At 47.0% G+C, this 71618-nt stretch overlaps 4 protein-coding genes across 4 annotated transcripts; all 4 read left to right on the top strand.

The window, feature by feature from the left end:
* The first annotated feature begins 3174 nt into the window (after nucleotides 1-3174).
* LOC123347355 (olfactory receptor 14A16-like) lies at nucleotides 3175-4125 on the top strand. The gene has a single exon (XM_044984768.1). It carries the CDS (start codon nucleotides 3175-3177, stop codon nucleotides 4123-4125), a length of 951 nt encoding a protein of 316 aa, XP_044840703.1.
* Nucleotides 4126-18703: 14578 nt separating this feature from the next.
* LOC123347354 (olfactory receptor 14A16-like) lies at nucleotides 18704-19648 on the top strand. The gene has a single exon (XM_044984767.1). It carries the CDS (start codon nucleotides 18704-18706, stop codon nucleotides 19646-19648), a length of 945 nt encoding a protein of 314 aa, XP_044840702.1.
* Nucleotides 19649-44684: 25036 nt separating this feature from the next.
* Nucleotides 44685-45641, top strand: LOC123347353 (olfactory receptor 14A16-like). The gene has a single exon (XM_044984766.1). The coding sequence runs from the start codon at nucleotides 44685-44687 to the stop codon at nucleotides 45639-45641; it is 957 nt and encodes a 318-aa protein (XP_044840701.1).
* A 5229-nt stretch (nucleotides 45642-50870) lies between these two features.
* On the top strand, nucleotides 50871-51954 carry LOC123348043 (olfactory receptor 14A16-like). The gene has a single exon (XM_044985288.1). The coding sequence runs from the start codon at nucleotides 50884-50886 to the stop codon at nucleotides 51817-51819; it is 936 nt and encodes a 311-aa protein (XP_044841223.1). The 5' UTR covers nucleotides 50871-50883; the 3' UTR covers nucleotides 51820-51954.
* The last annotated feature ends 19664 nt before the right edge of the window (nucleotides 51955-71618 follow it).

The raw sequence follows: 71618 nt of genomic DNA, 5'->3' as shown, positions 1-71618 counted from the left end.
TGTGACGTAGCTCCATCACCGACACAAGGACATGGCACATTGAGGACCATCCAACAGCTCCCATCCTGTGGCCACCTCCAGGATGGATGATGAGCCCTAGACAGGCCATAGAAGGAGAGGAGAGGGTGGTGGTCCTCAGGAGAAACTGTTGGAACTTCAGTCTCCAACCCGGCCCTATCCCTCTCCACACACAAAATGGTCTTTCAAAAGACACCCCTAATCCCAACTAAACAAACTAAACTCTGACAGGCCAAATCCTCAGCTGATATAAATCGGCCATAGGGCCAGACCATCATTCGCATAACCAGCTCTAGCTACTCTGAAATCAATGGAACTGTCTTAATTTACACCAGCTCAGGACATGACCCTTCTTTTTTAATGTTTGCCTCTGGCTACCTCTTAGTGATCAATTTCAAGCAGCCAGGGCAGCCTGAGCTGTGGGTTTCTCTGGTGGCTGCATCCTAAGAGCTGCTGATCCAATGCAGGGGGAAAAAAAAACCTCTGTTCCCTCCAGAAGTAATTATGCAGCATGAATGAAAGAACAGGCTATTCCAGGCCAGTGGAGCTTCTCGTGCCACTTGGCTCTAAGATATTGTAGGTCACCTGTCTGTGCTATAAATATATATTTGATTTGGCAAATATCTTGGGACACTCTTTGGCCTCAGCCCTGCCTTGTTTTTAGGCAAGGATCCTTCCATAGATTTGCCATTGTGTAAGATCCAGGCTGGGTTGTGTTCTCCCTTTGTGGGGTCAGTTAGAGAATATTGTCAGGGTGGTTTGTTCAGAGGTGAGATCATTGCTGGGCTCACAACCCTGGATTCATCATTCAACTATTTAGCCCCATAGCAGAGACTTCCTGGGCTGTAGCCATGTCAATCTGTACAGCTGGGAGGGACTTTCAGTCCCTGATCCCATTTAATCCTTCACCTCTCAGCCAAGCCTACCCCATCTGTGGCATGGATCCCTGTCTGCTTGGAACTGCTGAGAGACCCAACAACTCAGAAATCCAGTGACAGAACATGAAAATCGGTGCTGGATAATGCAGTGATGGGTTTATGAGAGAGATAAAGAGATTGTTGTGCATGGAGATATATAGATAGATAGTGGCCAATAATTTCTAGCACTGCAGGATCAAATGCTTTGCAAGTTGGGAAATGCTATCCAAAAACCAACACAGTAAGTTTGCTATTGTCTTTTTTTCTTCATTAAAAAATGTTGTCTTTTTATAGAAGTCCTCCAAATTTCCAAACATTGGAATTTTTGCAACAGAGAACCAATCATTCTCTGCTGAAAACTGAAAAATTCCAACCAAAATCTACCCCTTCCCAAAGGAAAAAAAATCAGCTTTTGAATAGATAGATAGATAGATAGATACTTTCCATGAAAATTTGTTTAACTGAAAACACACATTTTCTTTAAAATTTTAAGCAGAACATTATTGACCAGGGTGGGAAGCACTAATATCGTCCAATGATACCAAAATTTCAAACACTGTCATTCTGTAACATCCATTTTTATTTTTGTTTCAAAGACATAACTGCAGGATGGCAGAACTGAATAAACAGCAGAACTGACAGTCCAGGGAATATGGGTTGTACTTAACAGACATGCTAGAACCTTGAAACTCAAAGTCTGGGTTGAACTGAGCAGTGGCAGGCTGTCTATCTGGACTTTGCTCAAGGACACTAAGGGCATATCTGCACCACAACTGGGGGCATGCTTCCAAACTCAGGTGGGCAGACTTCACTAGCTCATAGCAGAGAAGATGGGGCCAGCACAGGGAGCGGTTCAGTCTAGCCACCTCAATACAAACCTGCCTGAACAGCGTGGGTTCATAGTCGGATAGAGCCTAAGCTGGTGCCCAGACTACCTCTGGCTACGTGGGTATGTTTTGTGCAGTAACTTGAGCAGAGATAGCCCATGTCCATCTACTGGATCTGGGAAGCTATTCCCCTCTGCTACGTAGGTGAACCCCCGGGAGGTCAATGGGACAGGAACCCAGGCATCCTGGTCTATCACCATATCTTGTGTGCAACGCTGCTGCCAGCTGAGCACAGAGTCTGTAAATGGGTTCACAGTGCAGATACATGATAAGACACAGCCGATCCCCTGCAGAGCTCATAAAAGAAAAGTCAGAGAAAAGGAGGGAAGGGAAACGGAGGCATGGGGAGAGGAAGTGACTGTCCCAAGGTCACACAGCAGATCCCTGGCAGAGACAAGAACAAAAGCCAAGTCTCCTGACTGCCTCTGACCCGCACAGACCAGATATAAAGTCACAGAGGGAAACGACACAACCTAGCAGTAACTGTGCAATGCTACCAGCCCATCTTCACTCAGAGATGGGAGTGCTGCTGGGATTGGTGCATTAATCAATTTGTAAAAGCAGCAAAGAGTCCTGTGGCACCTTATAGAATAACAGACGTGGCTGCTTTTACAGATCCAGACTAATACGGCTACCCCTCTGATACTTGATATTAATCAATTTGTAACCAAGTGGCAGGTCACCTATAAACAGAGTTTGGGGAGGAATTGTTAGACAAGCTAGCACTTAGGATGTTCAGCAAGTCTGTCATATTTCCCTAGAATGTGGGAATTGGGCTGTCTTGGACTTCTACTACTTTAGTTTTGTGCCCAAGTTTTTCCTTTGTTGTCTGACAGAGTTGAGGACCCATCTTTGCTTGATCTGTGGGGGATTTTTGCAATATGTTCCAGTCTTTAATGCATTTGTTCAAGTGACATCTTGGGCCAGATCCCCAGATGGTGCAAACTGATGTAGCCCCATGGATTTTATGGGAGTTATGCTAATTGACACCAGTGTGATAACACACCTGAGTAGTGGTCTGATTGTATGCAGTACTTGTAGCCATGTTGGTCCCAGAATATTAAATAGACAAGGTTGGTGAGGTAGCATGTGAGGCTCAAAAGCTTTTCTCTCTCGCCCACGGAAGCTGATCCAATAGCAGCTATTACCTCACTGACCTTCTCTCTCTAGTGCTCTGATTGTCAGCAGTGAGGAGCACTCACTGCTCCTAGTCAATGGAAGGATGGGAGGAGTGCTGTGCACATTTCACAGAGGATCGTGGGACATTACTAAGAAGGGAATCAAGGCCATTCCCTCTGACACTCGAATCCTGACTATGGACCTTCTCCTTCCCTCCACAGCCATCACACAACATGCTGAGGAAGAAAATGTCCAACCGAACCACCGTGACCGAGTTCCTTCTCCTGGGATTCTCTGATATTCGGGAGCTGCAGATTTTGCACTTTGTGGTGTTTCTGGTGCTTTACCTGGCAGGCCTTATCGGGAACCTTCTCATAATCACAGCTATATCCCTCAACCACCATCTTCACACCCCCTTGTACTTCTTCCTGATGAATCTGTCCATTCTGGACCTTGGATTCATCTCTGTCACCATCCCCAAATCCATGGCAAATTCCCTCATGAACACTAGGGTGATTTCTTATTCTGGATGTGTCGCCCAAGTCTTTCTTCTCATGTTCCTTGGTTTGGCTGATATTGGCATCCTGACTGTCATGGCATATGATCGATATGTCGCCATTTGCCAACCACTGCACTACGAGAGAGTGATGAACAGGAGAGCTTGTATACAAATGGCAGCCAGTGCCTGGATTAGTGGTATTCTTTACTCTGCCCTGCACGCTGGGAACACATTTGCAATATCCTTCTGTGGAGGAAATGTGGTGGATCAGTTCTTCTGTGACATCCCCCAGCTACTGAAGTTGGCCTGTTCTGACTCAGACCTCAGTGAAAGTGGGGTTATTGCCTTCAGTGCATGCTTAGTCTTAAGCTGCTTTGTTTTAATAATTGTATCATATGTTCAGATCTTCAAAACTGTGCTGAGAATCCCCTCTGAGCAGGGCCGGCATAAAGCCTTCTCCACCTGCCTTCCTCACATCACTGTTGTCTCTTTGTTTGTTTTCACTGGCATCATTGCCTACCTGAAACCCAACTCCAAGTCCATATCACGTCTGGATCTCGTGGTGGATGTTTTCTATTCCGTGGTGCCTCCAATGCTGAATCCGATCATCTACAGCATGAGGAACAAGGAGATCAAAGCAGCCCTGAGGAAACTGATTGGGCAGAGGTTATTTATGACCAAATAAATGGCCATCTTTCTCTTTTGATTTTAATTTCCTTCTATGTTTCCTTATAAATATAATCAAATGATGACATAATTGTCTCCACGAGATCATGGTTTGCCATCTCTTTATTCAAAAAGGGAAATTTTCACTGGCAAAAATTAAAACACCACTTAAGTCAATGGACCTAATGTAAATGCATACCAATGTAAATAATATCATTATCTATCTATTTGCCTGTGCATCTATCTATCACAGGATTGTGTACTGCCACTCATCACCATGCTATGTTAGCACTTTCTACATAAAATCATTAGCCATATCAAAGTCCTTAGTGAACCTCAGGGAGTGTCTGGCTCTTCTTTTTTGGAGTAAAAATTGGATTGCAGTGTCAGTGCAGTAGCTGTTTGTTTTTTGCCTCTGTCTCTGTTTCTTTGTTTCTTTGTTTGTTTTTTGGGTTTTTTTGGAGAGTTGATTTCTTTCTTTGTTCGAAGTGTTTTTAAGGTGGGAATGACTGGGCAGATGGTAAGTGTTCACTTAGACAGCATTGTTGATGTTTTGTTACCTATCGGGGGTGCCCAAATGTCACCTCTTTGATGGGGTTTTCTGAGCAAGCTGAAAGTTTTCTTTCCACAGTGATAAAGGTGTGCACAAGAAGTGTCTGTATGGTTTAGTTTCTGTTGAAATAATTATATGAATAGGGCTGGGATATCATCGTACTTGTCATGATGTGTTAGGGAACCAAGAGCCTTAGGTAGACATCTTTTAATTATTGTAACCCTAAGTAAATAAATCAATGCTGTGTCATTTGTGCTATGTTGGGAAAGGGTTGTTTGTTTGTTTATTTGTTTAAGAGGAAGCTGTTGAGTATTTCTTAAAGGCAATCAGACAGGATAATGTGGCCAATTTTGATCCCTGTTAAATCACTGGGATTTAGCCACTCACTTCAAATGGATCAGGATTTGGCCAATGGCCAATACACATAAAGATCGAAGAATGGATAACGGTGGCTGGGAGAAAGTGAGTGCAACAGAGATGCATGAGTAAATTCCCCATCTCAGGTTGCAGAGGGGTATCTGTGTTAGTCTGTATCAGCAAAAACAACAGGAGTCCTTGTGGCACCTTGTGGCACCAAATTTATTTGGGAATAAGCTTTTGTGGGCTAAAACCCACTTCATCAGATGCATGGAGTAAAAAACACAGTAGGCAGGTATAAATATACAGCCTACCATATTTTTCACCCATGCATCTGATGAAGTGGGTTATAGACCACGAAAGCTTATGCCCAAATAAATGTGTTAGTCTCAAAGGTGCCACAAGGACTCCTCGGTGTTTACCACATCTTAGCTAATCCTTTGCTAATGCAGAGTAGCTCCATCAACATTGCTGGTTTGATATTGGCTCAAAGACACAAAGCTAAGTTCAATAGTGACATAAACACTGGTGTATGCACTGTTGTGCAGCCATGTTGGTCACCGAATATTAGAGAGATGCGGTAGCTACGGTAACATTGTTTATCTGACCAAGTTCTGCAGGGGAGAGAGACAAGATTTCAAACGTATACAGAGCTCTTCTTCAAGTCTGGAGATAAGCTGTGCATAAGGTTCACCTTCTCTCTCTAATAAATACTGGTATGAGTAATTTGCCTGGTGTCATATTTTTATAATATTGGTTTAAATGGAAAAGTACCATCGCATGCACTGACCTGTGTCATGGAGAGTGGGGAAGTCAGGGCCCTGCACCCCAATTGCTGCGATTTACCGTGACTCTCAGTCAGCCAGTAAAGCAGAAGGTTTATTGGACAACAGGAACACAGTCCCGAACAGAGCTTGTAGGTACTCCTCAGTCAAGTCGTTCTGGGGGACAGGGAGCTCAGACCCCAGTCCTGGAGCTCCCTCCATTTCCCCAGCCAGCTCTAAACTGAAACCCCCTCCAGCTGTCTTACACCCCCTCCCCCTGGTTCCTCCTGCAGCCTTTGTCCATTTTCCTGGGCAGAAGGTGTCACCTGGCCCCAACCCTCCACCTGGGCTCTCATGTTACATGCTCAGGTATCTTCCCTCAAGAGAAGTCTCCCATCCCCAATGCAGACAGTCCCCAGGTGAATACTCCCCACTCCCTGCTGCATCACATCTCTCCCCACTTCTAGACTGAACTGAACAGAGTCACTTTGACCAGTGACCTGGGGAAGTTCAGGGCTCCCTCTCTGGGACAACGCATCTGCTATCATGTTGGCACTTCCCTTCACATGGACCACGTCCATGTCATAATCTTGCAGGAGCAGGCTTCACCTCAGGAGCTTGGCATTGGCTCCTTTCATCTGGTGTAGCCAAGTCCGCGGAGAGTGGCCAGTGTACATGGTGAAGTGTCACCAAATAGATATGGCTCTAGTTTCTTAAGGGCCCTCACCATGGCCAGGCATTTCTTCTTGATGGCTGTGTAGTTTTGCTCCTGGGGTAGCAGCTTCTTGCTCAAGTACACAATGGAGTGTCTCTCCCCCTTTTCATCCTCCTGCATTAACACCGCCCCCAGTCCCGTGTCTGAGGTGTCAGTGAACACCATAAAGGGCCTGTCAAAGTCTGGGTTTGCCATAACGGGGCCACTGACCAGAGCCTCCTTCAGCGCACAGAGAGCCCTCTGGCACTGCTCGGTCCAGACCACCTTGTCTGGCTTCCCCTTCTTGCACAGCTCAGTGATGGGGGGCGGCTATGGCGCTAAAGTGGGGCACAAATCTTTGATAATACCCCACTATCCCAATAAAGGCTTGGACCTGCTTTTTAGTTTGGGGAGTGGGACAGTCTCTGATCACCTCCACATTGGCTGGTTCCGGCTTTAGGCAGCCGCTCCCCACCCAGTGGCCCAGGTAGGACACTTCAACCATCCCCACCTTGCACTTCTCTGCTTTTATGGTCAGACCAGCCTCCTGGAGTCAATCTAGCACTTGTTTAACCTGGGACACGTGACCCTTCCAAGTCTAGCTAAAGACACAGATGTTGTCAATATACGCCACTGCAAAACTCTCCATCCCCCTCAGTAGCTGATCCACCAGGCGCTGGAAGTTGGCCGGCACTCCCTTGAGGTCGAAAGGCAGGGTCAGGAACTCACAGAGCCCCAAGGAGGTGATAAAGGCAGATTTCAGCCTGGCATCTGCATCCAGTGGCACTTGCCAGTAGCCCTTTGTAAGATCCATGGTGGTAAGGTAGCGAGCTCCTCCCAGCTTGACCAGGAGCCCATCTGGCCTGGGCATGGGGTAGGCATCAGATACAGTGATGGCATTGAGCTTCCGATAGTCCACACAGAACCAGATCAACCTGTCCTTTTTGGGGACCAGCACCACTGGCGAGGCTCAAGGGCTGGAAGATGGCTGCATCACCCACAAAGCCAGCATGTCATTGACCTCTCTTTCCCGATCCTGAGCCGTTTTCCCTGTGACTCGGAATGGGGAGCATCTTATTGGCAGGTTCAATCCTGTCTCCACCCAGTGGACAGTCAGATTAGTGAGTCCAGGCTGGGTGGAAAACAGCTGTTGGTACAGATGCAGCACCCCTCTGATCTCAGCTTGCTGGGCAGGGGTTAGCCGATCAGAGAGAGGAATTGTTTCCAGGGGGAGCCAGCTCCTGTGTCAGGGAATAGATCTACTAAAGGCTCATCTCCCTGCTCCTCCCAATGTCCACACACGGCCAACACCACATTCCCCCTGTCGTAATATGACTTCATCATATTCACATGGTACACCCTGCGGTGATGCGCCCGGATAGACAGATCCATCACATAGTTTATCTCATTTAATTGCCTGACCACCTTCAAAGGGCCTTCCCAAGAGGCCTGTGGGATTTTTTTTCTCACAGGGATGAGAACCATCACCTGATCCCCAGTAGCGTAGGTGCGGACCTGCACTGTGTGGTCATACCAGACTTTCTGCTTCCTCTGTGCTCCGGCCAGGTTCTTCTTGGCCAGGCCTATGAGCTCAGCAAGTCTTTCTTGGAAGGACAAGACATACTACAACAGTGATTGTCCATTGGGAGTGGCCTTCCCCTCCCATTCATCTCTTATCAGGTCCAGGGCCCCCCTTACTCTCCTACCATATAACAGTTCGAAAGGTGAAAACCCAGTAGACTTCTGGGGTACTTCCCTGTACGCAAACAGCAGGTGAGGTAATCACTTGTCCCAATCCTGCAGGTGCTGGTTCATAAAGGTTTTCAGCATCATCTTTAGCGTTCCATTGAACCTCTCCACCAGCCCGTTCCATTGGGGCTGGTATGCTGAGACCCAGCTGTGCTGGACCCCACATTTCTCCCACAAGCACCGGAGCAGGGCCAACATGAAGTTGGATCCTTGGTCTGTCAAGACTTCTTTGGGGAACCCCACTCAGCTGAAAATGGTCAGCAGCACATCCGCCACGGTGTTGGCTTCAATGGACAATAAGAGCACTGCCTCGGGGTAGTGGGTGGCGAAATCTACCATCACCAGATGTATTTCTTCCCCGACCGGGTCATCTTGCTGAGAGGTCCCACTATTTCTATAATCACCTTCTGGAAAGGCTCTTCTATGATGGGCAAAGGTCTCAAAGCTGCTTTCCTCTTGTCCCGGGCCTTCCCCACCCACTGACAGGGGTCACAGGATCAGCAATACTGTTGGACACTGATAAAGACTCCAGGCCAGTAAAAGTTCTGTAGCAGCCTCTGCCTGGTGCACCGGATTCCCTGGTGCCCTGCGAGAGGGATGTCATAGGCCAGGTACAGTAGCTTGCAGCGATACTTCTGGGGTACCACCAGCTGCCTCCTGGTCCCCCATGACTCCATTTCCCCTGGAGGAGCCCATTCTCGGTACAGGAACTCCTTCTCCCACAGGAACCTCTCCTGGCAACCTCTCTCCAGAGTCTGTACTGCACTGAGGTCAGCTAGGTCCCTTAGTTTACGCAACGAGGGATCTTTCTGCAACTTGACCTGGAACTCAGCAACTGGGGAAGGGATGGGGACCTGCTCTCTCTCGCTGGCTGGGTCTGAGGCTGCAGCCTCCCTGAGCCTTGTCCCTGGGCACTACCTCCCCACCGGGGTAGGGTCCTGCACCTCTGGTAAGGTACCCTCCCCAAGGTTAGGGTGTAGTGCCCCTCGCTGGCTCTGGCTATGGGTCACAATAAGGGTGTTATGGGGGTTGCTTGGCCAGTCTTCTAGGTCCCCCCCCATCAACACCTCAGTGGGCAAATGATGGTGCATCCCCATGTCCTTGGGGCCCTCCTTGGACCCCCATTTCAGATGTACCCTCGCCACGGGCACCTTGAATGGGGTCCCGTCCACCCCCGTCAGGGTCAGGTAGGTGTTGGGCATCACCCAATCTAGAGCCGTTACCTCAGGCCGGGCCAACGTCACCTCCGCGCCCATATCCCAGTATCCATTGACCTTCCTTCTATCCACCTCCATGGGAACAAGGCACTAGCTCCGCAGGGACAGCCCTGCGCCCACCCTATAAACGGAGAACCTTGAGTCTGGAGCATCCAGCCCTCCAGAGGAGCAGCTGGAAAGCTGTCAGCCCCCCTTGCCTGGGAAACTTGCCCCTTGTTCAGCTGGGTCCCTACCCAGTTAATCCTGTGTGGATTTGGTCTGCTCAGTCTGTTCTTGAACTTGAGGCACTGGGTCCGTATGTGGCCTCTCTGGCCACAGTAATAGCAGCTCATATCCCGTTGGTCCTCTCGAGCGGGTTGGTTGGTCCTGATGCCAGATGCTCCCCTTGGGAGGAGTTCTCCATATTCCCCCTTTGTGAGGTCCCATGGTGATTCTCTCTCTACATCATGGTGGGCCTGTTCCTTTGGGACTCCTCCCTGCCACCCCTTTACCGGCTTTTCACAAACTCGTCGGCCAGCTGCCCTGAGCGTCACGGGTTCTCTGGCTTTTTGTCCTCCAACCATAGCCTCAGGTCAGATGGGCACTGATCGTACAGTTGCTACAGTACAATTAGGTCAAGCAGGTCCTCCTTCATCTGGGTCCCATCTGCCCACCTGTGGGCATATCCCTGCATTCGGATGGCCAGTTGTAGATATGTGACCTCAGCAGTTTTACATTGACTTCAGAACTTTTCCCGGTACATCTCGGGAGTCAGCCCAAACTCGTGTAGCAGGGCCTTTTTGAATAGTTCGTAGTCCCCTGCCTCCACCCCTTCCATTCGGCTGTATATCGCCATGACTTTGAGGTCCAGTAAGGGGGTGAGAAACTGGAGCGTGTCTGCTGGGTCAACCCTGTGCATCTCACAGGCCTTCTCAAAGGCATTCAGGAAGTCATCTATGTCCTCCCCTTCCTTATGCTGGGCCAGGATGCACTTGTCAAAGCTTCAATCAGTCCTGGGTCCCCACTCACTCACCGGAGCTGGGGGCTTGCTACTCTTCAGCCTGGCCAACTCCAGCTCATGCTCTCTCTGTTGTTCACAATCTTCCAGCTCTTTCAATTTTAACTCCCTCTCCCATTCCAGACACCTCAGCTCCAGAGATGGGGAGCTCCACTGGGAGGATCCCCTGCTGGCCGGAGGGGTCACAATGCCCTTGGTATTCACTGGGCTCCTTCCAGCCCTTCCCCTATGCATAGGTAGGAGGGGTCTTGGAGTACCCTCTGCAGCTGTCTGACCCCTCCAAGCTGGGACAGACACTGGGGCCCACCACCTTGCATCTGCCAGGCTGCTTCCCTCAGAGACAGGGACCAGCTCCTCCAAGCAATCTCCCTCCTCCAGCTGGGCAAATAGCTGCTCTTTGGTGAGCCTCCCAATCTGCAGCCCCCTCTGCTTACACAGCTCTTAAGTGCTTATTATACATCTTCCTGATGGGCACTCGCAGGCCTGTGTGCTCACAGTTCCTCTTGGTTTCCAGGGGTAACCCCTAGCGTGCCAGCCCTTCTCCAGGTCACCATCTCTCTCCCAGGGTCGATCTGCAGACTCCTCCACCCATGCACCTACTTGCCACAGTCTCAAGGGGACCCCGTTATTGCAACAGTCCATCTCGCTGGTCACACACTCCCAGGGAGTAAGCGTAGCTCCTCCGCCCCCTGAAACTGCTCCTCTCTGAAACTTCAGCATGCCTGGTCCCCATCACCCCCCTTTCATTTTACTGCTCCCCAATCACTTACTGAAGGAAGTGCCATCCACAAGCTGCAGTAGATCCCACCGCTACTACCAGTTGTCATGGAGAGTTGGGGAGTCAAGGCCCTGCAACCCCATTTCCTGCGATTCACCATGACTCTCAGCCAGCCAGTAAAATGGAAGGTTTATTGGACGACAGGACCACAGTCCCAAACAGAGCTTGTAGGTACAGCCAGGACCCCTCAGTCAAGTCGTTTTGGGGGGCAGGGAGCTTAGACCCCAGTCCTGGAGCTCCCTCCATTTCCCCAGCCAGCTCTAAACTGAAACCCCCTCCAGACATCTCACTCCCGCTCCCCCTGGTTCCTCCTGCAGCCTTTTTCTAGTTTTCCAGGCAGAAGGTGTCATCTGGCCCCAACCCTCCTCCTGGGCTCTCATGTTACATGCTCAGGTGTCTTCCCTCAAGGAAAGTCTCCCATCCCCAATGTAGACAGTCCCCAGGTGAATACTCTCCACTCCCTGCTGCATCACAACCTGGTATTTCATTCATCATCCATTGTAAAACTAGTTACATCCAAGCTAAGAAAGGATCTCACAAAGCAGGCCTATTATTAGTATTAGAATACCCATCTTTGGGCATTGGTATATACAATTCATATATGAGGGACAAAAGCATAGTATGTGATTCGAGAGAGAGATCGATCAATAGATAGATAGATAATGCCAATTATTGTGACTCATTTCCTCTTCATGTCTGTCTATAAGTATTCATTATTAAACATTATTTACCAAAGAATATCTATGACTATCTTACTCCGCAGATCACTTACAAGCAGCTCATCATAAGTAACTGGTGTTTGAGCCATTTTCACTGGTAACCTTTTTAATATGCCCTGTTTCTCTTCCTTGAGTGGATACACTGAATTATCACACCAGGGTTCATTAAATATGAAGGTGTCAGTCCTCAACTGGTTTAAATTTTCATTGCTTCACTGAAATCAATTGAGTTTGAGAACTTACATCAGCTGAGAATCTGCTCTCAAAGCTCATGATTATTAAGGCCCTGATCCAGAAAACCCCTTTAGAAAGTGCTTAACTTTAAACACGTGAGTAGTTCCACTGATGATTTACATTTGAAAACTCATCCTTTATTAGATTAGGGTTAGGACTAGGTCTAAATTGGTGTCAGAACTGTCACCACCTGAATATTTCTGCTTCCCCTATTAATCCATCTCCTACAATTGATGCATTTGAATTACTCACCCCTTCTGGGGACTGGTTTATTAACACAGAATTAGAGTTGTCTCAAATGTAGAATCTCCGAGTTGCCTTGGCCCAGACTCACCAGGCTGTTATGCCCCTCCTGGGCTCCTAGCTCCCGCATGGAGACCTTCACCATGGTGGGTTTATTTCATTCTCTTATCTAACATAACCATGGAGGCTCTCATAATCCATGCCATAGTCTCACCTGATGAGCTCTTTGTCTCAGTGATACCTTGTGGCAGTGAGTTCCCCAGTTCAACTGTGTCCTCAGCAGTGCTTGGCAGAGGCCACCCTGGGCACTGTTCAGAACAGGGGGACCGGCTAGGCAGGGGAAGGAGGAGAGTGAGAGAGGAAGGAAGTGATGACCAGGGCTTGCCAATGGGCAGAAGCAGAGGAAATAGTCTTTTGCTTGGAGATGAGGGTAGGAGGAAGCAAGTAGGGGTGGGTGGCCTGTTCCATGGGCCTGGGACCAGGTCAAAGGAGTGGGGCTGAGAGAGGAGGGGACTAGTAGTCAGAGGGGTTAAGCAGGGATCTCTGAGGAAGGTGAGTCAGGAACTCTGGGTGGAGGAATTGGCTCAATGATCCTCTCTTCCAAGTAAAACCCAACAGTGATGTCATGAACAATGTCCACATTCCTGATTGAAAGATTTTTTCAGTAATGTTCTGATTTCTGACATTTCAAAACATCGGTACTTTTGGTAGTTTTTACCTAACATAAGATTACATTGAAATAAGAAAAGGAGGCCCATGTAAGCCACCTTAGCACGTAACTGGCAGTACACAAAATAAAGTTAAAATAATAATTCTAAATGGAAACCACTGTTTAAAATGTTCCCAATATAAAATAAAAACATTTAATTGAAAATGAGATTTTCCCACAAAAAATAAAATAAAATAAAATTGATGTAAGTGAAACTGTTTGTTTTGTTGAGAATATTTTTTGGTCAAAGATTTCTGACCACTTTAGCTGTCTAACAGCTAAAGGTAATGACTGGAAAGGGTTTGTTCATCATTTGCTTACAGTCAATTAGACGTACTTCAGTGCATTATTGGGTCAGGCTACAGTGGTCAATATCTTGAGGAACTGAACATGTTAGAAACCCTCAGGGTTAGATTCACAAGAGACCCGAGGTGCCAGCTGCCAGTTTAGGCACCTGGGGCTGGACTCACAAAGAAACATAACCTTGCAATGTTGAGTGGTCCCCACAGCTAAGTGTTAGGTACCTAGAAAATCCCTGGGGTTCAAAAAGCCTGTGTCTAGTGCTCAAGGAATGGGGGATGATGGCACCTCAGAATGGGATCCATAAAAGCCAATGTGCTTGGCAGCTCCTCGGCTAAGGCGACCAATGGGAGATGCAGTGTGCTAAGCCCTGCCCCCTCTCTCAGAGGTAGGCACCTAAGTGCAGGCTACAGGGAGGTGTGTCCTGCCGCTGGGGATTCCCAGCTGTGACCCCTCTCCTGGAGTTAGGAGCTTAGGCCGTGTTAGCGGCGAAGGAGGAGCTCCCTCACAACCATTATCCCAGCACTTAGGGTATCACCTGGGGACCGGGAGACCCTAGATGCACATCCTCACTTCTGTCTCCCACACCCCAGGCAAATGCGCTGATCATGTGGCTAAGAGCTACAAGGGAAGTACTCCTGCTCCATCGTTCTGTGTGACATGCCTATGGGGTCCCGCTCCAGTAGGCAAACTCTGGGCAGACTTACTGCACTGGCCCGGCAGGTGAGTTAGGGGATGAACTCCTGTTGTGCCCTCACTCATGCATCGCTCTGGGGCTTATGTATCTCTCCTCTCTACCCCCCAGCTTCCTGCATTGACTCCCAGAAAGAGATCACAGCTGGGAATCCCAAGCAGAGGGAGGCACCTCCCTGCAGCTTGGATTTAGGTGCCAAATTCCCCAAGGGAGGAAGGGCTTTGTGCATGCCCCACTCCCTGCCATCCACCCCTGGCTAGCTTAGGCGAGAAGCCGCCTTTGCAATGCCTACATCCCTCTGTGAATCTGGCCCTTGCAACCTGCTCAGGCTGGCTGGGTCACCCAGCGTGTCAGGGACACTCCCCTTTGCAACCTGGAACCTCCCCACTCCCCATTGCATAATGTTATCACTCCCAGAATGTGACTGGACAATAATAGGCCACCGGGCGGGATTAGAACCAGTGCTTGGGGGCTTTCCATTGGCTACGATACCCGTCACTCTCAGTGACCTCGGAGAAGGTGGATGGAAAGAGGAGGTGAAGGCAGCACAGACAAGATGGGGAGATGGGGAGGAATGGGAAGCTGGATGCTCCTTTCCCATGCGGGGGGGGATAGACAAGCCAAGGGATCCCTCTCCCCAAGGCACTCACCAGTCAGGCTGCCCCAATGGATCTTGCCTTCAGAATCAGGGCTACAGGGATCCCATGTGAGGCCTGACCCTTCCCCCAGGAGCCAGTGGCCAGCTCCCTCATGAGGGAGCCAGTGACCAGCGCTCCCCGCGATCCTCCCCCTGCCTCGAGGGGCTTGTAGTGAAGGCTCTGCAAATCTCCCTGAAATTAATGTGGAAATGTTGGTCAGTCAGAGTCTGACTGTGATCTCGTTCACACTGGGCTTACCCCCTTTGATACCTGCCAACTCCAGTAGAGATACTAATGGACTACACCAGGGGTTCTCCGCCTTTCTCTTTTGAGGCCCTGCCCCAACATGCTATAAAAACTCCATGTCCCACCTGTACCACAACTGTTTTTCTACATATAAAAGCCAGGGCTGGCTTTAGGGGGTAGCAAGGAGGGCAACTGACCAGGGCCCCACGCCACACAGGGCACCGCAAAGCTAAGTTGCTCAGGCTTCGGCTTCAGCCCTGGGTGGTGGGATTCGGGGCCCCGGGCTGCAGTCTGGCACAATAGGGCTTTGGTTTTCTGCTCTAGGCCTTAGTGAGATTAACGCCGACCATGCTTGGCACACCCCCTGAAACCTGCCTGCAGCCCCCTAGGGACCCCAAACCCTAGCTGAGAACCACTGCTGTAGACCAGGAGTTCTCAACCTTTTCCTTTCTGAGGACCCCCCAAACATGCTATAAAAACTCCACGGCCCACCTGTGCCACAACAATTGGTTTTATGCTTATAGAAGCCAGGACTGGCATTAGGGGGTCACAAGCAGGGCAATTGTCTGGGTCCCCATGCCACAGGGGCCCCCAAGAAGCTAAGTTGTTCAAGGCTTTGGCTTCAGCCTCCGGTGGTGGGGCTCAAGGCCCCAGGCTTCAGCCCCATACAGCGGGGCTTCAGCTTTCTGCCCTGGGCCCCAGTGAGTCTAACACTGGCCCTGCTTGGCGCACCCCCTGAAACCTCTTTGAGGCTCCCCAGAGGGCCCCAGATCCCTGGTTGAGAACCACTGGTCTCCACCATTGAGGGATCAGTCTTAGGCCTATTCATTGAAGCTTCCCTACAGTTTATTCACCTGATCCTCCTGGGCATGAATGACTTGACTTTAATGGAGTTACTCCTGATTTACACCATATTGGGTGAGAGCAAAATCAAGCTGACTCACTCCCGCTTTCCAATGTGTTACATATAGCACCCTGCTCAACACACCTTGGGCTTAATTGTTTATTGCCTGGCATCTTGGGCAATTGCTTATATTTGTGCAAAATTGAGTGCAAAGTGGGTGTCAGATGCTACCCTTCTAGTGCAATAGAGTTTCACACCCACTTAGCACAGATGCAAACGGCTCGGATTGAATTGAGCCATTCATAGGAAGTCAAGTATCAGAGGGGTAGCCGTGTTAGTCTGGATCTGTAAAAAGCAACCGAAAGTCCTGTGGCACCTTTAAGACTAACAGATGTATTGGATCATAAGCTTTCGTGGGCATCTGACGAAGTGGGTATTCACCCACGAAAGCTTATGCTCCAATACATCTGTTAGTCTTAAAGGTGCCACAGGACTCTCTGTTGCTTATTCATAGGAAGGGCATTCACATTGTGATCTCTCTCTGTAATTTTATGTAGAGGACAGGAATGATGTCTTTGCTCTCTCTCTCCCCCATGCGGCCTCCAAAGAAAGGCCAGACAATCCACCCTCTTATGCTGAGTGTTAACAACAAAGAAAAGAACTGAACACAAATATTCTCTCCAGATAATATTATGAGATGCTTCATGGGACCTACATCCCAAAGGACTGTAATGAAGCATTAATAGAGGACCTTGCATAGGAGCAAAGACAATTTATCACTCTTCTCGCCACTGCATCACTCATTGACGTGACTCCTTTGTCAGAAGCAAATGAAGGTGCATGTGAATCTGTTCAGAGACTTCATATTTTTTACCTACTTTATAATAATTTATGGATTGCAAAGCAGGACAGACAACCCGGGTTATTCGCAGCAACAGCAAGTCATTTATTTTTCCTGGTATGGTTTCATATTCATTAGGGGCTCTGGGGAATTTTCAAAGGGGTATTGGAGCCCAACTGTCATTGAATATTAACATAAATAGAAGTGGTTCTTGTTGACATTCCTGGATTCATGGTTACTTAATTAAAGTGATAACTAATCACAGATATTAGGGAGGTCTGATAGATAGATAGATAGATAGATAGATAGATGTGTTGTTTAGAGAGAGAAAACTGAATAAAATCTAGTTTAAAAATGTCATCATTACAATGAATTATATTTACTAAGATTTTTTTCTTCCTGTACCAGATTCCAGGGTTTTCTTGTTCATGTGAATAGCTCATTGTGACCTGGCTTTTGCCTCAGCTCTTTGCTTCAGTAATCAGTAGAACTTGTAAATATAATGGAAACTTAGGCTGATGCTGAAGTTTTCAAAATTAGAAGGGAGATACGGAGTCCATTCATCCCAGGGATTATTGGCAAATTTTGACTTTTTAATGCAAAACACCCCAAACTTCAAAATGGTTTGTTCAAAAAAATCAATTGGTCAATAAATCCCTTTCCCCCCACATGCTGGAAAGTAGTCACATGGCACAATAAATATATAATAAATAAACAAATAAAAATAAAATAAATATTTATTCAAAAATCTAGTTTTCCATCATAACAAAAGTTGTGGAGGGAAATTTTCGACCTTCCCTACGGATCTTCCTGAAGTGAAGCTGGATTTTCAGAGGATCTCAGCTCCCATTATAGGTGCCTAAAAGAAGTGACCGATCTTTTGAAAGAGCAGAGCAGCCAGAACCTCCTCCTGAGAATGGTAAATTCCTTTGACGATCTGGTTTCATTCTTTCTGTGTCTAAACAGGAGTTGTCAGTTGCTGATCTTTTTCGAAAATCAGACTGAGAGTATTTTTTGTGATCCGGTAGCACAGCAGTTAGAACACTAAGCTTCTAAACCTGAGCTGTGAGCTTGAATCTCAGATGACCATCATGAGTTATTCTTCTTTTGAGATCTCCCAGAAATGTACAAGAATTACACTTGATCAGAAATTCTGTCAATTTTCTTCTTTTAGCAGAAAATTTTCTATCTAGCAAAACTTTTTGTGGAAACTGTTATCTGTCCCCCAAAATGTTCACTTTTTGCAAGGGAAAATTGCACAATTTCAGCCAAGAACAGAAAATATTTCAATTGGGAGGGAAGAGTGTCAGAAAAAGCATTTCACTTACAAAAATCAAAATGTTTTGGGACTTTATTGGATGAAATGTCACAAGTTTCCACTGAAAATTTCAGAAAAAAACCCCAAAAAACAGAAAAGTACGTTTTTGCCATTAACATTTTTCACGGCAGTAAGAGGAAACATTTTCTGACCAGGTCTAGGAAGAACATGTATGGAACCTGAAAGTTACAATAAAAGGTGGCAGAACACATATTAATATAATTGGATAATTCTGATGTGTCCTGGATACTCAGAGGATGATTAACAACTGGCCAGTGTGGTGTATTGACAGGACAAGCTATCATTCTAAGTTTGTGAGGGGTTTCCTGCTCCTGATAGCAGGCTAGGGGAATCTGTAGGGAATTGTGTGGCTTCGGCATTCAGTTTACATAGAGCCAGACTAGGATACAATGTGGTGAGTTGTGTTTCTCTCCTTAGGAAGCAGCCTGCTTTGTCTCTCTCTGGTTTTAGGTTCTTGTGTGTTATTCTCAGAAATGAATGTAGTGTTATATTGCTGCCTTCCAGCAAGAGTATTTTATGTTTTTTATTTAACTTCCCTGTGTATAACAGACAGCAGTGGCACAACCTTCTTCTGCATACAAAAGGTTGTAGGGCATATGCATAGGGAAAAGATGTTTGTTTCAGCTCTCTTCATTCTAACTGAATTTTTCTGATGTCTTTCCCATTCTTGCCAGGTAGGACATGACCAACCAAACCTCTGTGACTGAATTCCGTCTTCTGGGATTTTCTGACATCCGCGAGCTGCAGATCTTGCACTTTCTTGTGTTCCTGTTTGCTTACGTGGCCGCCTTAATGGGGAATTTCCTCATCATTGTCCTCGTGACCCTTGACCATCACCTCCACAGCCCCATGTACTTCTTCCTCAAGAACATGTCGTTCTTAGACCTCTGCTACATCTCTGCCACCGTCCCCAAATCCATGGTGAATGCCATCATGCAGCGCCACTCCATTTCTTTCCACGGCTGCTTCCTGCAGTTGTTTTTCTTCATCATGTTTGGGACAGCAGAGTTGGCCTTGCTGACGGTCATGGCATATGACCGCTACCTGGCCATCTGCAGCCCTCTGAGATACAGTACAGTCATGAACAGCAAAGCATGTGTCCAGATGGCTGCAGGGTCCTGGCTTAGTGGAGCACTGTATTCAGTGTTGCACGTGGGTAACTCATTCAGTTTACCTTTCTGTGGGCCCAACTTTGTCCACCAGTTCTTCTGCGACATCCCACCCCTCCTGCAGCTCTCTTGCTCTGACACGCAGCCCAACAAGGTCCACAACATTGTCTTAGCCCTCTGCTATGGCTTTATCTGCTTTATCTTTATCTTTGTGTCCTACATTCACATTTTCAATACTGTAGTGAGAATCCCCTCTGCAGAGGGCAGGTATAAAGCCTTCTCCACATGCCTGCCCCACCTGATTGTAGTCTCCTTGTTCGTCGGCACTGGATTCTTCATGTACATGAAGCCAAACTCTAGGGCCCCGTCCACTCAAGACATGTTGGTGCCTGTGCTCTATGCTGTTGTACCACCAGTACTGAACCCTATAATCTACAGCCTCAGGAATAAGGAGATAAAAGCAGCACTGAGAAAAGTGAAAAGGCAAGGGTGGAACATGGCCACATATTTCCAATGATCTGCTAAAAAAATTTCAGAAAAGCATAACAGAAGGTACCCAGATACTATAGCAATGGGTGAAAAAATAAATAGCTGAGGTTGGGATTATTAGATAGATAGATGTCAGCAAATATAAGTTTCTTCTATTTTATCTTACTCCTAGTGCTGCTCAGAAAGCATCCTGGAAATATTTTTTCTTATGTAAAAGTTAGACTTTTCTTAGACAATCTCAAAACCAGTGTGTGACCTTCAGTAAGTCATTTGAATCTCCCTATGCCCCAGTTCCCCTTATGTAACATGCAGGTGATTGGGACCAAAGGTCAAAATTTCAGAAAAAAAATGATGGAAGGGAAATGGAGGGGATAATGGAAATGGGGTATTTTGTCTTGATCTGTAGGCAGCCGACTCCCTGACTCCCTAGGCGGCTGCTTTCCAGATCAGTCTGATTTCCCCGGTGTGCAGCTTGGCTCCCAGAAGCCTTCTCCACCTATGCCTCAGACATCAGGCCTGTCCGTGACTTTTACTATATATCCCTGACTAAAACTTGCAGGGGGCTGCACGGGTGCACCGTGGGTGCTGGGGGAGGGCAGCCTGAGTGCTGGGGGGGAGGTGGGCAGCAGCACGCAGGCCGTGCTGCCACTGGTGCTGAGGGGGTTGGCAGGGCTCCCTACCTGGCTCCATGCCTCTCCCTCCCCTCCCCAGCAGCAGCAGAGTTTGGGCATGGGAGGGGGTAGGGATTGGGGCATGGGACGGGGTGAGGCAGGCTCTGGGTGGTGCTTGCCTGGGGGGATCCCTCACTCAGCTGCTAGGCAGAGGTGTGGCAGGACTCATTGGCCAAGCAGACCAATCCCAGTCGTGAGCCTAACTGCAGGAAAGTGGATAAAGCTTCATAAACAGTTATTATAACCTATAGCAGCAAATGTTGATGGAAAAAGGTATGAAAGGAAGACAGAGAGATTGGATTAGTCTGAAGAAAAAGGCCTCCTGATATAATCAAGGACTGTGTTAAGATCTCATGCCTGGTACACAGGGTAAGTGTGGGACTGGAAATCAATGGACCCAAATTGGTGTCAGAAATTAGTTCTAAATGATGGACACAATAATTAGAGGATCTTTTTATCTCTTTATCTCTTTATATCTTCTGGTCCTTAAAAAGAGACTTCAGAGGGAAAATTGAGGGATGGGGACACAGATGTGGACTCTGGCTGACTGAAAGACAAGGAAAGGGGAAGGAGTGAACTTCATAATCTTGGCTGCCACCTCCAGCATCTGCCAGGACCCCAGTGTCCACCGTCACACCATTGGGCCTTTTTCATCCTAATCCTGAGAGATATTCTCATCAGACCAGGCCAGAGAGAGGGATTTAGATGCTATCGCCCATTCAACTGACTCCAGCTCAAGCTCAGCCACTACCCGAGATGGGAGACTTTGCTGTTCCCCCCCACTCATATGCCCTTTTCCTTCCCCACCTTTTTCCTTCTCTTTTTTCTCCCTCTCCTTTTTCCTTCTGTCTATTAAAAGTCTGGCTTAGCTGGCCAAGATGGCATCTTCTGCAACATTTCTGTAAGCCTTTGACCAAAGAGTCAGCTAAAAGCAATGTCCAAAACAGCCTAAGAACATAAGAACGGCCATACTGGGTCAGACCAAAGATCCATCTAGCTCACTATCCTGTCTTCTGACACCAGCCAATGCCAGGTGCTTCAAAGGGAATGAACAGAACAGGTAATCGCCAAGCGATCCATCCCCTGCTGCCCACTCCCAGCCTCTGGCAAACGGAGGCTAGGGATATCATCCCTGTCCATCCTGGCTAATAGCCATTGATGGACCTATCCTCCATCAACTTATCTGGTTCTTTTTTGAACCCTGTTATAGTCATGGCCTTCACAACATCCTCTGGCAAAGAGTCGCACAGGTTGACTGATGCTGGTACAATTTGTCAAGTCTCATTGTGACTGGTAAGACCATGTGCTGGACCTGTGTTTTTCCAGCGGTGAGGTTGTGAGTAAGAGTCAATGTCAGAGACAAAAGCTGCATTTTCTACCTTGGCTGTTCTTTTCTCTCCCCTCTTGCATGTGCTTGATTTGAAACGGGATCAGACTTTAACGAGAGACGCAACAACCCCAGCACCAGCCCATTTGAACTAATTTCATTTATTTTCCTGAAAAAGAACAGTTATCGCCATTTTTGACATCATCCAAAAGACAGTCAGAGAAGTTTGTTTTTGTTTTTCTTTTCCATTCCAAAGACTCTCTCCAGCTAAAGGGAAAATGAACAAGGGATGGTGCTAAATGAAAGCCTTACTTAAGATTTTGCATTTCAAATGCTTTACCTGTTTCCCCTTCTTCTTTGTATCTTTAATAAAAAGTTAAAAGGATTTTTAATAATGAGTTTGCCATGACACTGAGCAGGCTGAGGTCTCTGTATACCAAACCCTGAACCGTGTTTAAAATGGTTTCATACTGGACAGTGACTGGATCATGTTAACACCTTTGACTCTTTGGGCCCATTTCTTCCATCAAAGTTAATACAACAGAGTTCCATCTTCATCTACAGCCGACCCAGGAAAAGCCATTCCTTGGCCCTCAACAAAGTGGCCAGGGTCCTAAACACATTGGGAACGCCATTGCAGAACCTGATCATCTGCAGCCTGAGGAACATGAAGGTGAAAGGGGCCTTGACAGACACCCTCAGGAGGAAGCTGTATTTCTTCAAGGAACCCCAGGGCACTTGACTGGGTCTCTAAGAGGGGAATTGTGTAAAAGCCGAGAGATAACATTTTCAAAAGCACCTAAGCGACTTAGGAGCCAATGTCCCATTTTCAAAAGTGCCTTAGTCACTCCAGAGCGTAAGTCCCATTCAAAGTCAGTAAGATTTAGGACTAGATTGGTAATGGTACTGAGGCATCTAGTGGGATTTTCGAAAGCACACAGGCATGTAAAACTCATTGATTTCAGTGTCATGTAAGTGCAAAGGTGCTTTGGAAAATCCTACTATGCACCTAAATGGCCCTCTTATGGCCCTATTAAACTCATAAGCACCTAAGTTGTATTTGAAAATGAGACTTAGGTTCTTAAATTAGATGGCTTTGAGAATTTTCCCCAATGAACAGAAGACACTGTCGTTGTGGGTATGTCTACACGACTATTTTTAGCTGACTAGCTCAGTCAAAGCTAGCACAGATATTTCTGCTTGAGCTGGAAATTACACCTGCAGCTGCACAATAGACAAATCCTGACAGTGTGTGTGTGTAAGAAAGAGAGAGAGAGAGAAAGAGAGAGAGAGAAATGACAACTAGACAACCTATAGCGAGGTCAACACTATAAAAGATTTGCCAATATAGCTATCCTGGCAAACTTTCCTAATGTAAATACAGCTTTTGCCAGCTTTGGTTGCTATAGTTTAGACCAGTTGTCCAAGAGAAATTAGCTATACAGGAATGTTATAGGTTTATTCCCCACTTGGAACTTTTGGGTTCCAAGATGGGGACCTGCTTGGGCTCCTCTAAACTAATCTTAGTCTAGATCCGGTTCTGCTGCCACCAGTTAAGTTTAAAGTGGGTAACACACTGCCTGTTCCCCAACCTTCCTCTGGGGAACCCAGATTCAAACTCCTTGAATCTCAGCACCAAGGGAAATAGAACATTCCCCTCTCCCCCTCCTAGTCCTTAGGAGAGATACCTTGATTCAAACTCCTTGAATCAAACAAAGAGGGATTCACTTTTCCCCCTCCCCTTCCCCTGAAAATTCAAACAAGGGAAGAAATCAATCAAGTTCTAAAAAGAAAAGATTTTATTAAAGAAAGAAAAAAGTACACTATCTCTGTATTACCAGGATAAAAATATACAGAGTCTAGCTTATAAGAACTGGAGAGACTTCCCCTCCCTCCTCCTCAGAATAATCAAAGTAACAGCAAACAGAAATAAAGAATTCCTTCAGCAAACACACAATTGCAAATATAGAAAGCAACTCAAAAGACTAATCCGCCTTTTTAACTAATACTCACTATACTGGATAGTAGGAAATACTCCAGGAGAACTTGGAGACATGTCTGGCCTCTCTTAGATCCAAAGAGAGCACGAACACTCAAACAAAGAACACAGACAAAGCCTTCCCTCCACAGAGATTTGAAATTATCCTGTCCCTTGATTGGTCCTCTGGTCAGGTTTTCATCAGGTTACTGAGCTTGTTAACCCTTTACAGGTAAAAGAGACCTTAACCCTTACTAAAATGACAACTAGACAACCTATAGCCAGGTCAACACTATAAAAGATTTGCCAATATAGCTATCCTGGCAAACTTTCCTAATGTAAATACAGCTTTTGCCAGCTTTGGTTGCTATAGTTTAGACCAGTTGTCCAAGAGAAATTAGCTATACAGGAAAATGACCTTTACGCCAATGTAGCCATGTTCACATTATGGCTTTTGCCGGTATCGAAATATCACAGAAGTAACCACAACCCATAAATGACACTGCTATGATGGCAACTGTTTCTAGTGTAGGCCTAGCCAGCCTATGTGTTCCTTTGCAAGGTTACATTATATATGTATATTTCTGAGACTTTGCTTTGAGTGTGTGTTTCCTAGTGAATAATGTTGCATGAATGTGTCTGTTTTAGTCTGTGTACGTTATTTGGTGTGTAGATAAATGTGTATGTGAGTTTTGACATTCCTCTGTGTGTCCTTCAGAATGTACATACTTAGCAGCTTTGGCAATAGCCAATACTTGGCACTTCACCACAAGTCAGAAAACACCTCGCCCAGTGCTGGGGATGAGATATAATTTTCCCCTTAGACCACAATTTTCAGAAGAATTCACTTCTCACTCAGGCACCAAATTAAGTGGCCAGATTCTGAAAAGGTTCCAGTAGACTAGGGGCTGAGGAGAGCTGTCCAGGAAGTGATTTTTTTCTCCTCAAATTTTTTCTTGGAATCATTTTGAGTTTTCATATATAAATATAAAAAAAACCAAAGAATAAAAATTCCTGAACATTTTCTATGAGAATTGATTTTTTTCCGGAGAAACTGTCAATGACATTTGGGTGTCTACATCTCTTCAACTCTTAAAAATCCAAGTCTTGGTGACTGGGCGGTGACAGGGGAACTGGGACACACCAAGGTTGTGTAGCTGGTTTAAACTCACACTCACAGCCTGTGTCAGCCGTCGGAACAGAACCTAGATGTCCTGTTTTAAGATGAGACTAACAAATTAAAGGGAGCTAGGTGCTGACATACCATTGAATTTCCTTGACAGTTGAGTTTCTTACTGCTTTAAGCCCCACTGAGAATACCACTCGACTTCACCCTTTGAATACTGCCCAGGGATGAATTTTATCTGATAGTGAAATCAGCCTCATGATCTCCTCTAACTGAGGGAACAATCATAACTCAACCCCAGAGCTGATCACAAAAACAAGTCCCATTAGTCATTGTTTAACCTATTTAAAGTGTTTATATGAAACACCATGACTGCAGTATCTGAACCAGGAGGGCTAAAAACATTGCCTCAAAACTTTTCCCAACAGAAAATTGCAGGGTTGACAAAATAAAAAAAAAATCAGAGAAAGTGTCTATTGTCCTTTTACATTTTCCAATTTTAATTGCAAATAAATAATGACTATCCTCCCAAATTCAATAGCTAGTGGGAATGAATGACTCTGTAACCATTAGAAGTTACACTCTTGTAATGAATCAAATGGGGTAAAGAGCTAAGAAATTGCAGACCAATTTTGAACTTTTTTCTCAACTTCCGCTCAGATTCACATGCAAAGAATATGGATTTGAAATTGTGACAGGCCAGCTGGTGTAAATCAGCTGTAGCATTATTGAAATCAAAGGCTAGATCCCCAGTTGATGAAAATCTACCAAAGCGCCTTTGTAGGGCCAGATCCTCTGTTGGCATAAATAGGCTTAGCTACTCTGAAGTCAATTTACATTAGCTCAGGGCCTGGCCCTTAGTTTTTAGTCTTTGCCTTTGGGTACCTCTTAGGGCAAAACCTGCAGCTGGTCTGTGTGATCTGACTAGGGCTCATGGAGCTGAGGCTAGGGGGCTGTTTTACTGTGGTGTAGATGTTTGGGCTCTGGCTGGACCCTGGATTCTAGGATCCTGTGTGGTGGGAGGGTCCCAGGGCTCAGGCTGCAGTCCAAGGCTGAATGTCTACACCACAATTAACAGCCCCTGAGCTCTGTGAGCTGGAGTCAGCTGGCATGGGCCAGTTGCAGGTTTCTAATTACAATGTGGACGTACCCTTAGTGACCAACTTCAAGCAGCCAGGGCAGCCTGAGCTGTGGGTTCCTCTGGTGGCTGCATCCCAAGAGCTGCTGATGCAATGCAGGTGAAAACAACAAAATCTCTGCTCATCCAGAGTTAAATATGTGGAAGTAATGAAGGAACAGGCTATTCCAGACCAGCTGGGGCTCTGGTGCCACTGGGCTCTGAGCTATTCTAGATCACATGTCTCTGCTACAAATACACATTTTATTCTGCAAACACCTGGGGACATCCTGGGGCCTAAGCTCAGCCTTATTTCTAGCCAAGGGTCCTTCCAGGGAAGCTGCCACCATGTGAGATCCAGGGCAGGTGCTGTTCCCCCTCTGTGGGGTTAAGCTCAGCTGGGGCAGGTGATTTGCTCTAGAGGTGAGATTAGAGCTGGGCTCACAGCCCAAGAGACTGGATTCAGCTATTTAGCAACAGAGCAGGGACATCTTGTAGTGACCCCGTCAGAAGCCTGCACAAGCCAGTGTCAGCTCTAGAGCTGCCTGCAGGGAATACATCACATCTCTCTATGTGAGACAGAGGAATGTATATCTATCATTCTCCACAGAGATAGAAAGATAGTCATGTACCTTTCTTTGCTATTTTTCTCACTGTCTCTGATACTATGGGATAGTATTAAAATGGAAAACAGTCAATGATGGTTCTGAAGGAGATTAGAGAGATACAATATCAGATAGGAAACAGTCAGTATGAAAGTTTTAGAGTTCACTTAAATAGCTGAAAGCTAAGAAATAAAAATGATGACACAAGATGACAAAGTGTCAGGTTTAATTTTTAAAGCAAATTTTACTTAACATTTTCTACTGATGCCCAGGCAAATTTCCGTCTATGCAGAGCCCTTCCCTTCTGAGGTGACACTGAACACACGATGATAAGTAACACACAGACTGAAACCATGTTAATGTCAGCCTTAGCCTTTCCCTGTTCCCGCGGCCGGAGCCCCTCAACCCCGCAGTCCTGCTCTCCCAGCCGGAATTCCGTAGCCCCGCTGTCCGTGCCAAAGCCCCGCAAACCTGTAGCCCCGCTCTCCCGGCCGGAGCAACGCAACCCCGCATCCCCGTTCCCCCGGCTGGAGCCCCATTCTCCCGGACAGAGCCCGCAGGCCCCGCTACCCCGGCTAGAGCCCTGCAACCCAGAGCCTCACTCTCCCGGCCGGAGCCCCACAAACCCGCGGTCCTGCTACCCCGGTGGCAGTGCGGCACGTCCCGAGGCCCCGCTACACCGACCAGAGCCCCGCAACCCCGTGACCCCGTTCTATCGGCCGGAGCCCGGAGGCCCCGCTACCCCAGCCAGAGCCCCTCAACCCCGTAGCCCCGCTCTCCTGATCAGAGTCCCGCAACCCCTCAACCCCGAAGACCCGCTGTCCTGGCTGGAGCAACACAACCCCGCATTCCCACTCCCCCGGCTGGAGCCCTGAAAACCCGCAGCCCGCTTTCCTGGCCGGAGCCCGGAGGCTGCGCTACGCCGGCTAGAGCCCCGCAACGGGGTAGCCCCACTCTCCTGGCCAGAGCCCCGCAACCCTGTAGCCCCGCTCTCCCTGCCGGAGCCCCGCAACCCCACGGTCCCGCTCTCCCTGCCGGAGCCCGTAGGCCCCGCTGCCCATTCTAGAGCCCCACAGCCTGCTCTCCCGGCCGCAGCCCCGCAACCCCGTGGTCTAGCTCCCCCAGATGGAGCCCCGCAACCTCGCTGCCCCGCTCTCCCGGCTGGAACCCGAAACCCAGCGGTACACCCGGCCGGAGCCACTCAACCCCGCAGCCCCGCTGTACAGGCCGCGGTCCCGCTTCCCCGGCTGGAGCACTGCAACCCGGTGGTCCTGCTCCCCCGGCCAGGAGCCCCGAAAACCCCCGGCACCGATATCCCGGCCAGAGCCCCGCAACCCAGCGGTCCCGCTCTCCCGACCAGAGCCCAGAGGCCCCGCTAACCAGGCTAGAGCCCCGCAGCCCTGCTCTCCCGGCTGGAGCCCTGCAACCCCGCGGTCCCGCTAGCTCGGTGGCAGCGCGGCAGGTCCCGCAACCCCGCTACCCTGACCAGAGCCCCGCAACCCTGCAGCCCAGCTCTCCCGGCCAGAGCTCCGCAACCCCGCAGCTCCGGTACCTCGGCCGGAGCCCCGCAACCCCGCATTCCCGCTCCTTCAGCCGGAGACCCGCCACCCCGCATTCCCGATCCTTCGGCCAGAACCCCGCAACCCCACAGCTCTGCTCTCCCAGCTGGAGCCCGGAGGCCCAGCTACCCCAGCCAAAGCCCCTCAAACCCGTAGCCCCGCTCTCCCGGCCGGAGCCCTGCAACCCAGCGGCCCCACTCGCCCGGCCGAGCGCGGCAAGTCCCGAGGCCCCGCTACCCCATCCAGAGCCACGCAACCTCACTCTCTCTGCCGGAGCCGCGTGGCCCCGCTACCCCTGCCCGAGCCCCGCAACCCCGCGGCTGCGATACCCCGGCCTGAGTCCCGCAACGTCGCAGCCCCGCTCCTTCGGCCGGAGCCCCGCAACCCCGCGGTCCCACTCTCCCGACCGGAGCCCGGAGGCCCCGCTACCCAGGCAAGCGCCCCGCAGCCCCGCTCTCCCGGCCAGAGCAATGCAACCCTGCATCCCCGCTCCCCCGTCTGGAGCCCCGCAAACCCACAGCCCCGCTCACCCGCCCGGAGCCCCGCAACCCCGCCTTCCCGCTACCCCGGTGGCAGCGCGGCAGGTCCCGCGACCCCGCTACACCGACCAGAGCCCTGCAACTCTGTGACCCTGCTCTCCCGGCAGGAGCCCTGAGGTCCCGCTACCCCCGCCAGAGCCCCTCAACCCCGCAGCCCCGCTCTCCCGGCTGAAGACCCGCAACCCAGCGGTCCCACTCCCCCGACCGAGTGCACAAGTCCCGCGGCCTCGCTAGCCCGGCCAGAGCCCCGCAACCTGGCTCTCTCTGCCGGAGCCGCGTGGCCTCGCTACCCCTGCCCGAGCCTCGCAACCCCTCAGCCCCGCTTTCCCGGCCGGATGCCCGCAACCCCGCGGTCCCGCTCCCCCGGCTAGATCCCCGCAACCCCGCAGCCCCGATCTCCCATCCGGAGCCCCGCAACCCCGCGCTCCCGGCCAGAGCCTGGAGGCCCCGCTACCCAGGCTAGAGCCCCGCAGCCCCGGTGCCCAGCTCTCCCGGCTGGAGCCCTGCAACCCCGCAGCACTGCTCTCCCGGCCGGAGCCCCACAACCCCGCAGCACTGCTTTGCCGGCTGGATCCCCGAAACCCCGCGGTCCCGCTCCCCCGGCCAGAGCCACGCAACCCCGCATCCCCGCTCCTTTGGCCGGAGCTCCGCAATCCCGCGGTCCCAGTCCCCTGGCCCGAGGGTGGCAAGTGCGGCTGGCCCGCTCCCGCAGCCGGAGCCCCGCAACCCCGCGGCCACGCGACCCTGCTACGATCGCATGAGCGCGGAAATCCGAAGTGTCGCCTGCAGAGTACATGCCCCACGAATCCAGCCCTGCATTGGCTAAAGCCAGCCCTGGGGCCGGGAGGAGGTTTAAATCCCTGATCCCGGTTCGGGCTTCTTTGTAGGAACAATGAGTTCACAGCCAGCTGGTGAGTGAAAGGACCCTGCTCTAACTCGCTGCAGACTGTCCCTAGGCACCCTGCTGACATGCAGTAAAGGTTGGTTACAGCACTTTGATCCAGTGCTCTTTGAAACAGGACAAGATCAGCAGGGTCATATGGACAGTTAACCCACTGGCTAGTGCAGTGTAGATTCACATCCCATCTTGCCACAAAATAAATGTTCATGTAGATAAGCCCATAGTCCTTTACATCCCAGCCAAGCCTGCCCAAGGATGGGAGCAGGGAGTGCCCATTTGTGGGTTGGATCCCTGGCTGCTAGAGAGACCCAGCAACTCAGGAAATCCAACAAATAGGCATGGAAATGGCCCCTGGATAATACAGTGATTGATTGACAGATAATGACCCATGATTCCTCAGTTCTGGAGGATCAAAGGCATCACAAGCTGGGAAAAATTCCACAGAAACTGTCACGGTAAGTTTGCTATTTCAGTTACATATGATACAGTTTTAACATATAGCACAAATTTAAGAATACATATACATATATATATATATATATATATATATATATATATATGAATAACAAGTGAGGCTTCTTAAGACTTTTGCTATCAATCCTCTCAAGCATACTGAGCCTGATAGATTTTTTTTAAGCAGAAAAACAATTGATTTTTCAAGAAGTCCCCAAAATCCCCAAATTGTGGGGTTTTGGCAACCAACAACCAAACCTATTCAGCCACAAATGGCTGAAAACTGAACATTTTCAATGGTCACTCCTCCCAAAAAAAAGGAGTTTTATTTTTTCTGTGTATCTAGAAAAAAACAGAAATCCTACTTTTGCTTTGCATATCTAGATCTATAGATATGCAAAAATAGGATATATATGCAAAAATAGATATAGATATAATTGTATATACATACACACAGAGGGGGTAACTGAGACTTATTTGGAAAAGTTGTTGGCTTGAAAACTTGATTTTGCTTTCAAATGAATGTAAAGAGAAAATTTCTGGCCACCTCACCCCACATTGGAAACATAGCATTAAGTTCGGTTGAGGAACACTAATATTGTCCAATGACGCCATAATTTCAAAACCATTCATTTTATTGCAGCCATTTTCATTTTGATTTCACAGGGAAGCTGCAGAATGGCAAAGCTGAGTAGCAGCAAAGCTAAGAGCCCACAGAATATGTTCTATACACACTAGCACTTTTACAGTCAAGGTCAGCGTTGAACCAGGCAGCTAAAGTTTGACCCTGCCTGGGGACATACAAGGGGTAATGGGTCTAGAATCCTGATCTCCTGGTGTACCTTCATAGCCACTGTACAGCACTGCCACCAGCGGAGTACAAAATGCTGTAAGTGAGTGCACAGAACATACACATGGTAAGACATAGACTATTCCCCACAGAGCTTCCAGACCTAGTGGACCAGGCAGAAAAAGGGAGGTAGGGGAAACAGAGACACAAGGAGGGGAAGTGACTGGCCCAAGCTCACACAGCCAGTCAGTTTAAGATTCAAGAAAAGGATCTAAAATGTCTTGTAGCATCAATAGCTCTTCTCCTTCCCTGGTGTTTATTCCTTGCTGTATTCACAGAGGGCTTCAACGTTTCCAGGCTAAACAAGCTGAACTCTTTTAGCCACCTCTTGTAAAACAGGCTCCCCATTGCCGCAATAGGACAACTGTCATTTGTAGGTGTCATTAGTTTGGGATGTAATTTTATTCCATTTTTATGCTGCATTGTATTGAGCCCCATCTTGAACCAGATCCTCAGATGGTGGGAATGGCCAACGCTCCATTGACTGTAAGAAAACTAGGGCAATTAACACTCATGTGATAATGCACCTGACAAGTGAGCTGATTGTCAGAGGTCAGGAGCACTTTGATCCTAACCCTTGTCCTTCCCTCCACAGAGGCAGCACACAATGAACTGAGAAAGAAAATGTCCAACCGCACCACCGTGACCAAGTTCTGTCTCCTGGGATTCTCTAAAACAAATGTCAACAAATATAAAACCCCAAACTCTTCTTTCCCAGGCAGAGCTTTTTCCCCCAAAAGGAGAGGAACCAAAGGTTCCATGAAGTCCATTAGAGACCTTACTAAGGCTATTGATTTTGTGTGCAAGGTGCTTAGGTAGCATGATGATGGGTGGCACTATAAAACCCTAAAATAGATAGATAGATAGATAGATAGATAGATAGATAGATAGATAGATAGATAGATAGATATATGCCAATTTTTCTTTCATGATTCTCTCTGTCTAGTTGTGTCAGATCATGCAATATCAACAGAGGTGAAGCTGTTTATGGGAATGTGTCAATTTCCTCAAAACATTCAATGGAAACCAGGTGTAGGAGAAGGAGAAAGCTCTTACACAGGCTCCATGTTTCAGGCTAAGGCCTAAATAAAAGTCATGCCCTGCTGATGTAAAGCCAAGTTAGCAAGAGTCAGGCTCTGAGCAAAAATCAGGCCTTGTTACAAAGCAGAGGCCTGCTTGCAGAGTCACTGTCTGGTACGGGAACTTGGCAAGAATAGGGCTAGTGCTGCAAAAACAGAAACACTCCAAAGAAGTGCTGGGCACAGTTCACACGCCCCAGAAGGGCAGAATCAGTACACCCCGATACCAGGCATGATATAAACACACTCCCTAAAGGTAATACAGGGACACACCAAGCCCTCCTAAGGATAAGGTCAGGATGACAGGGTGATGGATAGAGAAGTTTTGATCGAACCAATAGGTACAAGGTAAAGGGTGGTAACTAAATACATCAGAGGGGCAATATGTAACTTGTTTGTATCAGTGTATAGAAGAGGGGTCACAGAGATGGTGTCTTTGTCTGGCTGAGGGGGGAGAAGAAGGCCCATTGTAATGGGCATACATGTTTTAGTATCCTTGTACAATCTATGGGGTGCTATTATTGTTCTTCATTGACAATAATCCTGGCCGAGTGCCTTGGCCTCTGAACTGAGTCTGTGGTCTTCTTGGGCAGTTTGAGCAGAGCCTGCCGTACTGGCTAAATGCCCAGAGCCAATGCAGCACGCAGAGAGAAGGAAAAACCCCAATGGCCCCCTCCCTCAGGGAGTCCCCTGGGAAGGTAGATCAGCACTGTATAATTGTTAACACTGTTGCAAGCATCGCAAAGGATTTTGGGGAGGGTCAAAGGTGTGTGAGTGGAGAGTGGAAGTTTCCTTTGAAGAGTCCGAGAGGCCGAGGGGGGGAGAAAGAAGAAGAGTAGAGAACAGGTTAACTCGACACTGCAGCTAGCAAGCTCAGTCTGAATATAAGAAGTTGACTCCATCCCAAGGCCATCTGCTACCTGCCAAGACAGAAGGGGGAAGTCCACCCTCCGCCCTCCCGGACTAGCCGTGGGAAGGAGAGTTGTTGAAAGAATTGCAGGGGCCTGGGAAAGGAGCGCGATGGCAAAGGCCAACCAGGAACAAACAGAACTGTCTCACGGCCCTGAAGCTGATGGATTTTGGGGAAAGCTGAGAAAGCCGTGGAAGGCTGGTTTGAACAGGTACACAGAGCATGGAGAACAAAGGTTTCTGAAGGAGACGCCCCCCCAAAAGAACCCAGGACTTAAAAACCCTCCTGAGAGCTGAGGCAAATCGGAGAACACAATAGATTCTTGGATGACCTGGGCCCAGGACAGCACTCTCATTCACCTTTCCCCCCCTTCTCCTTCTCTTCTTCTTATGTTACACCCAGGCTTGGCCAGCTTTGGGTTGGGCATATGTGAATATGAAAGTGGCTTAGCACATGGGGCATTAATGTTTTCTTCCTTCCTCTGAGTGACGTGGAAGCATTTCCAGCACTCTCCACTGTTATTTTATTATTTTATCAATAAAGCTTTAAAAATTTAGACACTTGGTGTGTGCTTTGTCATCTCCTCCAGAAAAGATCCTGTGGCCCCAGCCAGATCAACTGTGGGCCCCGGGCAGATTAGTAATGAAAATCTGTCACAAGAACACAGAAACAGCCAACAACTGACAACACCAGACAGGAAGTCATGCCATCTGGCTGGCCAGTGCGTCTCCCCCTGGGGTCCTGTCACTCCAGCTGCCAGCCAACCTGCTCCACAACTGCCTGGCTGCCTGGCTGCCAGGCTCACAAATCCTCAGCAGTCCACCTCACAGGGCACTTGGTAGGTGGACTTTGCCAGGCAGCTGCCTCCCCAGACTAAAGGGGAGAACGCGTGACTGCCCCATGTTTATCCCCAGCCCCATGACCCCTCCTGCCCCCTGCACCCATCCCATGGCCACAGCACTCTCCCCATCCCATTTTAATTGTGGGAGGATGAGGGAGGGAAGGCTTCTGCCAATGACAGCCTCGTTGGGACACTCGCTTTCACATACACACGCACACACTCACCTCACCAGGGAGAGCAGCGAAATGTTCCGGAGGGAGGCACGGGGAGAGAAGGACAGAGCCCCTCTCCTTCCCCGCCCCTGGCAGGCCAATCTCGGGTGGCACTTGACCCCCTTATCTCCCTTACGCATCGCCTCTGGCAGGATGGAATTTCTGGAGAAAGAGCCAACAGAGCTAACAGCCCAAGTGGTCAGGGCTTGGGCTGCTCTGAATTAGGGAAAACAGGCCCCCACCTGTTGGCTACAGAGTCACTATCTTTGTCCCAATGAGGAGTTAATTATGTAGACAAAGTGGAATGGTTCCAACAAGAAAAGTGGGGGGAAAGCCCAAGACTTTTTCCATCCTGATGTTTAAGACACTTGTCTGGAAGGAGGGAGAGCCAGGTTCAAGCCCCTGCTTCTGACATCTAGAGAAAGGTCCCTGCTGGGGAGGCTATAGGCATGTTTCTGGTGAGTGGGGGAAGACTGCATGGCTGCTTCCAGGGGTTCCATATGTTCTATTGAAAAAATTAAGACTTTAGACCCTTGGGCTAATCATCTGGCCACGCAAGCTTAGGGCGAGCAATGAAAAATAAAATAACAAGGGGCTTTTAGAAATCTTTCTGAATGAAGGCTGGGATATTTGAAAAGGTCTCCAGGATCTAGGTGGGTCACACACATTGTTCAGTCAATGGGAGTTGGGCACCTGATTCTTTTAAGCCACTCTGACAACCCCTGTCACAGATCACAGCCTAGAGTAAGAATCCACTGTATTGTTCCAGACTCTGAAGCACCCACATTCCCTTTGTTCCCACTCTAATTGCACAAGCTGCAGGTCACTCCACTGGGCCAACCCTGTTCCTGGTGCCTTTCCATGAAAATCAATGGATATGAACCTAGGATAACTTTGGCCCATCCTGATAATATGTTTTCCAATAATTCCTCTGCTAATTCCCAGTGGGGATAATCACAGCTCTGCACTCCTCATGGGGATTTCCTAGGGGATTCTCCTCTCAGTCTGATTGCTTTGGTTGCTATCAGTACCTGAATCTTCGGGCTGATATGTCCCTTGAACACCATTCACAAGCTTAATGCTGTGACAAGGCCTGAGACTAGATTGTGCCCCAATAAGGAATCATTAGAAAGCAGGACAATCCCTGGCCTTAGCCCCCACTGGACGTATGAAAGGACATGATGTCTCAGTTCATATCCCATTTCTGTGTAACTGTTACAGACATCTCAGCAGGAAAGGATAGGTTGGCTTGGGAGATAAGAGTTGAAGCAATTGCTTTCATCTCTAATCCAACTGTCCCAACCCAACCCCACTGAGCAGTGGTCAGATCCACAAAAGGATTTAGGTACCTAAGTCCAAAATTTACATCCTCAAAACCTCTGCTCAACTGCTGCCTAACCCTGTAAGTGCCCATGGTTCCCTGGATAAAGACAATTACATTCTCATGCTGCATGGGTTTGCAAATGGTGACATAGTGGCCATATAAACCCAAGGTTTGTTCTATTAGGTTCTTTTTGCAAATCACAGGCTTAATATTTCTGAAATTCAGGAGAATCCCAGGCCTTGGAAGTTAAAAAGGTAGAGACAGAGCCAGGATTGCAAAAGGACTTAGGCACCTAACTGTTCTAATAGGTGCCCAGTGGGATTTACAATTCACTTAAGAAGACTAGGTGCCTAACTGCTATAGAAAATGAACAGGACTTAGCCACCTAGCTCACATAGGAGCTTTGATAAATCACACTAAGTGCCTGTCTCCATCTTTAGGTGCCTAAATGACTGTAAACACAGAAGCTGGGCTGGAATCAGAAACACTGCAGGAGATCCTGAGACTTGTGCTATGCATGGGTCAGACTAGAAGATCACAATAGTCCCTTTTGGCATGGAAATTGATGAATCTGTTAGTATGTAGGCCTGTTAGCCTGAGATAGAATTTTGGGTTTTGTTTGACTTTTGATACTTTTATATCCTTACTAATATGTGTGAACAAAGACACTGTGTGTTGCATTTCCCACAACCAGATGAGGCTTACAGTACAAGGAGAAAAGATAAGAGATATGGATAAAGTGTTCCTGGGCATGGTGGGAGTGTAATATACGAGCATACTCTGGAAGGCTGCCTGTCTCCTCTCTCAAGCCAAGGTCAAGAAACCAATTAGGAGGGGCAAGGAAGGATGTGGGGGAGAATAAGAGACACTAAAAGCCAAAGAAATGCCTGTTCCTGACCAAAACACAACCTCACTCCTTACCCCTCCTGTGAGATACAAAAAAGGTGGTACTAATGCCCCCACACTCAAGACCCTCCAAAATGAAACATGACCATAGATTGTAAGAGGTGGGACTGAGGGTGTGCACTGCAGGTATATTTAGGCCTGCTAAAAAGGACAGGACCAGGAACATGGGGACAAAGGCTCTGTGGCGTCACAGCCATGGACATGCTTGCTTGAAACTGACCTCAATAAACACTGGTCTTCTGCTTTCTGTCTGCATGACAAGAATCAGGGGAAGGGGTGAAAGGAAATCCCCCAGCAGAATCAATTAATTTTTGCCTCTGGACCTCTGCTTCTGAGCTGTGTAGGGCTCCAGAGAGTGACTCTCACAAGCCCTTCTGAAATAGACACAGAAAAATCCCACATCATAGGTCCTTTAATTCCAGCAAAGCTCAAAGCCATCTACACACAGCTGGTCTACAGAGAGAAACAAGTTTGGCACTAGTTCTGACAGTTCAGTCTTGGAGTCCGTGCTGGCACTTTGGGAACTATAGCAGCATAGTCAAGGTTCCATAGATGTGCCAGAATAACCTTGTAGCATAGACACAACCAATAGTGAGGGTTAATAGGAAAATCACCTAGCTGAGCAATGGCAGCTAGATTGAAGTATTCTTCCATCGACCTTACTATGTGTACACCTGGCCTTAGCTTGTCATAGCTCCATCACCCAGACCTTTTCACATTCCTGAGTGATGTTGATCTAAATTTTAAGTGTAGATCAGACATAGGTGTAATATAGCTATATAGGGCATGTCTGGAGCACTAGATGCCTATATAAAACTCCAGTTGCCCTAACAACTAACTAATAATATACTAAAACCTCTGAAACATTAAAATAATCATTCAGTAGGAACTCAAGCCATCTGGATATCTACAGAAACTCTTTTCCCTCTTCATCATTGTTGGAAGCAAAACTTTAACTCTCTCAGAACACCCCACCAAAGAGATGATGACACTGATATCTCCAGTATATGAAAAAAAACCCACCTTATATCCCCATCTACTCAAAATACCCCACACTTTCAAAGCCCTCCCCCCAAAAAAAACCCCACCTGGAACAAAGAAACAAATCAACCAACCAACCAATGAAACAAAACAAAGAAATCAGAGATAATCAAGGAAGGAAACAAAGCCCCTCATGTCCTAGGTGGAATTCCACCCCCCACACACACACACACTCCAAAAGAGATTCCAGGAAGTCCAACATGATTTAGCTTTGGCTACTGGTTTTATCTGCCAGGCACTCTGATAGCCTGATGGAAGCATAAAACTGATTAGATAGATAGATTCATTCTGATTTTCTTTGCACTGCTATAATTCTACAGTAACTCCAATAACTTGAGTGCTGTTGGTGTAGATTTTACCACTACATAAACAACTGATTGCATGCTGTGTTTTCATGGAAGAAGACATTGTCATCAGTTGACTATATCTTAGAATATCAGGGTTGGAAAGGACCTCAGAAGATCATCTAGTCCAACCCCCCTGCTTAAAGCAGGGCCAATATCCATTTTTTGCCCCAGATCCCTAAATGGCCCTCTAAGGGCTGAACTCACAGCTCTGGGTTTAGCAAGCCAATGCTCAAACCACAGAGCTATCCCTCCCCCACCGCTTTGTTGAAACACAGCATGAAAACTTGTTCGAGGGAGAAAGACAGCTGTTTTATTCCTGGTGAATAACCTCCACCTAGTCGCTTTACTCAGGGCAGCTTTGGTGTCTTTGTTCCTCAGGCTATAGATTATCAGATTTACCATTGGAGGCACCACAGAACAGAGAACACCCACCACAAGATCCAGTTCTGATGCTGAGCTGGAGGAGGGTTTCAGGTAGGCAAAGGCAGCAGGGAAACAGAAGGAGATGACAAACATAAGAACGGCCGTACCGGGTCAGACCAAAGGTCCATCTAGCCCAATATCTGTCTACCGACAGTGGCCAATGCCAGGTGCCCCAGAGGGAGTGAACCTAACAGGCAATGATCAAGTGATCTCTCTCCTGCCATCCATCTCCATCCTCTGACGAACAGAGTCTAGGGACACCATTCTTACCCATCCTAGCTAATAGCCATTTATGGACTTAGCCATCATGAATTTATCCAATCCCCTTTTAAACATTGTTATAGTCCTAGCCTTCACAACCTCCTCAGGTAAGGAATTCCACAAGTTGACTGTGTGCTGCGTTTTAAACCTGCTGCCTATTAATTTCATTTGGTGACCCCAAGTTCGTGTATTATGGGAATAAGTAAATAACTTTTCCTTATCCACTTTCTCAACATCACTCATGATTTTTTAAATGAGGTGAGAAAGGCAAGTGAGGAAGGTGTTATGCTGGCCCTTCTCAGAGGGGATTCTCAGCATCATAGTGAAGAGCTGAACATACAACACAATTATTAAAGCAAAGCAGATTAGAAATAGGGATACACTAAAGAAAATAGCCCCAGTTTTACTAAGGTCTGAGTCAGAGTAGGCAAGCTTGAGTGGGGGATTTCACAGAAGAACTGGTGCATGGCATTGGAGTGGCAGAAGGATAATCTGAGGATGTTCCCAGTGTGCACTGAAGCATAGACAATATCAGTAATCCAGGCACTGGCTGCCATTTAAACATAAACTCTCCTATACATCACTCACTGATGTCCCTCCAAAATGAAACATGACCATAGATTGTAAGAGGTGGGACTGAGGGTGTGCACTGCAGGTATATTTAGGCCTGCTAAAAAGGACAGGACCAGGAACATGGGGACAAAGGCTCTGTGGCGTCACAGCCATGGACATGCTTGCTTGAAACTGACCTCAATAAACACTGGTGCAGTGGTTGGCAGATGGCAACATATCAGTCATATGCCATGATGGTGAATAAGGACATATTGGTCACAGTGAAGAAGCCAAAGAGAAAGAATTGGGCCACACATCCAGAATAAGAAATCAACCTGGTGTTCAGTAGAGAATTGACCATGGACTTGGGGACAGTGACAGAAATGGATCCGAGGTCTAGAATGGACAAATTCACCAGGAAAAAGTACATGGGGGTGTGAAGGCTGCAGTTAAAGGCTACAATGGTGATTATAAGAAGATTCCCTGTCAAGGGTGTCCGATACATCACCAGAAACATGACAAAGTGGTTCAGCTGGACATTTTCCTTCTCAGTACATTGTGTGCTGCCTTTGGAGGGCATTATCACACGAGTGTAAATTGATAATCAATAATTGGTAAACATTTCAACTCTGATTATATACTTAGCAAGAGGGCTTTTCTTGTGTTCAGATTAGTTTACTTGTAACAAACCTCGGAAAAGTCAAATTTGAATGGATGTATTGATTATCAGTTAGTAAGGATAGCACACACAGAGGGAGGCATATAGTTACCAAGAACTGGGGAAGAACTTCTCCATAGTTCTCTGCAGATGGGCTCTACCACCTCCTCATTTTTCAGGGCAGTTATAGCTTTGTTACCCTCATTGTGTATCATTCTGCTCCTTATCTATTTTCTCTTTTTGGAACACACTTCTTATCTGAGGCTATTTCCAAGGTTCCCTGCTCCACTGGAACTTTCCAACTCTCTCGACATCTGTTGGTGAGTCACTAAGTATGCCCTTCTCAGAGACATGTTGATTCATTTCACATCTAATTCCACTCTCTGGCAATCTGGTTCAAAATATGTTTGATAATATGCAGTATAAATATGGAACAAATTACAACCCCAACCCAACATTCTTAGGAACAATAGTTGTTCTATTGTGATGATAGGGAGCCTATTTTGTGAGAGGAGACTAAAAGAGTTAAGTTTGTTTAGCCTAGCAAAACACAGGCTGAGGCAGGATATGGTCGCTCTCCATAAATACTTCAGAGGGACAAACACCATGGAAGGCGAAGGGCTATTGAAGCTAAAGGACAATGTTGGCAGAAGAACAAATGGGGAGAAACTGCCTGTGGGTAAATTCAGGCTGGAGATGAGAAGAGGATTTGCACCCATCAGAGGAGGGAGGGTCCAGAACAGCTTCCCAATAAGAGCAATGGGTCAAACAACCTAAGTAGTTTCAAGATGGAGCTTGATAACTTTATTGCCAGGTTTTGTATGATAGAGTTGCCAGTGATATCAGGGGACTGGATCTGATGGCTCGGGTCATGTCTAGTTGTATGTTCTTATGCTAAACGGCAGGCTCACAACTTGGCTAGGAAACTGAAATTCTAAACCACTGGTACAGACTGATTCCCTCTTGCCATTGAAACAGGACATGGGCGCGCCCAACAGCCGAAGTGGAAGCTTGTCTGTGATGATTCCACCCAATGTCACGTTGATGGCCTGCTGCTCGGCTGCACACTGATTTATGGCACCTTCCGCTGCACTTCACTATCACTGAAATAATGGTCTGGTGCCATCCCTCTACTACTGCTGTGTTGTATTGTTTCCCTCTGTGCTGAGCGGGTCAGTGGTCCTCAGGAGACTTGGGTTCTATTCTTGGCTCTGCCACTGAGCTGCTGTGTGAACTTGGGCTAATCACTTCCCTTCCCCATGCCTCTGTTTCCCCTCCCTCCATCCCATTTCTCCACCGTATCTAGGAGGACTGTGAGCCCTTTGGGGGATGGGCTGTGTCTGATTATGCATATGCGCCATCTTCAGCATTTGTGCTCAGCTAACAGCAGTGCTCTACACAGGATATAGTGTTAGACTAAAGAGCTTAGTTCTAGTTCTGTTAACCCCTTATTTGTCCTTGGGCAGGATACAGTTAGACAGAAATTGTCTGCTTGGTTCAAATCTGTCCCTGACTGTAAAGGTGCCAGCATGTATAGAACATATTCCGTGGGCTCTCGGCTTTGGTGCTTTGCAGTTTTGCCATCCTGCACCTTCCCTGAGAAGCTGAAATTAAAATGGATGCAATAGCATGAATGGGCTTGAAATTATATTATTGGACAATATTAGTGATCCCCAACCTTGTGGAAAGCTAAGCTTCCAATTAGGGGTGATCAGAAAGGTTCTGATTAAGCTGTTTTTAAAGGAAAATTGGGGTTTTGATTACATTTCCAGGTAAAGTCTCAGCTATCCTTCCCCTCCCCCAGCGCTCTGTGTGTGTGTGTGTGTGTGTGTGTGTGAGAAAAATTGAAAACACATTTTGGGGGACATTATGGCTGAAATTTACATTTTCATATGACCCACATTTGGGGTCCTTTAAGCTAGGTGTTTCTGAGATATAAGCCATGAAAAAGGTTTCTAAGTGGTGGTGTGTTTTTTTTTTTTGGAGGGGGTGGTATTTTTGGTTTTGGTTTTTCGTTTTGGGGGTTTTTTTGTGCAGAGCTAAAGGTCAAATAATTGATGTGATGCAGTTCAAAATGCTCTCGATCTGTTGCCTTTTACAAAAGGTAGTTCATAACCTCCATAAAAATCTTTGGGGAGACCAAATTGAGAATGGTATTTGAGAAAATGTACATTTTTAGTGTGCATGCACCAGTGCAGAAAAATGGCTAGAAAGTTTCCATTCCCAGCAGTTTATATTCTTTAAAGCTCGACTCTTGTAGGTGTTCTAAAATCTGCTTTGCTCTGAAGTTTGGTGAGCCACTTGCAGGCATGGGGTAGCTTTAGTGATTTCTCTGCAGGTATCCTGTGTTTCTCCTCCCCCCCGCAAAAAAACCTTTCCTTCTGCTGTCTTGCATTGTTAAACTGAGCGGTACTAAGGACTGGATGAATCACAGAACATGTTGAAATGGATACCTGTGAACTCACTTTTCAATTAACATAACTAAGGGAAAATTAATCACAAGTCCCCACCCACAGCAAAAGAAGTTTTGGACTTAGTGACAGGTAGTTCCTAAATTTGTGAAGCCTGGGTGACAACTTTATTTTAGAGAGAAGGCCATAGAAAGAGAGGGTGCTGGTCTTCAGAGGAAACTGCTGGAGCTTCCGTCTCCACCACCATCCTATCCACCTTCACACACATAAAGGGCTTTCAAAAGGTCCCCCCAATCCCAAATAAATGAAGCAAACTCTGACAGGCCAGAACCTCAGCTGGTGTAAATATACCTATCTCATAGAACTGGAAGGTCATCAAGTCCAGCCCCCTGCCTTCGCTAGCAGGACCAAGTACTGATTTTGCCCCAGATCTCAAAGTGGCCCCCTAAGGATTGAATTCACAACGCTGGGTTTAGTAGGTTAATGCTCAACGCACTGAGCTATCCCTTCTGCAGAGCCTAATTGAAATCAAAGGGCCAGGTCATCAATTGCATAAATAGCCCTAGCTACTCTGAAATCAATTACACTATATCAATTTACACTATCTCAGGACCTGGTCCTAAGTTATTAGTCTTTGCCTCTGGATACCTCTTAGTAACCAACTTCAAACACCCAGGGCAGTCTGAGCTGTGGGTTCTTTTGGTGGCTGCATGCCAAAGGCTGCTGATGCAGTGGAGGACAAAAAATTCTCTTCTCCCCCAGTGGTAATCATGTGGAGTTAATGAAGGAACAGGCTGTTGCAGGCCAGATGGGGCTCTGGTGCCGCTAGGCTCTTAGCTATTATAGGTCATATTTCTCTGATGTATATATATATATATATATATATATATGTATTTGATTTGTCAAATACCTTAGCCAAACCTGCCTTGTTTTTAGCCAAGGGTCCTTCTGGGGATGCTGCCATTGTGCGTGATCCAGGGCAGGTCGTGTTCCCCCTTGTGGAGTTAGGTTCAGTTAGGGCACGTTGTCAGGGTGGCTTGTTCAGAGGTCACATCAGAGCTGGGCTTACAGCCCTGGAGACCAGATTCAGCTATTTAGCCCCTGAGCAGGGACATACTGGGATGTAGCCACCTCTGGATGCTGCACAAGCTGGTATCAGCTCTAGAGTTGGGAGGTGCTTTCAGCTCTGATCCCATTTAGTCCATCACCTCTCAGCCAAGCCTGCCCAAGAAGGGGAGCAGGGAGTGCGCATTTGTGGAGTGAGTCCCTGGCTGCTAGGAACTACAGAGAGACCCAGCAACTCAGGAGAACCAGTGACAGAACATGGAAACTGCTGCTGGATAATGAAGTGATGGCTCCATGAGAGAGATAAGGTGATAGACTGCTGTGCATGGAAATATATAGATACATAGTGGCCAATAGTTTCTAGTACTGGAGGATCAAATGAATCGCAATTTGGGAAAAAATTGTCCAAAGACCATCACAGTAAGTTTGTTATTTCAACTAAATATGTTAGACTATTAATGTACAGGGCAAATTTAAAAACATAAGTGTGAACTGCAATTGAAACTCTTTACAATGTTTGCTGTCAGTTCAATCAAACAAATGGAGCTGGTCGGATTTATTTATTTTATTAGAAAATGTTGACTTTTCATAGAAATCCATAAAATCCCTAAATGTTGGGGTTTCGGCAAAAGAGAACCAAACATTTTGTGCTGAAAACTGAAAAATTCCAACCAAAATCCCCCACAAAGAAAAAAAATCAGTTTTTGATAGATAGATAGATAGATAGATAGATAGATAGATAGATAGATAGATAGATAGATGAGACCTTGCATAAAAATTGGTTTAATTGAAAACCCAATTTTTCTTTAAAAAGAGTTAAAGCAGAACATTATTGACCAGGGTAGGAAGTACTAATATTGTCCAATGATACCATAACTTCAAATGCTGTCATTCTGTTACATCCATTTTTATTTCTGTTTCAAAGACATAACTGCAGGATGGCAGAACTAAATAAACAGCAGAGCTGACACCCAGGGAATATGGGCTGTACCTAACAGACATACTAGCAGCTTGAAACTCAAAGTCCATGTTGAATCAGGCAGTCGTAGCCTGTCTACCTGGACCCTGCCCAAGGACATGGAAGGCACATCCACAGTGCAGCTCGGAGTGAGTTTCCCAACACAGCTAGGCAAACTTCACCAGCTCTGTGTTAAACGTAGCAGAGTAGATGAGGGCAGCAGAGGCAGCAGCTCAGTCTCGCCACTTCAGCGGAAACCCGGCTGGAATCTGAGGCTTCGTAGTCAGCTGATGCCCATGCTACCTGTGGCATTTAGGACGCACAGCAATTTTATCCTATTTCCCTAGAATGTGAGAACTGGGCTGTCTTGGAGTTCTAGTACTTTTGTTTTGTGCCCAAGTTTTTCCTCTGTTGTTTTACAGAGTTGAGGGGCCATATTTACTCGATCTGTGGGTTTGGGTTGTAATTTATTCCAGTCTTTAATGCCTTTGATCAAGTGACGCCTTGGGCCTCATCCTCAGATGGTGGAAAGTGATGCAGCCCCATGGCTTGTAAGGGCATTACACCAATTGACGCTAGTGGGATAATACACCTGGGTTATGGTCTGATTGCATGCAGTAGTTGTAGCTGTGTTGGTCCCAGTTTATTAGAGAGCCAAGGTGGGTGAGGTAGTCTGTGTGGCTTGAAAGTTTGTCTCTCTCACCCACAGAAGTTGGTACACTAACAGATATTACGTCACCCTCCTTGTCTCACCAGTGCTCTGATTGTCAGAGGTGACGAGCACTCACTGCTCCTAGTCAGTTGAAGTGACAAGCGCTGTGCACCTTTGACATTCAGATCATGGGGTATTACTCGGAAGGAAATAAGGGTAATTCCCTCTGTCGCTCTAATCTTGACTGTTGCCCTTCTCCTTCCCTCCACAGCCATCACACAATGTGCCGAGGAAGAAAATGTTCAACCGAACCACTGTGACCGAGTTCCTTCTCCTGGCATTTTCTGATGTTAGGGAGCTGCAAATTTTGCACTTTGTGGTGTTTCTAATGATTTATCTGGCAGGCCTGCTGGGGAATCTTCTCATCATCATAGCCATAGCCTTCGACCACCATCTTCACACTCCTTTGTACTTCTTCCTGGTCAATCTGGCCATCCTAGACCTCGGCTCCATCTCTGTCACCATCCCCAAACCCATGTCCAATTCCCTCATGAACACCAGGGTGATTTCTTACTCTGGATGTGTCACCCAAGTCTTTCTCTTCATGTTCCTTGGTTCAGCTGATCTCGGCATCCTGACTGTCATGGCGTATGATCGATATGTCGCCATCTGCCAACCACTGCACTACGAGAGAGTGATGAACAGGAGAGCGTGTGTCCAAATGGCAGCCAGTGCCTGGATCAGTGGTATTCTTTACTCTGCTCTGCACACTGGGAACACATTTGTAATATCCTTCTGTGGAGGTAACAGAGTGGATCAGTTCTTCTGCGACATCCCCCAGCTACTCAAGCTTGCCTGCTCTGATTCAGACCTCAATGAAAGTGGGGTTATTGCCTTCAGTGCATGCTTAGTCTTAAGCTGCTTTGTTTTAATAATTGTGTCATATGTTCAGATCTTCAAAACTGTGCTGAGAATCCCCTCTGAGCAGGGCCGGCATAAAGCCTTCTCCACCTGCCTGCCTCACATTACAGTTGTCTCTTTGTTTATTTTCTCTGGCATCTTTGCCTACCTGAAACCCAACTCCAGTTCAACATCACGTCTGGATCTTGTGGTGGATGTTTTCTATTCCGTGGTGCCTCCAGTGATGAATCCGATCATCTACAGCATGAGGAACAAGGAGATCAAATCTGCCCTGAGGAAATTGATTAGACAGAGGTTATTCATGATCAATAAAATGTTCATCTTTCTCCTTTGATTTTAATTTCCTTCTGTGCTTCCAGGGGTGCTGAAACAAGTTTTATAGTGGGGGTGCTGAGAGCCATTGAACCAAACTTTATAAACCCTGCATATTATAGAAACTACTTCAAGCCAAGGGGTGCTGCAGCACCCCTCACACCCTTAGTTCCACCGCCCATGTGTGTTTCTTTATAAATAAATGAACTGATGACATTTTTGTCTCCATGAGGACATGATTTGCCATCTCTTTTTACACAAATGGGAATTTGCATGGGGAAAAATGAAAACACCACTCGAGTCAGTGGAGCTACCATAAATTTATACCAGTGTGAATAATATCAGCATCTATTTGTCTGTCTGTCTGTTTATCTATCACAGGATTGTATACTGCCACCCATCATCATGCTATCTGAGCACCTTCTATATAAAATCGGCAGCCATATCAAAGTCCTTAGTGGACTTCATGGAGTCCCTGACTCTTCTTTTTGGGGGTACAAAATTGGATTGCAGTATCAGTGCAATCGCTGTTGGTTTTTTGCTTCTGTCTCTGATTTTTAGTTTATATTTTTTTTACCTAATCGGTAGGTGGGTTTATTTCTTTCATTGTTCCATTGTTTTTAAGGTGGGACTGACTGGGGAGATGGTAAGTGTTCATTGAGACAGCATTGTTAATGGTTTGTTACCTATTGGGGGTGCCCCTACTTCACCTCTTGATGGGGTTTTCTGTGCGAGTTGCAAATTTTCTTTCTACAATGATAAAGGTGTGACAAGTGTCTGCATGGTTGCTATTGAAATAATTACATGAATACAGCTGGGGTATTACTGTGTTATTAATGATGTGTTAGGGAACCAAGAGCCTTAGGTAGACATCTTTTTAATTATTGTATTTAAATAAATAAATCCATGCTGTGTCCTTCGTGCTATGGTGGGAGAGGGTTGTTTGTTTGTTTGTTTGTTTGTTTAAGAGGAAGCTGTGGGGTATTTCTACGCATATCCTCCAGGAGGCTCCCTACTCCCTGAAATTGTTCTACTCTTTATCTCTGGATCAGAGATCACAGCTGGGGATCCCTGGCTTGAATGGGAGCTTCAGCTCTCCACTCTGCAGCCTGGATTCCCCAAGAACCCTGGCTCAAGACAGGGCTCTGAGGGCTTCCAGATTCCATGCCATGGAGATGGGAGCCTGGAATCTCAGTGACCACAGCTCTGGGCTAACCTTGCCATGCAGACTGTCCTGGGCCAGGAACCTAAAATCTTCCATATTCCCAGGCCAACTGGCTCCTTGGAATCAACCCTGAGATGGGAAGTCTGGGGAGCCAGGGGTCTCAAGAGACTGGAAGCTCTGGGGTACCCAGTCTGGGACGGTTGCATGGCTGGCCAGACCCTGAGCACAGTCCCTAAGCTCATTCCCTAGGCCCATTCCTGCAGCCATTGCTCAGACACCACTGCCAATGACTGTTGCCAGAACCATGATCAACGGCTGCAGGATCTGGCTCTGATATCCAAAATTCAGCCCCGAACAAGCACAGCTTCTCCAAGATGGAGCAACAATAGGGGTTGAAAAACTATTTCAGATCCCTGAAATAGGCAGAGATAGGACTCTGGGTCCTCAGTGCAGGACACTGTGTCCCAGATCACATGATCTTTGTCAGCAGGACTCTAGGAGCACAACACAAGCCATGTTAGGCAGAGCTCTGTGCCCTGCAGGGTGGTTTGCTGAGCAATGCCCCTCCACCCCAGGTGTAGCAGCCATTTCAAAGAAGCTGCTTTCCAAATGCTTGAGTTGGATTCTACAACAGGTCACCAGCCTTGGTGGACATGATCTGTGGAACCTCCAGTGAGATTCTCAGTTTCCTGCCCCAGGCCAGGAGGTGGCAGTGGCGGCTGGTTGTTCTTCAGCTTGGGCCTTAATTTATGGAAGGATTATCTGGCACATGGTCCAAACACACGATTTAGAACCAGAACAGAGTTGCAATCAGACTTCTCTCTACCCAGGGCTATAGGCTGTTTAGCCCATTCCTGACCATGTGTGGTGCATCTGATGTTGGCCATCTCTGTGACATAGCTCCATCACCTACACAATGACATGGCACACTGAGGACCATCAAACAGCTCCCATCCTGTGGCCACCTCCAGGATGGATGATGAGCCCTAGACAGGCCATAGAAGGAGATGAGAGGGTGGTGGTCCTCAGGAAAAACTGTTGGAACTTCAGTCTCCAACCTGGCCGTATCCCCCTCCGTGCACAAAATGGTCTTTCAAAAGACACCCCTAATCCCAACTAAACAAACTAAACTCTGACAGGCCAAATCCTCAGCTGATATAAATCGGCCATAGGACAATTTAAATCAAAGGGCCAGGCCATCATTCGGCATAATTAGCCCTAGCTACTCTGAAATCAATGGAACTGTATTAATTTACACCAGCTCAGGACATGAGGGTTCTTTTTTAGTGTTTGCCTCTGGCTACCTCTTAGTGATCAATTTCAAGCAGCCAGGGCAGCCTGGGCTGTGAGTTCCTCTGGTGGCTGCATTCCAAGAGCTGCTGATCCAATGCAGGGGGAAAAAACTCTGTTCCCCCAAAAGTAATTATGCGGCATGAATGAAAGAACAGGCTATTCCAGGCCAGCTGAGCTTCTGGTGCTCTTAGCTATTGTAGGTCACCTGTCTGTGCTATAAATATATATTTAATTTGGCAAATATCTTGGGACACTCTTTGGGCCTCAGCCCTGCCTTCTTTTTAGACAAGGGTCCTTCCAGAGATGTTGCCATTGTGTAAGATCCAAGCAGGGTTGTGTTCTCCCTCTGTGGAGTCAGTTAGAGTATATTGTCAGGGCGGTTTGTTCAGAGGTGAGATCATTGCTGGGCTCACAACCCTGGAGACATCACTCAACTATTTAGCCCCAGAGCAGGGACTTCCTGGGCTGTAGCCATGTCAATCTGTACAGCTGGGAGGGACATTCAGTCCCTGATCCTATTTAATCCTTTACCTCTCAGCCAAGCCTGCCCCAGGAGTGGAGCAGGAAGTGCCCATCTGTGGAGTGGATCCCTGTCTGTTTGGAGCTGCTGAGAGACCCAGCAACTCAGAAATCCAGTGACAGAACATGAAAATCAGTGCTGGATAATGCGGTGATGGGTTTATGAGAGAGACAAAGAGATTGTTGTTCATGGAGATATATCGATAGTGGCCAATAATTTCTAGCACTGCATGATCAAATGCTTTGCAAGTTGGGAAAAACTATCCAAAACCCAACACAGTAAGTTTGCTATTGTCTTTTTTTCTTCATTAGAAAATGTTATCTTTTCATAGAAGTCCCCCAAATTTCCAAACTTTGGGATTTTTGCAACAGAGAACCAATCGTTCTCTGCTGAAAACTGAAAAATTCCAACCAAAATCTTCCCCCTCCCCAGAAAAAAATCAGATTTTGAATAGCTAGCTAGCTAGCTAGCTAGCTAGCTAGATAGATACTTTCCATGAAAATGTGTTTAACTGAAAACACAAATTTTCTTTAAAAAGAGTTAAATCAGGATATTATTGACCAGGGTGGGAAGTACTAATGTTGTCCAGTGATACCATAATTTCAAACACTGTCATTCGGTCCTATCCATTTTTATTTCTCTTTCAAAGACAGAACTGCAGGATAACAGAACTGAGTAAACAGCAGAGCTGATATCCAGGGAATATGGGCTGTACTTAACAGACATGCTTGAACCTTGAAAGTCAGAGTCTGGGTTGAATCGAGCTGTGGCAGCCTGTCTGTCTGGACTTTGCCCAAGGACACTAAGGGCATATCTACACCACAGCTGGGGGCATGCTTCCAAACTCAGGTAGGCAGACTTCACTAGCTCATAGCTGAGTAGATGGGGCCAGAACAGGGAGCGGCTCAGTCTAGCCACCTCAATACAAACCTGCCTGAACAGCGTGGGTTCGTAGTTGGATGGAGCCTGAGCTGGTGCCCGGGCTACCTCTGGCTACTTGGGTATGTTTTGTGCAGTAACTTGAGCAGAGATAGCCCATGTCCATCTACTGGAGCTGGGAAGGTGTTCCCCTCTCCTGTGTAGATGAACCACCAGGAGGTCAATGGGACAGGAATCCAGACCTCCTGGTCTATCACCATATCCCGTGTGCAACACTGCTGCCAGCTGAGCACAGAGTCTGTAAATGGGTTCACAGTGCAGATACATGATAAAACACAACCTACTCCCACAGAGCTCATAAAAGAAAAGTCAGAGAAAGGGAGGAAGGGGAAACAGAGACATAGGGAGAGGAAGTGACTGTCCCAAGGTCACACAGCAAGTCACTGGCAGAGACAAGAACAAAAGCCAAGTCTCCTGACTGCCTCTGACTCGCACAGACCAGATGTAAAGTCACAGAGGGAAACGACACAACCTAGCAGTAACTGTGCAATGCTACTAGCCCATCTTCACTCAGAGATGGGAGTGCTGCTGGGATTGGTGCATTAATCAATTTGTAAAAGCAGCAAAGAGTCCTGTGGCACCTTATAGAATAACAGACGTGGCTGCTTTTACAGATCCAGACTAATACGGCTACCCCTCTGATACTTGATATCAATCAATTTGTAACTAAGTGGCAGGTCACCTATAAACAGAGTTTGGGGAGGAATTGTTGCAGACAAGCTAGTCTGTCATATTTCCCTAGAAAGTGGGAATTGGGCTGTCTTGGAGTTCTAGTACTTTAGTTTCATGCCAAAGTTTTTCCCCTGTTGTTTGAAAGAGTTGAGGGGCCATATTTGCTGAATCTGTGTATTTTTTTTGCATTTTTTTCCAGTCTTTAATTCATTTGTTTAAGTGATATCTTGGGCCAGATCCCCAGATGATGCAAACTGATGTCGCCCCATGGATTTTATGAGAGTTATCCTAATTGACACCAGTGTGATAACACACCTGAGTAGTGGTCTGATTGTATGCAGTACTTGTAGAAATGATGGTCCCAGAATATTAAACAGACAAGGTTGTGAGGTAGTATGTGAGGCTCGAAAGCTTTTCTCTCTTGCCCACAGAAGCTGATCCAATAGCAGCTATTACTTCACTGACCTTCTCTCTCTAGTGCTCTGACTGTCAGCAGTGAGGAGCACTCACTGCTCCTAGTCAATGGAAGGATGGGAGGAGTGTTGTGCACATTTCACAGTAGACCATGGGACATTACTCAGAAGGGAATCAAGGCCATTCTCTCTGACAATCGAATCCTGAGTATGGACCTTCTTCTTCCCTCCACAGCCATCACGCAATGTGCTGAGGAAGAAAATGTCCAACCAAACCACCGTTACCGAGTTCCTTCTCCTGGGATTCTCTGACATTCGGGAGCTGCAGATTTTGCACTTTGTGCTTTTTCTAATGATTTATCTGGCAAGCCTGTTGGGGAATCTTCTCATCATCACAGCCATAGCCCTCAATTACTATCTTCACACCCCCATGTACTTCTTCCTGGTGAATCTGGCCATCCTAGACCTTGGCTCCATTTCTGTCACCATCCCAAAATCCATGGCAAATTCCCTCATGAACAACAGGGTGATTTCTTATTCTGGATGTGTCGCCCAAATCTTTCTCTTCATGTTCCTTGGTTTGGCTGATTTTGGCATCCTGACTGTCATGGCATATGATCGATATGTTGCCATCTGCCAACCACTGCACTATGAGAGAGTAATGAACAGGAGAGCTTGTGTCCAAATGGCAGCCAGCGTCTGGATCAGTGGGATTCTTTACTCTGCCCTGCACACTGGAAACACATTTGCATTATCCTTATGTGGAGGAAATGTGGTGGATCAGTTTTTCTGTGCCATCCCCCAGCTACTCAAGCTTGCCTGCTCTGACTCAGACCTCAGTGAAACTGGGGTTATTGTCTTCAGTGCATGCTTAGCTTTAAGCTGTTTTGTTTTAATAATTGTGTCATATGTTCAGATCTTCAGATCAGTGCTAAGAATCCCCACTGCACAGGGCCGGCAAAAAGCCTTCTCCACCTGCCTGCCTCACATCACTGTTGTCTCTTTGTATGTTTCCACTGGCATCATTGCCTACCTGAAACCAAACTCCAGGTCCATATCACATCTGGATCTCGTGGTGGATGTTTTCTATTCCATAGTACCTCCAGTGCTGAATCCAATCATCTACAGTATGAGGAACAAGGAGATCAAAGCTGCCCTGAGGAAACTGATTGGACGGAGGTTATTTACAACCAAATAAATGTCCATCTTTCTCTTTTGATTTTAACTTCCTTCTATCTTTCCTTATAAATATAATCAAATGATGATATAATTGACTCCATGAGAACATGATTTGTCATCTCTTTATGCAAAAAGAGGAATTTGCAGTGGCAAAAATGAAAACACGACTCAAGTCAATGGATGTAATGTAAATGCATGCCAATGTAAATAATATCATTATCTATCTCTTTGCCTGTGTATCTATATATCTATCACAGTATTGTGTACTGCCACCCATCACCATGCTATGTTAGCACCTTCTTCATAAAATCATTAGCCATATCAAAGTCCTTAGTGAACCTCAGGGAGTGTCTGGCTAGTCTTTTTTGGAGTAAAAATTGGATTGCAGTGTCAGTGCACTAGCTGTTTGTATTTTGCCACTGTCTCTGTTTTTTAGTTTTTGGTGGGTTGATTTCTTTCTTTGTTGAAAATGTTTTTAAGGTGGGAATGACTGGGCAGATTGCAAGTGTTCACTTAGACAGCATAGTTGATGTTTTGTTACCTATCGAGGGGTGCCCAAATGTCATCGGTTTGATGGGGTTTTCTAAGCAAGCTGAAAGTTTTCTTTCCACAATGATAAAGGTGTGCACAAGAAGGGTCTGCTTGGTTGAGTTTCTGTTGAAATAATTATATGAATAGGGCTGGGATATCATTGTACTTTTAATGATGTGTTAGGGAACCAAGAGCCTTAGGTAACCATCTTTTAATTATTGTAACCCTAAATAAATAAATCAATGCTGTGTCATTTGTGCCATGGTGGGAAAGCGTTGTTTGTTTGTTTGTTGAAGAGGAAGCTGTGGAGTATTTCTTAAAGACAATCAGACAGGATAATGAGGCCAGTTTTGATCCTTTTTAAATAACTGGGATTTAGCCACTCACTTCAAATGGATCAGGATTTGGCCAATGGCCAATACACACAAAGATCCAAGAATGGGTAATGGTGATTGGGAGAATGTCAGTGCAACAGAGATGCATGGGTGAATTCCCCATCTCAGGTTGCAGATGGGTATCTGTTTTAGTCTGTATCATCAAAACCAACAAGGAGTCCTTAGAGACAAACAAATTTATTTGGGCATTAGCTTTCATGAGCTAAAATACACTTAATCAGATGCATGGAATGAAAAATACAGTAGACAGGTATAAATATACAGCTGTATTTTTCACTCCATGCATCTGATGAAGTGGGTTATAGCCCACCAAAGTTAATGTCGAAATAAATGTGTTTGTCTCAAAGGTGCCACAAGGACTCCGCTGTGTTTTCCACATCTTAGCTAATCCTTTGCTAATGCAGAGTAGCTGCATCAACATTGCTCGTTTGATATTGGCCCAAAGACACAAGACTAAATTCAATAGTGACATAAAGACTGGTGTATGCACTGTTGTTGCAGCCATGTTGGTCACCTCATATTTGAGAGACACAGTGGGTGAGGTAATATTTATTTCACCAAGTTCTGCAGGAGAGAGAGACAATCTTTAAAACGTATACAGAGCTCTTCTTCAGGTCTGGCTATGAGCTCTGCACAAGGTCCACTTTCTGTCTCTAATAAATACTGGTATGAGTAATTTGCCTGGTGTCATATGCACTGACCTGGTATTTCATGCATCATGCATTGTAAAACTAGTCACATTAAAGCTAAGAAAGGATCTCACAAAGCAGGCCCATTATTTGTATTAGAATCCCATCTCTGTGCATGGAGATATACAATTCATATAAAGGGACAAAAGCATAGTATGTGATTCGAGAGATAGATCAATAGATCAATCAATAGATAGATAACAACAATTATTGTGACTCATTTCATTATTAAACATTATTTACCAAAGGATTTCTATGAGTATCTTACTCCAATGATCATTTACAAACAGCTGATAATAAGTACCTGGTGTTTGAGCCATTTTCACTGGCAACCTTTTTAACATGCCCTGTTTCTCTTCCCTGAGTGGATAAATTAACCTATCACATCAGGGATCATTAAATAGGACGAAGTCAGTCATCATCTGGTTAAAATTGATATTGCTCCACTGACATCAACTGAGCATGAGAATTTACACCAGCTGACAATCTGCTCTGAATGCTCATGATTATTAATCCGTATCTCACTTCCTTTTAATGTTTTGCACTAAAGCTCTGATCCAGCAAACCCCTTTAGAAAGTGCTTAACTTTAAACACGTGAGTAGTTCCACTGATGATTTATATTTTAAAACTCATCCTTTATTGGATTAGGATTAGGATTAGGGCTAGGTCTCAACTGGTGTCAGAACTGTCACCGCCTGAATATTTCTCCTTCCCCTGTTAATCCATCTCCTACTATTGATGCATTTGAATTACTCACCCCTTCTGGAGACTGCTTTATTAACACAGAATAAGAGTTGTCTCAAAGCTAGAATCTCCGGGTTGCCTTCACCCAGACTCACCAGGCCGTTATGCCCCTCCTGGGCTCCTAACTCCCTCTGACGGGTTTTGTTCTTGCTCTGCAGTGCAGGTCACTCAAGTCAGGCCTCCCCTCTGGCTGCTCTGGAGAGCTTCTTCAACAGTTTTCTCTGGCCCTGGGTCTCCTCTCTGCATCTCCTGCAGGAGGCTCCCTACTCCCTGACTTTCTTCTACTCTTTATCCCTGGAACAGAGATCACAGTTCGGGGTCCCTGGCTAGAACGGGAGCTTGACTCAGCTCTTCATCCTGGAAGCCCCAGTAACCCTGGCTCAAGACATTTCCAGAAGTTGCGATCGTTAGAAACATGAAAGTGCAGCGTCTCTCCTCTTCTCTCCTCTCCTATCTTCATTTAGACACCAGGAGAACCATAATCTTCTAAGACAACTGAGCAAACCAATGCTGGTTCATTGACAGTGGAGTGCCTTCTGAACCCACTGCCCAAGTCTCTGAAACTTCAGGATGTGGCCTATGGCCTACCCATTCTCCAAAGCTTTCCTTGAAGCCATGAACACAGGACATGATACAACTGGGAAAAATTATATGGAGGTTTTGTTGATTTAGGAGGGAGAATGTTATGGTTGGTGAATGAGGCATGTTCTCATTATCATTGAAAAGGGAAGAAGGCTAGTGTTGGTTGGGGGAATGGTGTAGATTGTAAATGGTGGGGGGGAAAGATAGATGGAGGAGGGAATGTCTGTGATTTTTGGAAGGTGGAGAAGTGTAGGGGTAGTGAAGGGCAGAGAAAACTGTGGCTGGTAGAAGAAGGAGAATGTGCTAGCTCATTGGTGGAGAAAATTTTGCCATTTGCTTAATGGGGGAAAATTACAGTGAGTTAATAGGAAAATTGCTTGCTGAAGGAAGGAGAATGTTATGCTGGATAAATTGCTTAGTACTTGTTGGACAAAGTCAATGTATTTTACATGTGTTCTTACGGTACTGGGCACAGACCTACAGTTTGGGCTCTCTTATCAGTCAAGATAGATAAGAAATACAAATATTGCAGTGACTTGATCCTATGGTTCAGACCACAAGGCTATATTTGTATAAGAGATTATCTAGTTGGATGGTCCTATTCCTTCAGCCGTTGCTCAGACTGCACTGCCACTGACTGCTGCCAGAATGCTGAGTAAGGGCTGAAGGACCTGGCCCTGGCATCCCAAATTCAGCCCCAAACAAGAACACTTTCTCCAATGTAGAGCAACAGCAGGGGTTGAAAAATGCTTCCAAATACCTGTAAAAGCAGCAAAGAATCCTGTGGCACCTTATAGACTAACAGACGTTTTGCAGCATGAGCTTTCGTGGGTGAAAACCCACTTCTTCGGATGTATTCACCCACGAAAGCTCATGCTGCAAAACGTCTGTTAGTCTCTAAGGTGCCACAGGATTCTTTGCTGCTTTTACAGAACCAGACTAACACGGCTACCCCTCTGATACTTGACTCCAAATACCTGAAGTCTGCAGAGAAAGCGCTCTGGTTCCTCAGTGCAAGACAGTGTGTTGCAGATCACATGGTCTTTGTCAGCAGATGGAACAAAAGCCTCGTTAGGCAGAGCTCTGTGCACTGAACATAAGAACGTAAGAACATAAGAACGGCCATACTTTGTCAGACCAAAGGTCCATCTAGCCCAGTGTCCCGTGTTCCAACAGTGGCCAATACCTAGTGCCCAAGAGGGAATGAACAGAACAGGTCATCATCAAGTGAGCCATCCCCTGTCGCCCATTCCCAGCTTCTGGCAAACAGAGGCTAGGCACACCGTCCCTGCCCATTCTGGCTAACAGCCATTGATGGGCCCATCCTTCTTGAACTTATTTAGCTCTTTTTTGAACCCTGTTATAATCTTGGCCTTCACAACATCCTCTGGCAAGGAGTTCCACAGGTTCACTGTGCATATTGTGAAAAAATAGTTTCTTTTGTTTGTTTTAAATCTGCTGCCTATTAATTTCATTTTGTGACCCCTTATTCTTGTTTTATGGGAAGGAGTAAATAACACTTACTTATTTACTTCCCCCACACCAGTCCTTATTTCATAAACCTCTATCATATTCCCTCCTGAGTCACTGGAGGGTCATTTGCTGAGCAACCCCCACCCCTCTCCTTAGTGGAGAAGCCACTCTGGAGAAGCTGCTTCCCAAATGTTTGAGTTGGATTCTACAACAAGACACCTTGGAAGACAGGGTGATGAGCCCTAGACAGACCTTAGAGGAGAGGGCGGTGGTATTCAGGGGAAGCTGTTGGAGGTTCAGTCTATGACAACACCCTATCCCCATCCACACACATAAAGGACTTTCAAGAGATACCCTCTATCCCAAACAAACAAAGTGAACTCTGACAGCCTAGGCCCTCAGTTGGTGTAAATTGGCCATAGCTCGATTGAAATCAAAGGGCCAGGTCATCTGTTGGTGTAAATAGCCCTAGCTACTTTGAAATCCATGGAACTGCATCAATTTACACCAGCTCAGGACATGACCTTTCATTTTTCATGCTTGCCTCTGGGTTCCTCTTAGTGTCCAACTTTGAACACCCTGGGCAGCCTGAGTTGCGGGTTCTTCTGGTGGCTGCCTCCCAAGAGCGGCTGATGCAATGCAGGGGAAAAAAATCTCTGCTGCCCCAGTAGTAATCATGCGGCGTTAATGAAGGAACCGGTTATTCCAGGCCAGCTAAGCTTCTGGTGCTGCTAGTCTCTTAGCTACTGTATGTCACATGCCTGTGCTATAAATATACATTTGACTTGTCAAATACCTTAGCCAAATCTGCCTTGTTTTTTTAGCCAAGGATCCTTTCAGGGATGTTGCCATTGTGTGAGATCCAGGGCAGGTGCTGTTACCCCTCTGTGGGGTTAGGGTTGGCTTGGACAGGTTGTCCAGGTGGTTTGTTCCTGAGGTCACATCAGAGCTGGGCTCACAGCTCTGGAGACTGGATTCAGCTATTTAGGCCCAGAGCAGGGACATACTGAGCTGTGATGGCGTTTGATGCCTGCACAACCCAAGAGCAGTTCTAGATCTTCAGGGGTTTTCAGTCCCTCATTGCATTTAGTCCATCACCTCTTGGCCAAGCCTGCCTGAGGAGGGGAGCAGGGAGCACCCATCTGTGGAGTGTTTCCCTGTCCGCTAGGAACTGCGGAGAGACCAGCGACTCAGGAAATCCATCTATGAGACATGGAAATCGCTGCTGGATAATGCAGTGATGTTTACATGAGAGAGATTAGGTGATAGACTGTTGTTAATGGACATATATAGATAGATAGTGGCCAAATTTTCTACCACCGGAGGATCAAATGCATCACAAATTGGGAAAAATTATCCAAAGACCAACGCAGTAAGTTTGCTATTTCAATTAAATATTTTGGAGTATTAATGTACAGGGCAAATTTAAGAACCTATATCTGACTTCCAATTTTAACTCTTTATGACTTTTGCTATCTATTTTAATCCAACAAGTTGGGATAGTCAGATTTTTTTTCTTTCCTTTTTGTTAGTAAATATTGTCTTTTCATACAAGTCCCCCAAATACTCAAATTGGATTTGGCAACAGAGAACCAAACATTTTCTGCTGAAAACTGCCGAAAACTGGAAAAGTCTAACCAACACCCCCCGCTTCACAAAAGGAAAAAAATGACCTTTGGAATGATAGATAGATAGATAGATTTAACTGAAAACCATTTTTTTTCTTTTAAAATAGTTTAACAAGTACATTTTTCATCAGCTGTATTTGGAAATTATCTTTCAGGCAGGGTAGTAAGCAGTAATATTGTCTAATGATACCATAATTTCAAACACCATCATCCTGTCCTATCCATTTTTATTTCTGTGTCAAAGAAATAGCAGCAGGATGGCAGGACTGAGTAAACAGCAGAGTTGACAGCCCAGGGAATATGGGGTGTACCTAACAGGCATACTAGCACCTTGAAACTCAGAGTCGGGATTCTCTCAAGAGGTTGCAGCCTATCTGTCTGGACTCTGCCCAAGGACATTAAGGGCACATCTACACTGCAGCTAGGAATGTGCTTCCCAACTCAGGTAGGCAGATTTCACTAGCTATGCTGTAAAAATAACAGAGTAAATGCCGGCGGCAGAGGGAATGGCTCAGTCTAGCGACATCATAAGAACATAAGAACATAAGAACGGTCATACTGGGTCAGACCAAAGGTCCATCTAGCCCAGTTTCCTGTCTTCCAACAGTGGCCAGTGCCAGGTGCCCCAGAGGGAATGAACAGAACAGGTTACTATCAAGTGATCCATGCCCTATCACCCATTCCCACTTCTGGCAAACAGAGGCTAAGGACACCATCTCTGTCCATCTTGGCTAATAGCCTCACATTTTCAATACTGTAGTGAGAATCCCCTCTGCAGAGGGCAGGTATAAAGCCTTCTCCACATGCCTGCCCCACCTGATTGTAGTCTCCTTGTTCGTCGCCACTGGATTCTTCATGTACATGAAGCCAAACTCTAGAGCCTCGTCCACTCAAGACATGTTGGTGCCTGTGCTCTATGCTGTTGTACCACCGGTACTGAACCCTATTATCTACAGCCTCAGGAATAAGGAGATAAAAGCAGCACTGAAAAAAGTGAAAAGGCAAGGGTGGAACATGGCCACATATTTCCAATGATCTGCTAAAAAAAATTCAGAAAATTCAGAAAAACAGAAGGTACCCAGATACTATAGCAATGGGTGAAAAAATAAATAGCTGAGGTTGGGATTATTAGATAGATAGATAGATAGATAGATAGATAGATAGATAGATAGATAGAGGGACTGTATGGGGATAGTAAATAGATAGATAGATAGATTCAGGATGTATCAAAGTTTATATTTCTCTCCATATGTCAGCAAATATAAATTTCTTCTATTTTATCTTACTCCTAGTGCTGCTCAGAAAGCGTCCTGGAAATATTTTTTCTTATGTAAAAGTTAGACTTTTCTTAGACAATCTCAAAACCAGTGTGTGACCTTCAGTAAGTCATTTGATTCTCCCTATGCCCCAGTTCCCCTTATGTAACATGCAGGTGATTGGGACCAAAGGTCAAAATTTCAGAACAAAAAATGATGGAAGGGAAATGGAGGGGATAATGGAAATGGGGTATTTTGTCTTGATCTGTAGGCAGCCGACTCCCTGACTCCCTAGGCGGCTGCCTTCCAGATCAGTCTGATTTCCCCGGTGTGCAGCCTGGCTCCCAGAAGCCTTCTCCACCTATGCCTCAGACATCAGGCTATGTTTTAGTCATGGGTATTTTTAGTAAAAGTGATGGACAGGTCATGGGCAGTAAACAAAAATTCACGGCCCTTGGCCTGTCCATGACTTTGACTATATATCCCTGACTAAAACTTGCAGGGGGCTGCACGGGTGCACCATGGGTGCTGGGGGAGGGCAGCCTGAGTGCTGGGGGGAGGTGGGCAGCAGCACGCAGGCCGTGCTGCCACTTGTGCTGAGGGGGTTGGCAGGGCTCCCTACCTGGCTCCATGCCTCTCCCTCCCCTCCCCGGCAGCAGCAGAGTTTGGGCATGGGAGGGGGTAGGGGGTTGGGGCATGGGACGGGGTGAGGCAGGCTCTGGGCGGTACTTGCCTGGCGGGATCCCTCACTCAGCTGCTAGGCAGAGGTGTGGCAGGACTCACTGGCCAAGCAGACCAATCCCAGTCGTGAGCCTAACTGCAGGAAAGTGGATAAAGCTTCATAAACAGTTATTATAGCCTATAGCAGCAAATGTTGATGGGAAAAGTTACGAAAGGAAGACAGAGAGACTGGATGAGTCTGAAGAAAAAGGCCTCCTGATATAATCAAGGACTGTGTTAAGATCTCATGCCTGGTACACAATAATTAGGGGATCTTTTTATCTCTTTATCTCGTTATATCTTCTGGTCCTTAAAAAGAGACTTCAGAGGGAAAATTGAGGGATGGGGACACAGATGTGGACTCTGGCTGACTGAAAGACAAGGAAAGGGGAAGGAGTGAGCTTCACAATCTTGGCTGCCACCTCCACCATCTGCCGGGACCCCAGTGTCCACCGTCACACCACTGGGCCTTTGTCATCCTAATCCTGGTTCTCACAGAACAGGCCAGAGACAGGGATTTAGATGCTATCACCCATTCAACTGACTCCAGCTCAAGCTCAGCCACTACCCGAGATGGGAGACTTTGCTGTTCCCCCCCACTCATATGCACCTTTTCCTTCCCCACCTTTTTCCTTCTCTTTTTTCTCCCTCTCCTTTTTCCTTCTGTCTATTAAATGTCTGGCTTAGCTGGCCAAGATGGCATCTTCTGCAACATTTCTGTAAGCCTTTGACCAAAGAGTCAGCTAAAAGCAATGTCCAAAAAAGCCTAAGAACATAAGAACGGCCATACTGGGTCAGACCAAAGATCCATCTAGCTCACTATCCTGTCTTCTGACATCAGCCAATGCCAGGTGCTTCAAAGGGAATGAACAGAACAGGTAATTGCCAAGCGATCCACCCACTGCTGCCCACTCCCAGCCTCTGGCAAACAGAGGCTAGGGATATCATCCCTGTCCATCCTGGCTAATAGCCTTTGATGGACCTCTCCTCCATGAACTTATCTGGTTCTTTTTTGAACCCTGTTATAGTCATGGCCTTCACAACATCCTCTGGCAAAGAGTCGCACAGGTTGACTGATGCTGGTACAATTTGTCAAGTCTCATTGTGACTGGTAAGACCATGTGCTGGACCTGTGTTTTTCCAGCGGTGAGGTTGTGAGTAAGAGTCAATGTCAGAGACAAAAGCTGCATTTTCTACCTTGGCTGTTCTTTTCTCTCCCCTCTTGCATGTGCTTGATTTGAAACGGGATCAGACTTTAACGAGAGACGCAACAACCCCAGCACCAGCCCATTTGAACTAATTTCATTTATTTTCCTGAAAAAGAACAGTTATCGCCATTTTTGACATTATCTAAAAGACAGTCAGAGAAGTTTGTTTTTGTTTTTCTTTACCATTCCAAAGACTCTCTCCCAGCTAAAGGGAAAATGAACAAGAGATGGTGCTAAATGAAAGCCTTACTTAAGATTTTGCATTTCAAATGCTTTACCTGTTTCCCCTTCTTCTTTGTATTTTTAATAAAAAGTTAAAAGGATTTTTAATAATGAGTTTGCCATGACACTGAGCAGGCTGAGGTCTCTGTATACCAAACCCTGAACCGTGTTTAAAATGGTTTCATACTGGACAGTGACTGGATCATGTTAACACATTTGACTCTTTGGGCCCATTTCTTCCATCAAAGTTAATACAACAGAGTTCCATCTTCATCTACAGCCGACCCAGGAAAAGCCATTCCTTGGCCCTCAACAAAGTGGCCAGGGTCACTAAACACATTGGGAACGCCATTGCAGAACCTGATCATCTGCAGCCTGAGGAACATGAAGGTGAAAGGGTCCTTGACAGACACCCTCAGGAGGAAGCTGTATTTCTTCAAGGAACCCCAGGGCACTTGACTGGGTCTCTAAGAGGGGAATTGTGTAAAAGCCAAGAGATAACATTTTCAAAAGCACCTAAGCGACTTAGGAGCCAATGTCCCATTTTCAAAAGTGCCTTAGTCACTCCAGAGCATAAGTCCCATTCAAAGTCAATAAGACTTAGGACTAGATTGGTAATGGCACTGAGGCATCTAGTGGGATTTTCAAAAGTACACAGGCATGTAAAACTCATTGATTTCAGTGGCATGTAAGTGCAAAGGTGCTTTTGAAAATCCTACTATGCACCTAAATGGCCCTCTTATGGCCCTATTAAACTCATAAGCACCTAAGTTGTATTTGAAAATGAGACTTAGGTTCTTAAATTAGATGGCTTTGAGAATTTTCCCCGATGAACAGAAGACACTGTCACTGTGGGTACGTCTACACGACTATTTTTAGCTGACTAGCTCAGTCAAAGCTAGCACAGATATTTCTGCTTGAGCTGGAAATTACACCTGCAGCTGCACAATAGACAAATCCTGATTGTGTGTGTGTAAGAAAGAGAGAGAGAGAGAAAGAGGGAGAGTGAAATGACAACTAGACAACTTATAGCCAGGTCAACACTAGAAAAGATTTGCCAATATAGCTATCCTGGCAAACTTTCCTTATGTAAATACAGCTTTTGCCGGCTTTTGTTGCTATAGTTTAGACCAGTTGTCCAAGAGAAATTAGCTATACAGGAAAATGACCTTTACGCCAGTTTAGCCATCTTCACATTATGGCTTTTGCCAGTATCGAAATATCACAGAAGTAACCACAACCCATAAATGACACTGCTATGATGGCAAATGTTTCTAGTGTAGGCCTAACCAGACTGTGTGTTCCTTTGCAAGGTTACATTATATGTGTATATTTCTGAGACTTTTCTTTGAGTGTGTGTTTCCTAGTGAATAATGTTGCATGAATGTGTCTGTTTTAGTCTGTGTACGTTATTTGGTGTGTAAATAAATGTGCATGTGAGTTTTGACATTCCTCTGTGTGTCCTTCAGAATGTACATACTTAGCAGCTTTGGCAATAGCCAATACTTGGCACTTCACCACAGGTCAGAAAACACCTCGCCCAGTGCTGGGGATGAGATATAGTTTTCCCCTTAGACCACAATTTTCAGAAGAATTCACTTCCCACTCAGGCACCAAATTAAGTGGCCAGATTCTTAAAAGATTCCAGTAGCCTAGGGGCTGAGGAGAGCTGTCCAGGAAGTGATTTTTTTTCTCCTCTAATTTTTTCTTGGAATTATTTTGAGTTTTCATATATAAATATAAAAAACCAAAGAATAACAATTCCTGAACATTTTCTATGAGAACTGATTTTTTTTCTGGAGAAACTATCAATGGCATTTGGCATTTGTCTACATCCTTTCAACACTTTAAAATCCCAGGCTTGGTGACTGGGCAGTGACAGGGGAACTGGAACACACCAAGGTTGTGTAGCTGGTTTAAACTCACACTCACAGCCTGTGTCAGCCGTTGGAACAGAACCTAGATGTCCTGATTTAGGATGAGACTAACAAATTAAAGGGAGCTAGGTGCTGACATACCATTGAATTTCCTTGACAGTTTAGTTTCTTACTGCTTTAAGCTGCACTGAGAATACTACTCGATTTCACCCTTTGAAGACTGCTCAGGGACGAATTTTATCTGATAGTGAAATCAGCCTCATGATCACCTCTAACTGAGGGAACAATCATAACTCAACCCTAGAGCTGATCACAAAAACAAGTCCCATTAGTCATTGTTTAACCTATTTAAAGTGTTTATATGAAACACCACGACTGCAGTATCTGAGCCAGGAGGGCTAAAAACATTGCCTCAAAACTTTTCCCAACAGAAAATTGCAGGGTTGACAAAATAAAAAAAAATAATCAGAGAATGTGTCTATTGTCCTTTTACATTTTCCAATTTTAATTGCAAATAAATAATGACTATCCTCCCAAATTCAATAGCTAGTGGGAATGAATCACACTGTAACCATTAGAAGTTATACTCTTGTAATGAATCAAATGGGGTAAAGAGCTAAGGAGTTGCAGACCAATTTTGAACTTTTTTCTCAACTTCCGCTCAGATTGACATGCAAAGAATATGGATTTAAAACTGTCACAGGCCAGCTGGTGTAAATCAGCTGTAGCACTATTGAAATCAAAGGCTAGATCCCCAGTTGATGAAAATCCGCCACAGCTCCTTTGTAGGGCCAGATCCTCTGTTGGCATAAATAGGCTTAGCTACTCTGAAGTCAATTTACATCAGCTCAGGGCCTGGCCCTTAGTTTTTAGTCTTTGCCTTTGGGTACCTCTTAGGGCATTAAAAACCTGCAGCTGGTCTGTGTGGTCTGACTAGGGCTCATGGAGCTGAGGCTAGGAGGCTTTTTTACTGTGGTGTAGATGTTTGGGCTCTGGCTGGACCCTGGATTCTAGGATCCTGCGCGGTGGGAGGGTCCCAGGCCTCAGGCTGCAGTCCAAGGCTGAATGTCTACACCACAATTAACAGCCTGAGCTCTGTGAGCTGGAGTCAGCTGGCATGGGCCAGTTGCAGGTTTCTAATTATAATGTGGACGTACCCTTAGTGACCAACTTCAAGCAGCCAGGGCAGCCTGAGCTGTGGGTTCCTCTGGTGGCTGCATCCCAAGAGCTGCTGATGCAATGCAGGTGAAAAAAACAAAATCTCTGCTCATCCAGAGTTAAATATGTGGAACTAATGAAGGAACAGGCTATTCCAGACCAGCTGGGGCTCTGGTGCCACTGGGCTCTGAGCTATTCTAGGTCACGTCTCTGCTACAAATACACATTTTATTTGGCAAACACCTGGGGACATCCTGGGGCCTAAGCTCAGCCTAATTTCTAGCCAAGGGTCCTTCCAGGGAAGCTGCCACCATGTGAGATCTAGGGCAGGTGCTGTTCCCCCTCTGTGGGGTTAAGCTCAGCTGGGGCAGGTGATTTGCTCTAGAGGTGAGATCAGAGCTGGGCTCACAACCCAAGAGACTGGATTCAGCCATTTAGCAACAGAGCAGGGACATTTTGTAGTGACCCTGTCAGAGGCCTGCACAAGCCAGTGTCAGCTCTAGAGCTGCCTGCAGGGAATACATCACATCTCTCTATGTGAGACAGCGGCGTGTATATCTATCATTCTCTATAGAGATAGAAAGATAGTCATGTACCTTTCTTTGCTATTTTTCTCACTGTCTCAGATACTATGGGATAGCATTAAAATGGAAAAAAAGTCGATGATGGTTCTGAAGGAGATTAGAAAGATACAATGTCAGACAGTAAACAGTCAGTATGAAAGTTTTAGAGTTCACTTAAATAGCTGAAAGCTAAGAAATAAAAATGATGACACAAGATGACAAAGCACCAGGTTTCATTTTTAAAGCAAATTTTACTGAACATTTTCTACTGATGCCCAGGCAAATTTCCGTCTATGCAGAGCCCTTCCCTTCTATGGTGACAATGAACACACAATGTCAAGTAACACACAGACTGAAACAATGTCAATGTCAGCTTTTGCCTTTTGGCCCTGCTCCCCTGGCCAGAGCCCCGCTCTCCCGGCCGGAACCGGAGGCCCCGCTACCTCGCGGCCCAGCTCTCCTGGCCGGAGCCCCACAACCCCGCAGCTCTGCTCTCCCGGCGGGAGCCCTGCAATCCCGCGGTCCCGCTACCTCGGTGAAAGCGCGGCAGGTCCCGCGGCCCAGCTACCCCGGCCAGAGCCCCTCAACCCCGCCGCCCCGCTCTCCCAGCCGGAACTCCGTAGCCCTGCTCTTCCAGCTGAAGCCCCGCAACCCAGTGGTCCCACTCCCCCGGCCGAGCGCGGCAAGTCTCGCGGCCCCACAACCCCGGCCAGAGCTGCACAACCCCGCTTTTGCGGCCGGAGCCACGTGGCCCCGTTATCCCTGCCTGAGCCCCGTAACCCCGCAGCCGCGATACCCCGGCCCCAGCCCCGCAACGCCGCAGCCTGGCTCCTTCAGGCGGAGCCCCGCAACTCCGCAGTCCCAGTCTCCCAACCGGAGCCCGGAGGCCCCGCTACCCAGGCTAGAGCCCCGCAGCCCCGCTACCCCAGCCGGAAACCGGAGGCCCCGCTACCCCAGCAAGAGCCCCTCAACCCCGCAGCCCCGCTCTCTCGGCCGGAGCCCGGAGGCCCCCGCTACACCGGCTATAGCCCCGCAACACCGCGACCCCGCTCTCCCGGTCGGAGCCCTGAGGTCCCGCTACCCCCGCCAGAGCCCCTCAACCCCGCAGCCCCGCTCTCCCAGCCGGAACTCCGTAGCCCCGCTGTCCGTGCCAGAGCCCCACAAACCCGTAGCCCCGCTCTTTCGGCTGAAGCCCCGCAACCCAGCGGTCCCACTCCCTGGTCTGAGCGCGCAAGTCCCGCAGCCCCACTACCCCGGCCAGAGCCCCGCAACCTCGCTCTCTCTGCCGGAGCCGCGTGGCCCCGCTACCCTGCCGGAGCCTCGCAACCTCTCCCGGCCGGATCCCCGCAACCCCGCAGCCCCGCTCTTCCATCCGGAGCTCTGCGCTCCCGGCCGGAGCCCGGAGGCCCCTCTACCCAGGCTAGAGCCCCGCAACCCCAGTGCCCCGCTACCCGGCCAGAGCCCTGCAACCCCGCAGCACCTCTCTCCCGGCCGGAGCCCCGCAACCCCGCGGTCCCGCTCCCTCGGCCAGAGCCCCGCAACACCGCATCCCCGCTCCTTCCGCCGGAGCTCCGCAATCCCGCGGTCCCGGTCCCCTGCCCCGAGGGTGGCAAGTGCGGCTGGCCCGCTCCCGCAGCCGGAGCCCCACAACCCCGCGGCCACGCGGCTGCGCTACGACAGCCTGAGCGCGGAAATCCGAAGTGTCGCCCGCAGAGCACATGCCCCATGAATCTGGCCCCGCACTGGCTAAAGCCAACCCTGGGGCTGGGAGGAGGTTTAAGTCCCTGATCCCTTTTCGGGCTTCTTTGTAGGAACAATGAGTTCACAGCCAGCTGATGAGTGAAAGGACCCTGCTCTAACTCGCTGCAGACTGTCCCTACGCACCCTGCTGACATGCAGTAACAGTTGATTACAGCACTTTGATCCAGTGCTCTTTGAAACAGGACAAGATCAGCAGGGTCATATGGACTGTTAACCCACTGGCTAGTGCAGTGTAGATTCACATCCCAGCTTGCCACAAAATAAATGTTCATGTAGACAAGCCCATAGTCCTTTACATCCCAGCCAAGCCTGCCCAAGAAGGGTAGCAAGGAGTGCCCATTTGTGGGTTGGATCCCTGGCTGCTAGAGAGACCCAGCAACTCAGGAAATCCAACAAATAGACATGGAAATGGCCGCTGGATAATACAGTGATTGATTGACAGAGAATGATCCATGATTCCTCAGTTCTGGAGGATCAAACCATCATAAGCTGGGAAAAATTCCACAGAAACTGTCACAGTAAGTTTGCTATTTCAGTTACATACAATACAGTTCTAACATATAGCACAAATTTAAGAATATATATATATATATATATATATATATACATATATATATATATGAATAACAAGTGAGGCTTCTTAAGACTTTTGCTATCAATCCTCTCAAGCATACTGAGCCCGATAGATTTTTTTTAAGCAGAAAAACAATTGATTTTTCAAGAAGTCTCCAAAATCCCCAAATTGTGGGGTTTTGGCAACCAACAACCAAACCTATTCAGCCACAAATGGCTGAAAACTGAACATTTTCAACGGTCACTCCTCCCAAAAAAAGGAGTTTTCTTTTTTCTGTGTATCTAGAAAAAAACAGAAATCCTATTTTTGCTTTGTATATCTAGATCTATAGATATGTGAAAATAGGATATATATGCAAAAATAGATATAGATATAATTGTATATACATACACACAGAGGGGGTAACTGAGACTTATTTGGAAAAGTTGTTGGCTTGAAAATTCGATTTTGCTTTCAAATGAATTTAAAGAGAAAATTTCTGGCCACCTCATCCCACATTGGAAACATAGCTTTAAGTTCAGTTGGGGAACACTAATATTGTCCAATGATGCCATAATTTCAAAACCATTCATTTTATTGCAGCCATTTTCATTTCGATTTCACAGGGAAGCTGCAGAATGGCAAAGCTGAGTAGCAGCAAAGCTAAGAGCCCACAGAATATGTTCTATACACATTAGTACTTTTACAGTCAAGGTCAGAGTTGAACCAGGCAGCCAAAGTTTGACCCTGCCTGGGGACATACAAGGGGTAATGAGTCTAGAAACCTGATTTCCTGATATAGCTTCATAGCCACTGTACAGCACTGCCACCAGCGGAGTACAAAATGCTGTAAGTGAGTGCACAGAACATACACATGGTAAGACATAGACTATTCCCCACAGAGCTCCCAGTCCATGTGGACCAGGCAGAAAAAGGGAGGGAGGGGAAACAGAGTCACAGGGAGGGGAAGTGACTGGCCCAAGGTCACACAGCTGGTCAGTTTAAGATTCAAGAAAAGAATCCAAAGAATGTCTTGTAGCATCAATAGCTCTTCTCCTTCCCTGGTGTTTACTCCTTGCTGCATTCACAGAAGGCCTCAACTTTTCCAGGCTAAACAAGGTGAACTCTTTTAGCCACCTCTTGTAAAACAGGCTCCCCATTGCCGCAATAGGACAACTGTCATTTGTAGGAGTCATTAATTTGGGATGTAATTTTATTCTATTTTTATGCTGCATTGTATTGAGCCCCATCTTGGACCAGATCCTCAGATGGTGGGAATGGCCAACGCTCCATTGACTGTAAGAAAACTAGGGCAATTAACACTCGTGATAATGCACCTGACAAGTGAGCTGGTTGTCAGAGGTCAGGAGCACACAGAGGCAGCACACAATGAACTGAGAAGGAAAATGTCCAACCACACCACCGTGACCAAGTTCTGTCTCCTGCGATTCTCTAAAACAAATGTCAACAAATATAAAACCCCAAACTCTTCTTTCCCAGGCAGGGCCTTTTTCCCCGAAAAGGGGAAGAACCAAAGGTTCCATGAAATTCATTAGAGACCTTACTATAGCTATTGATTTTGTGTGCAAGATGCTTAGGTAGCATGATGATGGGTGGCAATATAAAGCCCTAAAATAGATAGATAGATAGATAGATAGATAGATAGATGCCAATTTTTCTGTTCATGATTCTCTCTGTCTAGTTGGTCAGATCATGCAGTTTCAACAGAGGTGAAGCTGTTTATGGGAATGTGTCAATTTCCTCAAAACATTAATTGGAAACCAGGTGTAGGAGAAGGAGAAAGCCCTTACACCAGGCTCCATGATTCAGGCTAAGGCCTAAATAAAAGTCATGCCCTGCTGATGTAAAGCCAAGTTAGCAAAAGTCAGGCTCTGAGCAAAAATCAGGCCTTGTTACAAAGCAGAGGCCTGCTTGCAGAGTCACTGTCTGGTACGGGAACTTGGCAAGAATAGGGCTAGTGCTGCAAAAACAGAAACACTCCAAAGAAGTGCTAGGCACAGTACACGCACCCCAGAAGGGTGGTATCAATACACCCCAATAGCAGGCATGGTATAAACACACTCCCTGAAGGCGACACAGGGACACACCAACCCCTCCTAAGGATAAGGTCAGGATGACAGGATGATGGATAGAGATGTTTTGATCGAACCAACAGGTACAAGGTAAAGGGTGGTAACTAAATACGTCAGAAGAGCAATATGTAACTTGTTTGTATCAGTGTATAGAAGAGGGGTCACAGAGGTGGTGTCGTTGTCTGGCTGAGCAGGGAGAAGAAGACCCATTGTAATGGGCATACGTGTCTTAGTATCCCTGTACAATCTATGGGGTGCTATTATTGTTCTTCATTGACAATAAACCTGGCCTTGGCCTCTGAACTGAGTCTGTGGTCTTCTTGGGCAGTTCGATCAGAGCCTGCCGTACTGGCTAAATGCCCAGAGCCAATGCAGCACGCAGAGAGAAGGAAACACCCCAATGGCCCCCTCCCTCAGGGAGTCCCCTGGGAAGGTAGATCAGCACAGTATATTGTTAACACTGTTGCAAGCATCGCAAAGCATTTTGGGGAGGGTCAAATGTGTGTGAGTGGAGACTGGAAGTTTCCGTTGCAGAGTCTGAGAGGCCGAGGGGGGGAGAAAGAAGAAGAGCAGAGAATGGGTTAACTTGACACTGCAGCTAGCAAGCTCAGTCTGAATATAAGAAGTTGACTCCATCCCAAGGCCATCTGCTACCTGCCAAGACAGAAGGGGGAAGTCCACCCTCCGCCCTCCTGGACTAGCAGTGGGAAGGAGAGTTGTTGAAAGAAATGCAGGGGCCTGGGAAAGGAGCGCGATGGCAAAGGCCAACCAGGAACAAACAGAACTGTCTCACGGCCCTGAAGCTGATGGATTTTGGGGAAAGCTGAGGAAGCCGCGGAAGGCTGGTTTGAACTGGTACACAGAGCATGGAGAACAAAGGTTTCTGAAGGAGACGCCCCACAAAAGAACCCAGGACTTAAAAACCCTCCTGAGAGCTGAGGAAAATCGGAGAACACAGCAGATTCTTGGATGACTTGGGCCCAGGACAGCACTCCCATCTACCTTTCCCCACTTATTCTTCTCTTCTTCTTATGTTACACCCAGGCTTGGCCAGCTTTGGGTTGGGCATATGTGAATATGAAAGTGGGTTAGCACATGGGGCATTAATGTTTTCTTCCTTCCTCTGAGTGACGTGGAAGCATTTCCAGCACTCTCCACTGTTATTTTATTATTTTATCAATAAAGCTTTAAAAATTTAGACACTTGGTGTGTGCTTTGTCATCTCCTCCAGAAAAGATCCTGTGGCCCCAGCCTGATCAACTGTGGGCCCCGGGCAGATTAGTAATGAAAATCTGTCACAAGAACACAGACACAGCCAACACCAGACAGGAAGTCAGGCCATCTGGCTGGCCAATGCGTCTCCCCCTGGGGTCCTGTCACTCCAGCTGCCAGCCAACCTGCTCCACAACTGCCTGGCTGCCTGGCTGCCAGGCTCACAAATCCTCAGCAGTCCACCTCACAGGGCACTTGGTAGGTGGGGCTTGCCAGGCAGCTGCCTCCCCAGGCTAAAGGGGAGAACGCGTGACTGACCCATGTGTCTCCCCAGCCCCGTGACCCCTCCTGCCCCCTGCACCCAGCCCGTGGGCACAGCGCTCTCCCCATCCCATTTTAATTGTGGGAGGATGAGGGAGGGAAGGCTGTTATATCCTTGGGGCAGCCGGTGTAGGAAGCAATCACTTGAGGCCAGAGAGCAGGCAGCTAACCAAAACCTCCATTTTATTTACAGATATACAGAGAGCTCACTCAGCCGGTTGAAACCGGTTGAGCTAACCCATAATAATCTAACTCAGTTGCCATAGCAACAAAAACCATGACAACCAAATACACAACATATTCCTCCCCCCCTAATAAGAACATCCCCTAAATAAAACACACACTAGACTAGAGAAGGAGGGTAGACTGCCTCCATTCCCGGCTAAACCCTGGGGATTATTTTGCCCCATAACCGTGGGTTCGCCCTAGCTAAAGATCCAGCCGATGAGGAGGCCTTCTGTCTCTAGGTGGATTACGGCGAACTTCTGGTGTTATTGCACCCGAAAGCACTAGGGGCTCAGGGTCCGCAGCACGAACAGGTGAGGAGGTGGTATCAGCTCGTGCTGGGCAAAGGGGTATCTCAGCCGCCGGCAGTAATGGAGGAGAACAGTCAGAAACAGGTGACTCGTGATTCGGTCCCTCACTAGAAAAGGTGAAGTCAGACCCCTCAACTGCAGATGGGTCCTGAGGACTGGCATGACCTGGCAACAGCTGATCTACATGTCGCCGCCAGGTAAGATTCTCTGCAGTCCGGACTGTGTAGGAAACAGGTCCTGTTTGAGTGATGACTGTGGCCGGAACCCATTTAGCTCTGGAAGTATAATTCCGAGC

This window comes from Mauremys mutica, chromosome 13 (genome assembly GCF_020497125.1).
Source record: "Mauremys mutica isolate MM-2020 ecotype Southern chromosome 13, ASM2049712v1, whole genome shotgun sequence".
NCBI lineage: Eukaryota > Metazoa > Chordata > Testudines > Geoemydidae > Mauremys > Mauremys mutica.
The sequence above is the reverse complement of the archived record's forward strand: the minus strand, read 5'-3'. Positions and strand labels throughout refer to the sequence as shown.

Coding starts and splice junctions, on each gene's coding strand:
- LOC123347353 (XM_044984766.1), top strand. CDS start 44,685: ATGTTCAACCGAACCACTGTGACCGAGTTCCTTCTCCTGGCATTTTCT.
- LOC123348043 (XM_044985288.1), top strand. CDS start 50,884: ATGTCCAACCAAACCACCGTTACCGAGTTCCTTCTCCTGGGATTCTCT.
- LOC123347354 (XM_044984767.1), top strand. CDS start 18,704: ATGACCAACCAAACCTCTGTGACTGAATTCCGTCTTCTGGGATTTTCT.
- LOC123347355 (XM_044984768.1), top strand. CDS start 3,175: ATGCTGAGGAAGAAAATGTCCAACCGAACCACCGTGACCGAGTTCCTT.